General features: G+C 41.3%; 4 protein-coding genes across 6 annotated transcripts in view; 1 reads left to right on the top strand and 3 right to left on the bottom strand.

Moving 5' to 3' along the window:
* NIM1K (NIM1 serine/threonine protein kinase) overlaps positions 1 to 480 on the top strand; it is a 9666-nt gene extending 9186 nt beyond the window's left edge. Inside the window, exon 3 of the mRNA XM_058043980.1 lies at positions 1 to 480. This exon is cut by the window's left edge and continues 928 nt beyond it. The gene's annotated coding sequence lies outside the window, so the exon portion shown is untranslated.
* A 977-nt stretch (positions 481 to 1457) lies between these two features.
* HMGCS1 (3-hydroxy-3-methylglutaryl-CoA synthase 1) lies at positions 1458 to 12680 on the bottom strand. 2 transcript variants are annotated; one of them, XM_058044341.1, is made up of 10 exons: positions 12560 to 12680; positions 7772 to 8229; positions 7275 to 7400; positions 6596 to 6760; positions 5742 to 5910; positions 5458 to 5628; positions 4567 to 4673; positions 4095 to 4220; positions 3660 to 3823; positions 1458 to 3264 (listed from the first exon to the last, which is right to left on the bottom strand). In XM_058044341.1, exons 2-10 carry the CDS (start codon positions 8217 to 8219, stop codon positions 3172 to 3174), a joined length of 1569 nt encoding a protein of 522 aa, XP_057900324.1. In that variant the 5' UTR covers positions 8220 to 8229; positions 12560 to 12680; the 3' UTR covers positions 1458 to 3171. The 2 variants fall into 2 exon arrangements, with proteins under 2 accessions (XP_057900324.1, XP_057900323.1); XM_058044340.1 differs by lacking the exon at positions 12560 to 12680 and adding an exon at positions 9432 to 9457.
* Positions 12681 to 44487: 31807 nt separating this feature from the next.
* TMEM267 (transmembrane protein 267) lies at positions 44488 to 56697 on the bottom strand. The gene is made up of 3 exons (XM_058043623.1): positions 56607 to 56697; positions 54720 to 55107; positions 44488 to 48612 (listed from the first exon to the last, which is right to left on the bottom strand). The coding sequence occupies exons 2-3, from the start codon at positions 55041 to 55043 to the stop codon at positions 48277 to 48279; spliced, it is 660 nt and encodes a 219-aa protein (XP_057899606.1). The 5' UTR covers positions 55044 to 55107; positions 56607 to 56697; the 3' UTR covers positions 44488 to 48276.
* Positions 56698 to 56705: 8 nt separating this feature from the next.
* Positions 56706 to 69711, bottom strand: CZH5orf34 (chromosome Z C5orf34 homolog). Of its 2 annotated transcripts, XM_058043621.1 has the most exons (13): positions 69517 to 69711; positions 69153 to 69242; positions 66419 to 67059; positions 65723 to 65818; positions 64468 to 64591; positions 63507 to 63598; positions 63219 to 63288; positions 62751 to 62921; positions 62266 to 62354; positions 61440 to 61532; positions 60520 to 60560; positions 59597 to 59783; positions 56706 to 56781 (listed from the first exon to the last, which is right to left on the bottom strand). In XM_058043621.1, the coding sequence occupies exons 1-13, from the start codon at positions 69709 to 69711 to the stop codon at positions 56718 to 56720; spliced, it is 1953 nt and encodes a 650-aa protein (XP_057899604.1). In that variant the 3' UTR covers positions 56706 to 56717. The 2 variants fall into 2 exon arrangements, with proteins under 2 accessions (XP_057899604.1, XP_057899605.1); XM_058043622.1 differs by lacking the exon at positions 56706 to 56781 and having other exon boundaries at positions 59198 to 59783.
* Positions 69712 to 71134: the final 1423 nt, after the last annotated feature.

Below are 71134 nucleotides of genomic sequence, written 5' to 3'. Positions count from 1 at the left end.
TCTCCATATATTTGGTATAGCCAGTGCAAGAACCCAGTGACTGAAAAGATCATGAGTGGAGGGGACCTTTTAATAAACACCATGCTACTGCACTTAACCCACTTGGGAGATTCTCTGCACAGGCATCTAACTGCTAACTTCTGAAAGCTGTACCTAAGTTCAACACAACTTCACCACTGCAAACTGGGACAGCTGCAGAAACTAAACTTAAGCAGAGACCAGACTAATCTAATAAATTGCAAATTCTTTTGAACTTCCTCATCAAATTTAACAAGTTAATTTTTAAAAAGCATTTTATTTCCTTTCAAGAAACATCAAAGCTGTTGCTGGCTGCAGTTCCCAACTTGTCACCATTCCAGAAGACAAATCAGGATTCAGTACTTTAACCCTGTATGTGTGGGTGCCTGACTGGTTGGGCTACCATCAGTTACCCTTCTGACACCTTCCACTGCTTGCATGATTCTGCCACTCTGGAACTGCTTGGACTCCACCTGCATTCCAATAAAGAAAGATTTAAGCATACTCCAAAACCCATGTAGTTTTAAGTTCTTGCCTTAGCCCTAATTACCAGTAGCTGAATGCAAGCAGCAGCAAAATCTGCTTATATTCACTGAGCATTACAGGCTTGTCCTCACTCCTGCCATCCTGCTTTGGTAGCCAAAGCTTGCACAAAGCTGATTGTGACACTTGATCACTGCAAGTTAAAAGCTGGACAGTCTGACAACTCCAGTTGTTCTGAGCATCACCAAAATGCAGATGCTGATTTTCAGCTTTAGTCATTTATTCTATGCTTAGTTCTTCAACAGCATCAACTCCAGTGCAAAGGACAAGTGTGGCAGCTGTTCTCTGAACAGGGACAGCTGACATGCCTAAGCTAAGAGACAGAACCTCTGAGTTTAGCTAAGGAAAGATACTCTACACAAGGTGTACACAGGTACAGCTGGTGCTGTCACATTTAAAGGCAGGATGTTTTATCTGTTACGACACTGATGAGACAACAATTTCACTTTAGAGGGAATAATTCATATAAATGAACAGTGGAATGAATCTGAAAGGCCACTCATGGGAAAACGACTCAGTGAGGCCCAGGTGTGTACAAAGCAAGAACCAAGCCTCCTTCACAGAATTTAGAATTTGAGGGTAAATATTATCAATTTTATAAATCAGTAATTAATTCAATTTCATAAAATGGGTATTAATTCCTCTACTATAAACAGTTTCCATATAAAAGCATTTTAAATTATCTTGAAACATGGTCCTGATAAGATTGTTTTACACCAGTCTAAGCAATTCTTTTTTCCACTTCTGTAATGGAATTACTAAGAAGAAAGACACAAAATGTCCACACACGTTGTGACCCCACAACTCTGGTTTTTACCAGAGCCAGGTTCCTCTTTCCTGTTAAAGAAAAAGAAATCCATCCTAAAAAACCAATAAGTCAACACTACTCCAAGAGGTTTCAAATATCTCAAACTTTATTTTAATAAAGGATCAGCCTCACAGACCTGTGAGGCCTGTGCCAGTAGCTCACTTCTTGGCTCGTCCACTGCCAGCAATGGACTTTGTTCCATGACAGTTTGTATTACAGGTGCCAAGGTTAAGTTCCATGAGGGCAACCTAAACCAAAATACTTGCAAACACCATCATCATGCATTGCTCCATCATTTTCAGCAGAACAAACAGATTAGTATTCATCAATTTATAATAAACAACTATTTTACCAAGGCTTGACTGTACAAATACAGCAAGTTATCAATTCTAGTGAGTGACAGGTAATACACACACTTCATTACACACACACAAAAAAATGTAATTAACAGAAATAATTTTTTGCTACTTTATATTAGATAATGTAGCTTTGTAGAATTAGCAAAGAAATAAATTCAATGAAACTTCATTCTGTACATTAGCTCAACTTAAATATATATATATACATATGTATGTATGTATGTATATATATATATATATATTACAAGCTTAAAAGGCTCATATCATAGTTCATTTCCAATCTGGGCTTTAAAAATCTACCAGAATGGACTCCCCATAACCACTGTAAATCTATCTACTGCTTGCAAAATGGATAGCTTTAGCTTGCACGCTGGGGAAGGGGGGAAAAAAATAAAGGACTCCACTTCTACAGTATTGCCAATAGTGAGAAGGACCTCAAAGTAAAAAGCCAGATTCAAAGCTACAAAGAGTCTTTCGGAAAGTATTATATAAAAGACAACTAGTAGGCTAGAGTTCCAGACAAATGATAAACATCACTCTCTCCTTTGTTTGCCAATTAAAACAGCGCCACAATAGCTCAAAATTTTATTTGAAAATTTTGCTGTCTTGGATATTCTACTAAACCATCTATTATGATGTCAAATCAATTATCCCCTTTCTTTAGAATAAAAAATTTACTACCTCCCTTCTTCTTCATCTTTCCTCCCAGTCTCCTGTGACTTAAAATCCAGGTATAAATCACATAAGATGTTAGGAGGAATTACATAGTAACTAACACAGTGAATCACAGAGTTTCTTCTAAGAAAACCACTTGTCAGCCTAGCCATTCTTGATCCAGTCACTTTGACAGGGAAGAGAGGCTCTATTCCAGCAATGGATGTTCTTGATTCTGTGCCTGTCCCAAAGCAATGGGGTGATGGGAGACAGACCAGGAGATGAAAGGGAAGGTGATAAAGTGAAAGAGAATTGCAGTATTCAGAAGGTTGACTGCTTATTGTCAAGGCACTGAGAACCCTAACATTAAAAGCTTGGACTATTTTGCACACAGTTGAGTACTAGTAGAAGTTAACAGTGTAGGTTTCAAGTCATTTTACATGGAAGAGTAGGCAGAAGATTCCTTTTCTTGTTTTTCCTTTCTGTGTACGAAGACTTTGTAATAGACTACAGCTACTTCTCAGCAATTCAAAAAGTTCAGACATGTTAAGGAATCCCCACAGCACCTGGCAAGTCCTTCTATCTCCAATATACTCCTGATTTTAGTGTTCTGAAAATATTATAAAATCAGCACACCATATTATGATGATTTTTTTCAAGGAGCCTAAAGAGTTTTGTCATGCTCCAATTAAGTACTAGTGTACACTGAAACTTCAGTGCTACTGCAATCCTTTTTCTCTCTCACCCTGCCCTCACACCTCGTTTCTTTCCCCACCTCACAGAGGTATCTTAATGCTCCCCATTGGAAATGGCGACAGTAACGCCTTCAGATTCTGTTGTTGCAGGGATTCTTGGCACTTTCTTAGCAGGGCTTGGGATGTGCTAAGAAGAAGGGAAAAAAACCATTAAACACAGTTTTCTAGTTCACAGACATTCATACTTCATGGCTAGTCCAACTCTCAAACAACATTCATGCTACAGTGGACGGCTTGGCCTTAAGTCAATCAAATTGGTCATGCTTCATGCAAACATCATGTGAGAAGAGCAAGTTTGTTCCTCTTTCATTCTTGTGCAATTTCGTTCTTTTTATGATGAAATGTACTTTTTAAAATCGCAGTTTCAACTTTTTACTTCTGGCTTGTATGTTACATATGTTAACAAAGTATTCAATGTAACTCATAAAACCACTTCCTCTTAACATACATGCACATGCTAAGACAAACATGTAAATGGTTCCACCATTTACATCAAGCTTTAAAAGAGTGCCGAGCGTTCACCTCATGAACAATGCCTGGATGGACAACTCCAACTCTTGCTTCCAGAGGTCCATCACTCATGAGTGGGCGTCGGGCGTAAGTTCTCCTGTGTTTTTCATCCACACGCACAAGGTACCATGTTCCTTCAAAGAGATCCTCGACTGAACACTGTGGAATATAATTGGCTGCAAGAAAGGGAGGAACACATTGTTAGCTGTTTCCTGGTAAGAGTTTTACCCAACACAGGTCTTTGCAGACTGGATGCACTGAGACAGAAAAAAACAAGCCACCATTTTTACTTCAGACATGTTGGGCATAATGAACACAAGCTACTTAAAAGCAGAAAGGGCTGGACATTTCCTTCATTCTGCGCCCTTATAATTTAAAGTTTGGCAGATTAAGTGATAAGCAATTTGCTCAAGGACTAGGAAGGATTGATATTTATTAGGTTCTTACCCAAATGATGTGTTTCCTGTCTGAGCTTCATGTTTTCAGCAAAGACATCAGGTGCAATACATTTTCTTGAGTCAAGTCTTGTTTTGAGATCAGAAAGGCTGGCAGTTATTTTGTCCAGTGCAGAACCTGCAATATGGAACCATCCAGGTAGGGTAGAGTCAGTACTGAGAACTGCACACTGGTATGTGAATATTTCAAGCCCATTCAAAGTACTTTGCATTACAGAATCTCAAGTATTAGTCATTTAAAATATTCCCAATTACCAACTTAAAACATTTAACAGAGTTTGAAGACCATTATTTATTTGTTCAAGGAGACACTGAAACACTCCCTGGAGCTGGACATTCCCAGTGTGACACTGCTGTCATTAAGGCACTGTCCTGCAGGTTTCCTTATGTTAGTGGGTTGTGCAACAAGGCAGCAAGAGGGAGCTGAGCAAGAGAGGCAGAGGACATCACCTCCAGTCACTCACCAGGAGTGGCATCCTGTGTGACCCTGATGGAGTACAGGGTAGCAGCAAAACCAGAGCCATATGAGAACACGCTGATTCTCTGTCCTGCAAGCTGCTCTGGGGAGTACCTGCAAATCATACCACAGCTTTTTAAAGTCAGAACTAAGACAAAGTTCCAATTTTAAATAACTAGAAACTGCATCTAGCTTTGGAAAAACAACCAGCAAATTACAGTGTCTGTAATACACATTTAGCATACTATGTACATAAATGCTGACTTTTAAAAACACAAATTCAAATACTGCTGTTATGTGCTGAGTTTGAAAGCTGCCTAGAGAAAAACATGCCCAAGAAATGCCCAAAATATGATGAAGGCAGACATATTTCATTCTTAAGCAAATTAAGGCCAAAAAAATAAACACATCTTGGAAGACAATGTTAGAAGAAAGAAAAAGAAAAGAAAACTCAGGAGCAGTGGTTGAATGTAAACTTAGTATGATTTTGTAAAAGGCTGTATTTAAAAAAAATTAAATAGTAATTTAATTGGCTTTACTTATTATAGTAAGAGAAGACATTCAGATTTTTTTTCCACTTCAGGAATGTTTCTAGGGGAAGGAAGAGGGGGAAAGTTGGGGCTGAGAACAGACACTACCTTACAAATAAGATCCTGCTTTGCAAGGCAGTAACCAGCTGCCTTGCAAGGCAGTAACCATCAGCTTCTGACATGGACATTTTCAATCTATATGTCACTTGAACAGAATATGTGTACAGAATTATGTTTTAACTTTAGTTTCTCTGCTTAAGGCAATCTTGTAGGGAAAGGTTTGCTAAATTACGCTTTTACAGAAGACTTTCTGAAAAAAAGCCTTTTATGACCTTATTATAAATAGCTTTTCCCAATTTTATGCTTACTGGGCTAGAAGAGAGGCAAGGCAACCGTAGACTGAAGGGGTATACATATTTCCATTCTGATTGGATACGAGTAATGAAGCTTTGGTTTTCTGATTGAAGAGCTCTGTACTAGCTTTCATAAAAGCTTTCTCCACATCTCTGTCAAAGTATGTATCTTCAAGTTTTATATCCCTATTCAAAAGAGAAAAAAAATTCAGAAACAGTTCATAAAATAGCAGAAAGTAAAAACACACCTTGGATGTATAACAGATTATCTGAATGAGACAGACAGCAGCCATTCTCACCTGAAGGCTTCCAGACCACTGAAAACACCATTTGCTGTTTCTGGGTTCTGGTCACTGAGAAAGTCATTCAGCAAGAGTCTAGCCACAGATTTCTGTACCAGTTTACAGTATGGAGAGTGGAAGATCATGAATCCAAAGTCATTCAAGGTGAAACGTTTGTCTGTCCCCTCTGGAAGTGGCAGAAGTGTTATGTTACAACCCCTGTTTAGTACTCACTTCAATTATGGAAATAAAGCAGGGAGCTGGCAGGACACCAGTCATCGTAACAGGCTGGCATAAACGAGACACAAACATGCAAGTAACACTAACCACTCCTGTCAAGTGCACTTAACACACTGTACTGCTTCTGTTTAAAAATTCTTTTTTTACCACCTTTTGCACCAGCTAACAATGTTTGCTCTTTCTCTAGAACAAAAAGCTATGTTGAACAGCATTTTGACGTAATAATCTACTTAATTTGCCTCTCTTCACACTTATTTCTCTTAATATAATTAAAGGAATTACTAAACATATTGGGTTAAAAGAAAAAAATTAGTATAATTACAGAACATTTAAATATTAACCTAAGTTTCTTAAAAGTCTGGATGGAGATGGGTAATAGTATGCTTTTAACCAAGGCATTATGTCTTACACCAACAATTGCCTGTAGAGACTGCTGCTTACAGACTGTCAGGAAATTAGCCATGCCAGAACAGAACTAAATAATTTCTTACAGGAGAAATATTTCAATCACTTCATAACATACAAACACGAAGAGACTCAGACCAGCTTTTAAATCAGATACTGAAACTGCCTGTGTGGTACACCCTCAACCATCTGTCAATCTTGCAGTACCACTGGGAGAGGCTACGTACCCTTCTGCCACTGGGCGTGGATTTTGTTGCGATAGACGGTGTAGCAGCGGTCCAGAGCACTGAGGTAGCACTGTATGGAGAGCTTGCCATCCACCACAGGATATTCAGAGACCATGTCTGGTTTATAGAAGTCATACGCGTGCTGCATGTGGGTTCCGCGCAACCCTGGTGGGCAGAAATCGACAGAAGTTGAAATTAGTTTATTCAGCTGCTTTGAGTCAATTGGGATGTGTCAGTTGGCACACATGGAAAAAGCAGCAGCTTTGGCCCCTGTTCAGCAGATTTTCATGGCACTTCTGGCCTTTTAAGATAAGGTTTCACACAGTCCTCAATAGCCTGTAAAGCAGAGTAGGACTGAGCATGACAAACATATGCAATAAAGGATTGTCATATTGCCCTGGAAGTAGAATGTTGTTTTGTTCAGCTCTAGTATTACTCTATCAATTTTACTGGAGAATCCTCAAGGAAACAAACAAATAGGAGCACCTCTACTTGTTCCTCTCTGTGTCCTGTAACTGGACTCGGCTGAGTTAGCCCAGACAAGAAGAGATAAAGAGCAATTTTTGACATTAGTCAGAGTTGATCTGCTGCTTCAGCAAGGCACAAAAATCAGGGAAGAGGCTCCAGGCCGGATGCAGTAATCTGACCTGAGCAGTGTATGTTCTCCCACGCGACTCACCTCTCTCAAAAATCAGCGGTGCATTTGGGCCCACTAGCATTGCAACAGCACCAGCTCCCCCAGTGGGCCTGGCATTTCCAGAGGCATACACAGCAATGTCTCCAGCCACCACGAGGGCATAGCGACCTGGGAAAAACACACAGGGAAAACGAGGATAAGGAGCCACGAGTCTGGCACATCTTAACACCCATCAGCAATTTTTAGACTCTAGTTATTGAGGAGATGACACCAAGATTAAAGGGCTCTTCAATTTTGATTTTTCTCCCACATTTCAATTGGCGATCACCTGAATTTACAGAAGACCTCTACATTAGTAGCTATGTCACTATTCATGCTGTAACTGAAGTGGCAAAAACCGAGAGAATTTAAGAAAAAGACTTCAGAAGAGAAAAACAGTTTACCCTCTGAATTTTATATGGTTAAACATGACCACTGTCATTGTGGGGCAGACTGATGTAAGGATGATGTAACTTTCCAGGAAAATACTGGTGACTTACCATCCCAGGAACTGGACTCAATCCAATTAATAGCATTAAAAAGAGCAGCTGTGCCTCCATAGCACGCATTGGTGGTGTCAATTCCTTCCACATCTGTATTACCAGACTCTTCAAAAAGCTGCATCAGGACGGTCTTCACAGATTTTGATTTGTCAATTATGGTCTCCGTTCCAACTTCTAATCTCCCAATGCAATCATAGGAAAGGTTGTTCCTCTCCATGAGCTTCTGGACCACAGTCAAGCAGAGGGAATTGATATCCTCCCGGTCAGAGCAGAACCCCATCCTTGCCTGGCCCAGCCCAATGGTGTACTTCCCAGCATCCACACCATCGTACTTCTCCAGCTCTGTCTGGTCAACATACTGAGATGGAAAATATATTTCCAGTGCCACAATTCCCACATCTTTGGGCCAACAGGATTCAGCATTCACTGGAAGAGACCCAGGCATCGTGGCAGATCTTTAAGAAAAGAAAAAGCCATGTGATTTACTCACATATACTTAGAGAAGCCTACTTTTAGTTCCTGCAATTGTAAGGAAAAAGATGTGTCGCATGTATTCTATAACGTATTTGCAAAAGGCAAGCCTTTGCCTCTTGTGAAGCTTCGGTAGGAGCATACTGTAAACATCATTAGTTTTAAGAGGTTTTTTTTTTATTAAGTGAAAATACAGATTTCAGCCCTGGAGATGAACAGACATAGGTTAAACCCAAGCTATCCTTCTGAAGCAAAACCATACACTTACCAAGTGTTAAGTGTTTGAGACATTAATGTTCAATATCTTACTTCTGCTAATATGCAAAGTTTCAATTCTGCATATAACCAAGCTAGAAACGCTGGTTATTTTTATTAGCATTGCTAGTTGAAAACCCTTACTAGAAAATAACCATCTTAAGACAGGGCAGGATTCTTCAAAATAATTTTTATTTTTAAACAAAGTGACATACGTCACTTTGTTTTGTTCACACTTGCAAAAAGGCAGAATTATTTCTGTGTGGGTTGTTTTTTGTGTTTGTTTTTGTTTTCAGTGGGGGTGTTGTTGTTCTTTTTGGTTTTTCTATTTGTTGCATACTCTATTCCGGCATTCCAGAACACTGGAACTCCTAGCACACTGCTGGGAGTAGTTCAGGGCTGAGATGAACAGTGTTTTCCCTGATAGGCCGAGTTTCCTTATTCTAACCCCACAACTTTCCTGTCACCACACTTGGGGATTTACTACTCCCAAGGACACACTACACCCCATTACTTCAACCCTCCCTCAATTACACAGCCCGGCACCATCCTCCTCAGCTTACATCCCGACAGGGCACCCGTCCCTTCCGTGCGCAGCTCCAAGCTTCCAGAACCCAGGACCAGCTGCATAGAGGGCCAAAGAACGGCCCTACAGCGGACTGCGCGGTTTTAAGCAAAAGAACCAATTTCGCCTTGCTTGTGTCCCCTGCTGCCGCCCCCACCACCTCAAGGTTATCCAAGACCCATCCTGGAGCCGCGGGAATGTGGGCACAGGGGCTCGCAGCGCGCCTCAGCCGCAGGTGGCGCCCAGCGCCCCGCCGTGCCCCCTCTGCCCCTCAGGCCGCCGTGCCGTGCCGTGCCGTGCCGTGCCGTGCCGTGCCCCAGCTGCCCCACCGCGCCCCCGCCGCCCCCCACGGCGCCCGCCTCTTACACGCTGCGGAATCCCATGGCCGCCTCCAGCCGCGGGCAGGGCGCATGCGCGACGCGGGCAGTGCGCGTGCGCAGCAACCGCCACGGCCGCCCAGCGCCGGGACAGCGCGCTCGGCTCGGCCGGCGGGCACGGGCGACAGCTCCTTCAGGAAATAAAACCCAATTCGCCGGCACCCGAACGCCCGCTGTGGAGAGGCTTCCTGTGTGGTCTTGGCTGTGTTTGTTTTGTTGTTTTGGACAAGCCCTCAGCGCCTCGCTTTTGTTTCCAAAGTGGAGCGGTGCCGTGTCGCCTTATCTTGCTTTAAACTAGACAGATAAAAACCCCCAAACAACCCACAAACTGAGCAAACCCGTAATTATTCCTGCCTCCTGTGAGCCGTCGGGCAGTATTTTGGGTTTGTTCTGGTACAGCAGAGGGCTGATGCTGTTTGCGGAGCGGCCATCGGCCAGGGCAGGGAGGGAGGGCGCTGGTGCAGCAGTGCCCGGAGCCGCGGGGAGCGGGGAGTGTCCCTGCCCAGCACCGCCAACAAGTCACACACGGCTTGGGGACACGTAGCAGCGCTGGGGTCCGAAACCTGGCTCCAAGAGCTGTGCGCTATCCCAAATCTGCACAGGCACTGCAGGAAGTCGCTTTCTGGCTCCCATATGAGTGCAGACATACTGCCCACAGAGAGATCCCAAGGTACCAGCTGGGAGAAGGGCTTTGGGGATCCAGCTCCCTTTCTGGCACAAAACACCTCATTTTATCAAACAGGAAATTCCAGCTCATCAGTGTCTGGCAGCCACAGCGAGGGTGAGCCATGCACCCAGAGTAGAGCTCACTGCTACCTTAAATTTGGAGGCTGCTGAGAATCTCAAAAGGCCTAACTTTATTTAAGATTCAATGAATCTTAAATCATTGAATAACTTGGGTTGGAAGGGACCTTAGATATCATCTCATTCCAACCCCCCTGCCATGGGCTAGCACACCTTCCACTAGACCAGGCTGCTTAATGTATCCAGCCTGGCTTTAAACACTTGCAGGGATGGGGCATTCACAGCTCCCTCTGGGCAACCCGTGCCAGTGCCTCACTACCTTCACCCTAAAGAATTTCCTCCCCATATCTCATCTAAACGTAGTCTCAGTTTGGAACCATTCCCCCTTGTCCAGTCACTACACATTCCTGCAAGAAGCCCCTCTCCTTCTAATTTTTAATAAGCTCACTGTAAGTACTGAAAGGGTGCAGCAAGGTCTCCCTGAAGCCTGCATGGAGCATGTAATGGACTTGAGAAATAATGGGTGTAGGAGAATAGCAGCTTTTAACCAGGCAGTGAATTGTTGAGAAAATGAATATGCCAAAAGGAATTACATTATTGATGAGAGCTGATGAAAACAAGTGTTTTCTGTGCTTGCTCCTTGCAGAACTTTGAGATGCCAAAACTGGCATTCAAGTGATATTACTTGCTGCGGTTCTCTCATCAGAAAACTTTGTGTAGAACACAACTGAAGGGAGGGTGTTTCTTTTGTGTTCCCAGGCTCACCAAACACCAAGCTCGCCAGTCACACCCAGCAGGGCGGCAGTCTGGGCTGCCATGAGCAGCACTGCTCTGTAAGCATATTCTGACCACTGAAGGAAATGGGACCTACGACATCTCGAGTCAGTCAGTCATTACAGAAAAAAAAAATTGTTTACTCAGTGTAAAACAGACAGTCTTTTGTCAACAGCAAACAACATCCTATCACTGAGTTTTTACTGAAAATGAGAACTTTCTCAGAAGGATCATTTGTTTTAAAATAACAAGAACCTGAAATGCTTCAGTTTATGGAAACGAGAAACACACTTTGTTTTGTGTCTCCTTATGATTCTGCTGGGAATGAACGAGAAGCATAAGCCAAGCCAATTCTTTCCACTTTTGCTACCAGAAACATGCTTGCTTGTAATAACTGGTGGCATTACTGTCTTTCTTAGGCATTTGAGCATACTATGTCAATAATTTGACTGAGTTATTTTCTGCCTTAGTTTTTAATTCTAACGGAACACTTTACTCAAAGGCAGAAAATAAGCCCCGGCCTTGTTTGCTACAAGCGATGCCTTTGGCTCCGGAGAACCGGTGGGAGGGGCAGGGCCGGTGGCGGCCCCGGCTGCGACATCACCGCCTCGTCCCGCAGGGGCCCGCCGGTGACATTGGCGCGCACGACACCCGTGCCGCCACCAGAGGCCGCCGGACCGCGGCCACCTCCCCGCGGGACGCTCAGCTGCGGGCGCCGGGATGGGCCGGGACGGGCATCCCGCGGGATGCTCGCCGAGCGCCGGGATACAGGCAAACCGCGCAGATCCGCGGGGACGGAACTGGGGCGGAGCCGTGCGGCCCCACCCGCGCGGAAGGCGGCACACCCGAGCACGGGGCTCCATCACAACACGGGTGGGTGCCGGGATGCCCACATCCTGCGGCAAACGCCCTAAGGAAAGAAGGCGGCGGCATCCCTCGGGGCAGCACCCGGCTGCCTCTGCCTGGGCACGGGGGTGGCGCGGGCAGGGAGGCACGCTCGGTCCACCTTTCCCGGCATGGGAGGACGACGCTGTCGCGACATTGAGAGGCGACTAAGGGACACACCGAAGGGTCCTCGGTTGCCTCCGAGACGGGTTTAGAGCCCGGCGGAGCCCCGCAGCAGCCGCTGATCGCAGCTCACACAGCCGAGGGCCTCCCCCGCGGGCAGGGCGGGAGGCGGCGGCCGGGACCCCCACTGCGGGATGCAGTTCCTTCGGGACGCACCTGGTTACCCGGGCAGTGAGCATGGCCCGCTGCATCGCCCGACGGGCCGTGATGCTCCGGACAGCGGCTAGCGCGGGATACGAGGTGACACCTAAGTTAGGACACCCTGACACATCTTTCTGGGGTGGTTTACATCCTTTTTTTTTTTTTCCTTTCTTTTCATTTTTAATTTTTTTAAATTCCCCTCACCGCCCCGGGGCCGCTCTACGGGCGTTCCTCCGAAGGCGCTGCATCCACAGGAAGCCGCTCCCAGCTATGCCGACCCGGCGTGCGGCTCTCCCTCCCAGCCCCGCCGCCCCTCGCGTGCTTCCCCCACGCGGCTCCGCAGCCCTTCGCCCCCGGCCCGAGTGCCTCCGCGGCCCGAGCCGCGCTCACCCGTCGGAGGTGATGGCTTCCGGTGTCGTTCCCGATGTAGCTCCCGTTGTCGCTCCCGTTGTCGCTCCGCACGCACTCAAGACAGCACCGGCCTCCGGCGGGCGTGCGGCCCCTTTAAGCAGCTGCACCGCCCGCCACCCCGTGCGCGGCGTGAGCGGCAGGGCCGTCCACCAATCACAGCCACAGCCGCACCAGGTCCCGCCCCCCGCCCGGCGAGCGGCGGGCAGAGCGGGCGGGGGGAATGGCGTGAGAAAGTGACGCGGCGTGGGCAGAGGGCGGTGCGCCAATGGGGACGCGGCAGGGGCGGCGGGCGCCCAATGGGAGCCGTGCGCCGTGCGGGGACAGCCAATGGAGGCGCGCGGCAGACCGCGGGTGAGGGTAGGAAGGGCTCGGGCCGGGCGCGAGGCGGTTGCCTGGCAACGGGAGTGTCCGCGTGTCCCGGCCCGAGCCGCCCGCCCGGAGTGTCCCGGCCTGGGCCCCGGCCCCGGCGCGTCCTGACCCCAGCGCATCCTGACCCCAATGCATCCTGACCCCAGCGCACCCTCACCCCAATGCATCCTGACCCCCGTGCATCCTGACCCCAGCGCATCCTGACCCGGCGCATCCTGACCCCAGCGCATCCTCACCCCAGTGCATCCTCACCCCAATGCATCCTCACCCCAATGCATCCTGACCCCAGCGCACCCTCACCCGGCGCATCCTGACCCCCGTGCATCCTGACCCCAGCGCGTCCTGACCCCAGCGCATCCTGACCCGGCGCATCCTGACCCCAGCGCACCCTCACCCCAATGCATCCTGACCCCAGCGCATCCTCACCCCAATGCATCCTCACCCCAATGCATCCTGACCCCAGCGCATCCTCACCCCAATGCATCCTGACCCCAGCGCACCCTCACCCGGCGCATCCTGACCCCAGCGCATCCTGACCCCAGCGCATCCTGACCCGGCGCGTCCTGACCCCAGCGCATCCTCACCCCAATGCATCCTGACCCCAGCGCACCCTCACCCGGCGCATCCTGACCCCAGCGCATCCTCACCCGGCGCATCCTGACCCCAGCGCACCCTCACCCGGCGCATCCTGACCCCAGCGCATCCTCACCCGGCGCATCCTGACCCCCGTGCATCCTGACCCCAGCGCATCCTGACCCCAGCGCATCCTCACCCGGCGCATCCTGACCCCGGCGCATTCTGACCCCCGTGCATCCTGACCCCAGCGCATCCTGACCCCAGTGCATCCTCACCCGGCGCATCCTGACCCCAGCACATCCTGACCCCAGCGCATCCTGACCTCAGCGCATCCTGACCCCGGCGCATCCTGACCCCCCGTGCATCCTGACCCAGGCCCATGCCGAGCCCGGCCCATGCTGACCCCGGCGCATCCTGACCCTGGTCCATCCAACCCCGGCCCATGCCGAGCCCGGCTTGTCCCGGCTCCCGCCCGTCCAGCCCCCCAAGTGTCCCGGCCCCGGCATCCCAACCCCAGAGTGCCCCAGCACCGGGGCTTGCACGGGGCTCTGCCAGCAGAATTGCTTCACACAGGATGTGATGGATGTCCTGTCCTGCCCTGCCCTGCCCTACCCTGGATCTTCCCATAACATTTTAATTCGAGCTTGTTAAATCCTCCGTGTGCCAAGCCGCACATCATGGGGTTACTGCTGTCTGACAAATTGGCATTGTGTGGGTTCCTACTGCCAGCCTGGCTTGCCTTTAGGCCGTGCGATGATTTATTGTCACCTAATCCATTGCTGCCACCCCCGGAGAACTGGGAGAACAAACCTCTGCTCTAGATGGGAAGCTGCTTGACAAAAGTCAAACACAAATTTTGTACCCTGGGTAATTGGGTTGTAAACCACTGCTCAAGTCAAGGAAATGCACTCCCTTGGCAGCTGTCAGGCTCTGTGAGATCTGGCTGCTGAAGCCAGCAGGAGACACCAGCCTGCTCACCTCACTCCACTCCAGGGTGTCAAACCACCATCTTAGGGGCAGGTAAAAACACTGCTAAGGAAATGGGATAGCCATCATTGAAAGTGTGAGCTCCTATCCTGTTTGTTGAATCTGTTCTGCCATTGTCATGGGAAATCATCACAGATTTGTCACATAACTATCTGTAGTGTGAGGATTGAGAAATACTACTGAGAAATCAAGAAAAGTTTTGCTTGCACATGCTACCCTGGAATCTCCTGATAAGCTTGTGCCAATCACTGTTACAAGCCAGTTCCATTTGTAATTCTGAAAAAAACATGTTGACAAAATGCAAATTCAGTAGGTAATGGTGTAGTTACATCATGTAGACACAGTTACCTCCTTTGCCTACAGACAAAAGGGATTTGTCAGGAAAGTTCGTCTTCTGTTCTGGGACTCTAAAACTTCATTTCCTTCTTTTCCATTCCTACCACAGGAAAAAAAACCAAAACCAAACAAACAGAAAACCAAACCCAAACAAACAAACAAAACCAAAACTCCCCCACCAAAACAAAATCAAAACCAAACAGAACAAAAACAAAACAAAAAACCTACAAAAAATCAACCAAACAACCAAGGCAAAAAAAAAAAAAAAAAAAAAACCAAAACAAAACAAAACAAAAAAAAAAAAAAAAAAACAAAAAAAACCAAAAAAACCCAAAAAAGCTCAAAACCACACAATATGAAAAAACAGAACCAGAACTGTATTCTTGTTCTGGCTCCTAGTACCAGCCTCAATATGCACTTGGTGACAAAATATTTCCTGCCACAGGGGTGCCTGGATTGCCCAGGCTTTCTGGAAGAGGGGCCGGGCAGCAGAGGGACCAGTCCACTTCCCTGCTTCCTGGGGACTCGGCTTCCTGTGCTCCAGGCCAGCACTGGCTCCCACATCTCAGGCAGCCTGGGCTGGGGCTGCCCTGGAGAAGGCAGGCAGTGTGCTGGAGCTGTGGGGAGCCTCCTCGACCACCTCTTCCCTTTCACTTGGGAACCGTATTCAAATTTGGGCCATTGCCAGAGGGACACCATGATTGTGCCTGTGCTGGTACAAGCCTTGCTAACCCTGACCCAGTGATTTGACTTCCCAGCTTCACCTCTGATCTACTCATCTCTACAGACTTGTGTGAAAACCTGGGCTCTTGTTTGACCCTGTTTTGCCATCGCTGGCCCTGCTCTGCTTGTTTGTTTGGGCACTGTGAGAGCGTGCCCTTGGTGCGGTCGCTGGCCTGCCCGCTGCCTCGCCACGGCTCTGGCTGCTCCTGGCAATGCAAACCTGGCTGCTCTCACTGCTCCTGGCGATGCAAGCCTGCCCGCCTGGGAGCCTGCACTCGGGTGTGGGGGGGTTCCTCCTGACAAATGTCTTGCTTGCTTTCAAAATGGCGATGTCAGAATTGGGTTCCGCAATTTTTTTTGGTGCATGTATAGTCAACACTAAATGAAGATCTTAAAAATGCAGATCTTCTACAGATGTCATAAAGAAACCCTGCCAAAATTACTAAGATTAGCTTGGTGAGGTGATCCATGTTATTGCTTTCTTTCCCATAGTCTATATATCTCTACTCTCTATTTAGAGATTTACCTGGTCTTTACACTGCTAAAAGCATTGGTTTTATCTATTTAGGATGTTTATGGATCCAGATGCTAATTTAAATTTATATGAAGTCAGGACATCCTCCTCTTGCAGACTGGTTTGATGACTAATCCTTTATAGCCTAAGACCTAGAACCTACTTTTTCTTATTAATCAGTGCAATTTATTGTATAATTGTTGTCAATAGTGTTATTATTTTTACTCAGCCTTGTAACACCATTTGCTTTTCCTGCTACAGACTGTATTACAAGGGAAGACTTATAAAAAATTGCAGATCCTTCACAAGAAAGGATCTGCCTATGCTGGTGTTGCAATAGTCTACAATTGTTTTACATTAATTTCTCATAAGGATTGCATTAATATCAATAAAGTTTTTGGTGAATCTTATTTCAAACCTCTTAGTTAATTAATTATAGTTTTCTAACCGAATTATGCTCCAGATATGTGATTGCACTATTTCCAGCCCAGCTAGTGAGAATGCCTTTCATGGCTGTAGAGCTTAACCAATCTGCCCAGAGAGATATTCAATCAAAAATTGTATTTGCAAATTATGTTTATTTGTTTGGACTAAGGACAGGTTGTTTTAATAAAAATGGTACTACCAAAGAAGCTCAGCATAACTCAGAGTAACATTGTCTCAGAAATGTGTTCAGGTGTGCTACTCAGGGCGCAAGCAGGCATACTCTTCCTCTGTTAAAATCCACGTGTTTTGGTAAAAAAGGGGTTTGAATTTGAGCCTCTATCAACATTTTTCAACTGTGTAAAAGTGTGTGGTGACTCCTAAGCCAGTGTTTTGAAAGAAAAGTGTTTGCAATCTTATGACTCTAGTCTGATTTCTAGTTTTAAGCAAGAGTATCAAATTCAGGGTGCTGGTTTTGCTTGAATAAACCCAAGAGGTTCTTTGCTTTTGTTTAGCACTTCTTAAGCAATGCTATCTGTGATTTCTTTAAAGCATCCTAAAGACTCAGAGGCTGTCACATTAAGTTAATAACTCTTAAAATAAATTTTAAAAGTGGATGATAATAATCTGTTAAGCTGTTTCTTAAAAGTGGTTAAGAATGACTTTATTGCAATTCTCAAGAATATTAATTACAAGTCTAATTTGGACTTAATTCAATGAAAGTTACACTTCTAAGCCACTAAAATACTCACTGGTATTTTCAAATGCATCCAACTAGATCTTTTAGGCACCTAAACCTATTGAAGAGAGAGCTTTATTCAGCATTTTCAGGGAAAACAAAGTAATGTGCCCTAATAATCTCTTCCACAAAACAAGATGTTGATATTTGACTTTAACAAAAAAGGCATTGATTTTATTTTGCTGCCAAGTACAAAATAGCAAAGGTCAAAAATAATGCTCAGGTACAGAGTATGAGATCATTCAAGTGAAGGTTTGGAAACTGGAAGATTTTTCTTCTACATATTTGTGTGTCAGCGTTCAGGGCTAAATAAAACTGTACGAGGCAGTGGATCTTTCAAGTGTTGTTTTGGTACTTTATATACCAATACCAGGAAATAAAGTTTTTATTAGATTAAAGGACTGGTATAAATTTTTTTCTAATTCAATTTCCAAAAGAATGCACAGTAATCAAAACTTGAAATACAGCTGGAAGCAGGGAGTGGACTTTGTAATCTCATAATCTCTCAGACTGATCTACTGATTCCAGGAGAACCTGACAGGAGACATCACACTGACGAACTGGAAGATGTAAACAAAAATATCAAAGCCCGTCTTTAAAGTGGGTCCAGTGAATGCAATATTTCAATAACACTTGCCTTGTAGATCTGATTGGGTCTTTAATTTCAATACAAAGAAGGAATTGCTAAACTGATAAGAATCAAAGATTTGGAGGCCAGAAGGGATGACTGTACAAAAATTAGTTACTATTATATGTACTGCTTTCCAAATAGAAGGGATAACTGCAGCTGTGCTGTGATCCTATGACTGTCAGAGGACAGGTCTGCAAGCCAAGACTGCATGGAGCTTCCCAGCCTGTACCGAAACCAGCATGAGCCCCTTCCCTTCCCTTCCCTTCCCTTCCCTTCCCTTCCCTTCCCTTCCCTTCCCTTCCCTTCCCTTCCCTTCCCTTCCCTTCCCTTCCCTTCCCTTCCCTTCCCTTCCCTTCCCTTCCCTTCCCTTCCCTTCCCTTCCCTTCCCTTCCCTTCCCTTCCCTTCCCTTCCCTTCCCTTCCCTTCCCTTCCCTTCCCTTCCCTTCCCTTCCCTTCCCTTCCCTTCCCTTCCCTTCCCTTCCCTTCCCTTCCCTTCCCGGAACCTTCCCGGAACCTTCCCTTCCCTTCCCTTCCCTTCCCTTCCCTTCCCTTCCCTTCCCTTCCCTTCCCTTCCCTTCCCTTCCCTTCCCTTCCCTTCCCTTCCCTTCCCTTCCCTTCCCTTCCCTTCCCTTCCCTTCCCTTCCCTTCCCTTCCCTTCCCTTCCCTTCCCTTCCCTCAGCTTGGGAAGGTTGTTCCAATCTCTGTGAAGTGCTCTCTCCCATAGCACAGCCATGGAAGTTGGGGTACAGTCCATGCTCCAGTCAGTATGTTTATACTCTCAAAAGGTCACTGGTTGCATTGATGGCACAGCTCTGAGGAGCTGAGATGCCATCATAAACCCACCTAGAAATCGGAAGGAAGCAAGAAGGTTCAAAATCTAAAAGGCAGAGCAGAACATGAGGAAGAAAATGGAACTGCCAGAAAGAGCAATGTGCTGCTGCCATATTGTAAAGTGCTTCAGCAGTTTTGCTTTCCTGGTGCTTTGCTGACCTGGGCCCGGGGGGTTTGGATTCTGTGTGATACCCCTTAGCTAATTATCTGTGTGGTGTCCAGGCAGTGCAAATGAGATGGTGGGAAGCGTGTGCCATTTCAGCTTGCATTAGCCAGGGTCACATCCTCTGCCTCAGCAGTGTGCCAAGCACAGCTTTGGGGGAAGAGCCTCTGTGCACGCTGGGAGTCAGAGAGGGCAGCCCCAGCTCCTGCTCCCAGCAGCAGGCTTCCTGCACGCCATTCCAGCGGGCAGAGGATGGGGCTATGCCAGTGTACATGCTGTACAAAATATTCCCTAGGTTCTGGAAGAATATATCGGTTGCCTCATCCCTGATAGAAGGCAGTTGGCTCATTAGAGCAGTAATTGTTTCTCTAACCTGTTTTGAAGGGAGTCAAGTTTCTTTCACCAGATTTGCATGTGTAGAAGTATGCTGTTTGTCTCTAGTGACCTTTCTGCAGTTTTCATCTTTCTTATTTAGGGAACCTACCAGCATCTGCTTCTATCCCCTGTCATCAGACTTGCTTTCTCCCATGCTTGCAGGATGAAGCTTTGCATAAAAATTGCAAAGCAAACACTAGAGGCAACTCAGAGGAGCTCATTTAAGTCAAATGCAGTGATTGAAAAAAACCAGTAATTGCTAAGGGAAGAGGAGAAAGAGCAGAGTTGTGCTGCTAAATTAAGTATTTTTGGCTTATGAGATGTGTGCATTTTTTGGCACTGACTCTTTTAAAGACCTCTCTTCTCCCTCATTTGCTGCTTTCTGTGTACATGTCTGTGAGGAGAAGTGCTGTTGATGACATATCTTTGTGGGAATACTAAATTACTTTGAAGTTTCCAAGGAAGGAGGGAGGGAATCCAGACTGTGCCACACAGGAGAAGGCAGTACTGGACTGTGGAAGAGAGGCTGTGGAGTGGGTAGCCAGACTGTCATCATTGCTAGTCTATGAAAAAAGGCCTCAGTCTCAATTATGAGAAATTCAGCAAAGAGGGTAGGAAGGACCCATATGAAGGATCTGAGTATTTGAATGAACAAAACTGAATGAAAAAAAGCAATAGAGATGATATTTATTGCATAGCTTTGAGTGCCACACTATGAGTCTTGTGAAGAGGATCAGATATTATCACTGAAATTGTATTTCATGACAGTAACAGCTGGGAGCAGAGATTGTTTAAAAGAGGCAAAATACATGGTTTTTGGCAAACAAGCTGGAAGGAACTGAAAAAGTGTCTGTAAATCAATGTAAAATGAATCAAAAAAAGAAAGATTAGTGACTGAAAGAATATAAACAAGACAGGCAACAGTGGAAAGATGATTGTAGACAGGAAAGAATAGGGACCAAGAATAGGACTGGGAAAAAATGAGAAGGAGCAGCATGTTAAAACAGAGGTGACAAGGGAGGTTGCCATAAAAGCAGGGAGAGAGAGAGGAAGATTTAAGTCTGCCAAAAGATCCAGGAGGTACAGCGAGCACTTGCTACAAGACACTACCAGGAGCACTTTGTCATTTGTCTGATCAGCATCATTCTGCGTACAGGTGATGTTTTCTGCCTCTGCTTTTTCTAGCACATAGAGATTGGAAAGTCATTTTAGTGCTACAATAGTCCATCAGTGGTGAAATCTGCTATCCTTGTCCACAGTGCCATATGCCACAGAATCTTCATCATGGGTCATTTTGCTTCATTTTGCTACTGCTTCTGCTCTTTCTCTCTGGTTCTTCTGGTTCTTCTCTGCTTTCTAACATGAGATTTGCTCCTGTGAATCTTGTGCTTCATCTTCTTCATCATTTTTTCAACTTTTCTATTCCACGGATTCACACAGAACTTTCTGCCTTTCACGTGGAGACTAACATTTAAAGAAATGGTTGTCAGTTTCAAAGAAAAAAAGTAAAATCCCACCTTTTAAAAATCATCATAATTATCACCTACCTATGAAGACCATAAAGTTAGACTTGGTTAATCTTAAATTATATTTTATGCTGTGTTTATTAATTTTTTTTCTGGTTTCAAATACATGAGGATCTAAGTTTTACATTATTAAACTTATATTCCAAAATCTGTAAAAAGGCTTTACTACTTCAGTGCAAAAAGAGCCACAATGCAAAGCAGTACATTTCTATGGCAAATAAATAAGCAGACTACTGTGTAGTTATTATGACTGTGATGATTATCATGCAAAAGTCTAGAAAATGTACCGATTTAATCCAAATGGTGTGATATTGTACCAGAAAAAAAATTAGATATATTCTTATGTACAAAAGTAAAGCTGATTTAACGAGTTTAGGCCAGGGGTTTATGGGATAAATAATTGGAAAAAACAGAGAAGTCTTAAGGTGCATGAGTAATTTTTCAGTTCTGAAAATAAAGCAAGTGTCAACGGAGGCTAAATAATATTCTGTATTGCTATTGAAAAAATAATTAACTTTTAACAATCAAGTTTAAATAGCACAAGGAAGGACAGTTCTTAAATCACATAAACCATTGTTTTTTGAATTTGTGTTAGCTTTCCAAGATTCTACTATTTAAATGCTGCGTGATGGATTTTAACTCGCAGTATCCCTTTCAGAGTGAACGACACAAAATATCTCTTACATAACAGCCTCTAGGTGACACAGGCCACCAGCTTTCTGGATTTCAAATCTCTCCACTCTTCTGAGAATTCCTTTGGAAATTTCATCTGAAATTTTCGTGCAACAGCTAAAGGCCCCTGGAAACAAAGCTAAAAAGAGGAGTAGCAATGTTAGAAACAACACAGATAGAAGAGGGATAACTCATAGTTTGACTGCACAGAATCACAGAGGGGTTGAGATTGGAAGGCACCACTGGAAGTCATCTGGCACAGCTCTCTGCTCAAGCAGGGCCATCTGGTCCCTGTGTCCTGCTTGAGCTCCACTCCAGCCCCTATAATGTGGTTAGCTTAATTAACTCCATTTTATGAGACAAGCAGCCATGACTTTCTATGACCAAGCAAGTTATGTGTTCATACCCCTTCCCTCATTATCAGGCCCTGGAGGTCCTGTGAAACAAGAGACAAAGCAATCAGACTTCTGTTTCTGTTCCCTAGCAGCCGCCAGCCTGCCATCATTGCTGCCCAGATGCAGGACTTGGCATTTCCCCTTGTTGAACTTCCTGAGTTTCCTCTCTGCCCATCTCTATGTCAGCAAAACCATGTGGTTCATCACCCACTGCTCCCAGTTTGTTACCATCTGCAAACATGACACAGGCACATCCTGTTCCATCATCCAGGTCTTTAATGAAGGTGTTGGACTCTGCTGTCTCCCATGGTGACCCCTGAGGTTCGTGGCACTGATTACAACCCCCTGGACCTGGTCCTTCATTCAGTTCTCTGTCTGCCTCAGTCTTTACTTGCCTATCCTGTACTTTGTCAGCTAGTCTATGATGGGATTACAAGAGACAGTAATCAAAGCCTTTCCTGAAGTCAAGGTACATTAAGCCCATGTCTCTCCTCTTCACCAATAACCTAGTCACATTATTGGAGATGGCTACCAGGTTGGTCAAGCATGACGTCCCCTTCATAAATCCACACTGACCACTCCTGATGACTATCTTGCCTTTCAGATCTTGGGAAATGCTTTCTCAGAAAATTTTCTTCATCACCTTGCAGGGACTGAGATGAGGTTTTGCAGCCTATAGTTCTCTGGATTTTCCTTCTTGCCCTACTTGAAGATAGGGGTAATTCTTGCTCTCTTTCAGTCTTCAGGAACTTCTCCCACTTGCCATGACTGTTCCAGGGTAACTGACAGTGGCCTCACAATGGCATCAACCAGCTTCCTCAGCACTGGCTGTGGCCTATCCTACTTGTCCTGTGGCCTTATATATGTGTAGTTTTTAAAAGCGCTCTCTAGTTTGATCCTTCTCCACTGACAATAAATCATCCTTGCTGCAAATACTCCCTCTGGTCCCAGGAACCTGGGTTTCTTGTTAGATTGCCTAGTTTGCATGGTAAAGAGCAAGACAAAGAAAGTGTTGAGTGCCTCAGCCTTATCCATGTAATTTGTCACCACTTTCTCTGTCCAGTTTAGCAGTGGGCTTTTGTATTCACCCCTCTTTCTTTTGTTATTTATATACTTATGAAACATTTTGCCACATGTCACATTCCTTGACAGATTCAACTCCAGCTCAGCTTTGTCTTTGTCTTTCCCAGTAGCATTCTTGCATGATCAGACAACCCTATACTCCACTTGGGTCACCTGGCCCAGCTTCCACCCCTTTATTCCACACGTTGTTTTATGTTCTGATGCAGTTAAAAGCTATGAGAACATCTAGCCAGGCCTCCCGCTTGGGTTTCTGTTTGTCAGGACAGACCTTTATAAAGCTTGGAGGGGGTGACCCTTGAACATCAGCCAGCTGTGCTTGACCTATCTTCTATCCAGGATCACATTCCATGGGATTCTTCCAAACTTGTGAAGAGGTTGTAAATCAGCTCTTATTAAATCCAGGGCCATGAACTTGTTTTTTTGCCCTGCTCCCTTCTCCTAGAATCCCAAACTCCTCCACTTTATGGACACTGTAGTCAGTGCTGCCTCTGATTTCATGCCCCTGACTAGATCTGCTCTGTTTGCAAGTATCTCGTCCACCTAAGAGCTTTTCTGTGCCAGTTCCTTGATTACTTGTTGTGGAAGATGTCATCAATGCACATCAAAGCTTGTGGATTGCTTCAGCACTGTTGTATTGCCCTGCCAGCAGATATCAGCACAGGTGAAGTCCCCCATGAAAGATTAAGGCCTGTGAATATGAGGATTTTTCCAGCTGTTTGAAGAAGGCCTCAGCTTCTTCTTCCTGGTCAGGAGGCCAATAGCAGACCCCCACACTACCAGATCACCCCTGCTGGTCTGCCCACTGATCCTGCCCTGTAAGCTCTCAGCCAGCTCATCCTCCATCCCAGGCAGAGGCCGTGCATTCCTGCTGCTCTCTTGCCTAAAGGCCAAGTCTGTCCTTTCCCTGTCGTTCCCTCTCCATCCTGCCGTTCCTAAAAGCCCATATCCCTCAGCTGCAGCGCAGCAGTGACATGAGGCACCCCTGGGCACATCCCTGAGCCCAGTGAGGTGCGAGCCCTGCGGCTGCAGCCGCCCTTTGTGCTGCTGTTTGTCCCCATGCTGCAAATCCGAGTGCTGACATGACTAGTTATCCCCACAGCTTGTGCCTGAGATCTGCCTGCTCTGCTTCTCCCACAAGAGAGATTGGTGGCTTAAATAAGTTTCCTTCCCCCCTCCTTCTGCGTGCATATGCAAAGGCTTGTTACAGTAATATAAAAGTAATTAAAATGATTTATTTTCACTTGTGGAAGTTCACCAACATTTACGACACAGGAAGTGCCAGGAGTGTAATTTAAAAGCTCTGCCTTTTTAGGTCAAATCAGGCCCATTATCTTTTGTTGTCTTTTTGAAATGACAAATGCTCTTGCTGGGCTTTATGTTTTCTTTTACCCCAAGGGCTCCCATGGTTGCATGTGTCTCCACTATGGAATTATCTCCTGCGCATTTTTTCCTGTTTGCAAATACCATCTTAAAAATTAAAAGTCACTCAACTTTAAAAAGCAAATCATAAATCTAGGGGGTTTTTATTTTTTAAGAAAAATACTAACATTTTGGGACTTGATTTTCTTCTGTGCTAGCAGAGAAATAGATCTTCTAAAAGGGATTTCCTCCACTAGCTCAAGGACAAGCAAAGCTGTACTGCTCAGGGATTTATCTAGGATGAAGGTCTCTAGATTAAACCCACTCTTCAAAATGAGCACAGCAAAGATCCCTGGGTCCCACACCTTGAACTAATCTGGGAGAAGTGGAGAGAGAGTCTTCTTCCTATTTGTTTTCATTTTTCTTCCTATCCATGCTTTCCCTAACTAATCATTTAGCCTTGAATGCAAGACTCATGAGCTAGGAAAAAAAAACAAAAACCAAAAACAACAACAAAAAAAAAAAAAAAAAAAAAAAAAAAAAAAAAAAAAACACCAAAAGACAGAGAATCAATTTCAGCTTCTGAATTTCAATTTCTGAAAACAAGCAGGAGATAAATCTGTTTAAAAATTTTCGTGTAAGCAAGACGATTGTGTGCCCTTCATACGAGAGTGCTTGCCGAATGCTGAAATAACAGATGCTGGCACAGCTGTAGCAGTGAGCTTGAGCAGCCAGCAATGGAGCTGGAGTCCTCGGAGAGCGCTCACACTGCCCGCTGCTGCCTGCAGGGGGATTTTGTACCTGCCGGCTTGATGGCACGGCCCTGGGATTTCGTGGTCAGAGGGGAGGTGGAAAGACAGAAGCTGGTTCAGCAGTTGTCTCCTCAGCAACACAGAGAGGAGGGCTATAAATAATCATAGGGTGCAGAAGGTCTAATTAAGTGTCGAGTGCTACCTGTGCCATTTCCCCATTGTCCTTTGTTTTTCTCTCTTCAACAGCACACTTCTTGTGAAGCAGGCTAATTGATGTTCACAAATGGAAATTCAGCTCATTGAGCACCACTAAGTTTAAGGTTTTTTCTGGGTCCTCAAGACAGACTTGGTAAAAGTAAAGTAAAACTTTTGTTGCTGCTAGTCAGCTCCTGACAGAAGAATTCTGTCAGATGAAAACTTAAGGAAGGGTAATTATATTTTCAACTCTGTCTGATGTTGTCTGCTATGCTTTTAAGAGAGGTCTACTCCAGTACTTCTTTGGGGTCTAGTAAACTAAAATGCCTGGCGGGACCAGTGCAACCAGCTTCTGTAGAATGGCTGGAGGTGTTAGAGAGAACCAGCTGTCCCCTGAACTATTCCTCAACTGGTTTTGCTGATGCTTGACTATCTCTTGCCCTCATCCTACTTTTTGTGCTTAAAACCATCCCTTGCTTTGATACTCAGATCTGAACTATCAGTATTGCAGTGTACACTGCGCTATATACCATCGTGTTTGCCATTTGTCCACTTTTTAACTGAAAATTATTAAATTAATATTGATGTACTTTAATAGCTTTGTAAGGAAAAACATACACAGGCTCAGCCAAGGAAAATAAAGCAAAACTCCTGATGCATCCAGGTAGGCTTGTGAGTGTCTCACTGGCTGCTTCTGACTGACTGACTGCCCTGTGCAAAAATCTTAACCAACAAGAATTGCATCCTTTAGCAACTTGTTTAAAACTGCACATCTAGACATCACTTACATGACCAGAGTTGCCATTTCAGAGCAAATTCAGTCCCCCACTGCTCAGTCAGTCTTTGACCCAGAGCTTTGGATGCCACTGGCATCCAGCCCCTGCAGCTGCACAAAAGCTGTGCCCTGCAGATGTGAGCAGCATGGGAAACTGGGGGATGCCTCAATAAAAAACAGATTGAAATTCTGTACAAAATGTAAATGAGTGGTGCTAAACAGGCAAGAGCATTTCTTATGGACACTGGGAGCCTGCTAGTACATTTTTATTAGAGATATGTACCTGGAGAGGCTTTCTTCCTTTCACATGTATGTATTCCCTGAGGAATTCTGATGTGCACTGTTTTTTTTTTTATGAAAAAGAAGCTCTCACCTTTTTTTTTTTTTTTTTTTCCCCTGCATTTTTGCTATGTGTATGAAAGCACATCTACAATATGGAAAATAGAAATCAATAATCTGTGAGTCATAGATGAATGCATAGCATGAGGGTCTTTCTGTCAGAGAACACGAAATTGTCACCAGCAACCTTCTGCTGACAGAGGCACTCAAGAGAACTGGTACCTTTCTACATGGAAGTCAGTAATAAAAGCAATTACTTTTCCTGTGTATGAAGTATGAGAGCAGTGAGCCAAGCTAATCCTGTAATTCCCCAGAGCCCAGAAAAACTGATGCAGCTCTCATGGAGCGCTGAGCCATCCTGCACCTCCATTGTTACTATAACTTCATTCTAATCCTGAAAATGGGAAGAAATTAGGAGGTAATCCTAAACAAAGATAACAATTTCAGCCCAGGCCATGTTTTGGGGTTTTTTTGGGGGGTTTTTTTGGTGTTTTTTTTTTTTTTTTTTTTTTTTTTTTTTGTGGTTTCAGCAATTAGATAAGGGTTATTAGTAGTTGTTGATCTAAACAGTAGTTAAAAGGAAAGAACTGTGGTTTTGCATATGGATGTTGGCATGGCCTTTTTTGTGCCATTTATCAGTAAATAGGATTTTTTCAGTGCTGCTGATTTCATTTGTCTCTATTGCTCAGTGACATAGTAAGAAATACACAGCAGCTTACCCAAAAATTATTTAGACCTGTTGTCTGACCCTGAGATTCTTAGAGCTAAAGGAACTCCTGAAAGGACTAAGCTCAGTGGTGGATCTTGAGACAGAAAGGATTCCTCTGTTGTTATTTTAGCAAGTGATATTATCTATTTTGGTATTCCTTCCCTGGGAATTACCTGTTGTTTTCAAAGTTATATAGCACATTCAGAAAAAGAAGAGAAGAGAAGAGAAGAGAAGAGAAGAGAAGAGAAGAGAAGAGAAGAGAAGAGAAGAGAAGAGAAGAGAAGAGAAGAGAAAAGAAAAGAAAAGAAAAGAAAAGAAAAGAAAAGAAAAGAAAAGAAAAGAAAAGAAAAGAAAAGAAAAGAAAAGAAAAGAAAAGAAAAGAAAAGAAAAGAAAAGAAAAGAAAAGAAAAGAAAAGAAAAGAAAAGAAAAGAGAAAGATGAAAGTTGTCCAAGTTGTCCCTGTGCAGGACAGAAGGGGTTGGAACTGAATGATCTTCAAGGTCTCTTTCAAACCAAACCATTCTATGATTGAAGTGGAGTACTTGGGAATGGAGCACAGTGTAAACAAAACCTCTTATGGAAAAAGACCTCCATGAGTACTGTCTATTATATCTGTTTTTACATTTAAGTTGATCAGTATCAAATCTCCTTGACTGCCTAAACTTTCCTTTTCCATTTCCTCTCTGCTGTCTGACCAAACTTAGTCTATAGAAACTTGTCTTACCCTTCTGCTCTACTTTTTTCATCGTCACTCTCAAACTTGAGAGCCACATGTTAATCACCCAGAGAAGGCTGGTTATCTAGGGTTCAGGCAAAAATCCAAAAAAAGTTATTGGTGCATGCTCAGTTTTGGGGGTCACAAAGAACTTTTCTGTCCATCTTCAGTTTCAAGCTGATATTCCTAGATTTGCCAAGTCTTTTAGGAGAACTGTCGTGCCTGACGAGGAGCCCTCCTGTGGCACCCAGGGGAGCCCACCCGGCTCTTGTGCTGCTCTCCTCTGCAGCCTCAGGGGCTGGGGCTAGGCAGAGCACTGGTAAGGACTGACAGGGCAGCCAGTGGTTCTGCCAGCCTCCTACACAGAGAATTTAACATGGCAGGGCAGGTCTTTGCCTCATGAAGGAGGGCCAGATGGAAGGAAAAAGAGGAGATGATGCCCTGTGGAAACAGATGGCGAGTGATGGAGTCATTGTGCCCACAACCCCTCTACTTGCTCTTACCTATTGGTTTAATTTTGGTCTCTTGACTAAGCATGATAAAGAAAAGCTGTGCTTTAAGTGAGAACAGTAGGGAAGGCATTTTTCCTTCCTTTCTCCATTTCCCTCCACTCCAGACCCAACCCAGCTGCCTTAGGCAGGACTTGTGCAACTCTTTTCTTCACAAGTTTCACTCCAGCAGTTGGTGTTTTGCCCAGGTCTTTGGTGGTCCCTCCTGAATCCTGCTGGCCGTGCACAGGAGCCTGTCCATTGCTGGCAGAACACCTGGCTCACCTTTGTGAGCTGGACTACTTGAATGAAAAACCATGCCGTACTTGTTCTTTTATGTGACCAAGAAAACCAGGACAGCTCTTGAATTTACACCACATGGGGGAGCCCAGCAAATATGGGCAACATTATTAAGCAGGATGTGTTCCCCCAACACTTAGTGTGTTCTGAGGGGAAGCTTCTCTTGCACAGCGAGATCCATACACCTGAGGCACTTTCGGTGCTGAAATGTGAGACCTGCTGGTAACTGTGCCTCAAGTTCACCCTGAACTTGCAGCTCTGCACACATTGCACAAGTTTGGCACACCTGTGCTATTAGCAGCAGGCATTAGTGTTTCCTAATGGAATTCTTTTGTGGCTACAAAGTAGGCTTTGTACATCTGGAAAGAGAACCCACACAACTTTGCATTGATTGATTGTATTACGGTCTTGCTTAGTCAGAACATGGTGTTTATTGATATGCTCTGGTATCAGTACAGACGAGTTTCAGCACTTAGTCCCATGCTATTGGCTTATGAACACAGAATCAAGGCTCTGCCCTTGTAGGGAAAAGGACTATCACATCATCTACACTTAATATTAGCTACTGTAAAGCAGCTTATTTAGCACTCATTTCATAAAGCTGCCAGAAAGTGTTTCTCTCATTTAAAACAAACTTGAGGCTATTTTAAGAGTTCAGCACCTCAGGGCAGGTCTTTTCATCTTAACTTAAAGAAAGTCATTAACTATTTCGTTATGTACAAGACTCTGATCCTGATTGACGGGTGAACAAAGCCGGATGCTAGAATTCTTGGGAAATGTAAAAACAAGGAGGTTACTTAACAGCTGGACTTGACAGGGGAACTCAAATGCTGAAATATGTTCCAAGGCATCCTACTATTTTAACATGGTAATGCACACAGTTAAAGCACAATTCTGAGACAGTTTAAAAAAAAAAGACAAAGGGATTCTAAGCTATAACCATATAACCATAAACAATAATACATAAATCTAAAAAGCATATTATAAGAATAAATATATTTGAAGTTATACAGTGATGCTTTTCCTGTTTTGCTATTAGGACTGCTATTAATATGGACATTTTCAAAGGTGAATGGCTGACTGGAGATGAATAGATGGGTATTTTCTATAGGTCAGGATTTTAGGATGGGGTTTTGTCCATCAAATCATGATCGCTTTGCAAGTTGTGTGTCTTCACAGAACATCCTTGGTGCTTGGGTTACAGAGCATCAAAGAAATGCAGGCTGAAAATTGGCAAAACAGAGTGTAATATTGATGTGGTAAAAAAAATATTGACTGCCTTAGCAGAAGGGGAAATTTCTGCTATTCCTAGCAAAAGTAAACATCACAATGTCTTGCATATTAAGATGCAGAAAGAATCTGTCATTTCAACAGAAATCTGGTTTGTTTCTATAAAGAAATTTTGATAAGAGGGAACCCATCTCCCATACTGCACAGCCCAGACTAATATTACTGGAATACCTTCAGTAGGATAAGTGCAGATAACTTCTTTGGGAAATCTCAGATAGTCTTATTTAGTTGTTATTCCTATGCTGTAGCGTCAAACATTTGATTTGGATGCTATTACTGTATGAGAATTACCAAATTTCTCCTTTCATGTCTTCAAGATGAAATACGTGTAGGAGCTTCAGAAGAGAACTTTTGCCTTCTCAAATTGAAATTCAAACCAACCATCTCTGGAATAAGCTCCATTGTCCAGGCTGCTGCACAATTCATGCAGTGCTGCCTCCTTCACTGCATGTGTGGCACCCTGCAAATCCCTGGCACTGAGATGCAATCATGGAAGATTACTGGGATTTTTGAAGTAAAATTTCAAAAACTTATTTTGAATCATATTATGGGAAATAGGGGTAGAGTATGTGGAGGGGATACAGAATACCTTGATCTTTGTTGTCTGGCCTTGCCTGCCTGGGTTATTCTTAAGCCTGTAGCTAGGTGTGATTTTGGATGACAGATGGCTTTCCTGGCCTCTGTCAACAGCTGCCAATTCACATCCACAGGCAAAGGAAACCTCTGTAGCTGCCAGCCCAGATCTTACTTGTATGTCTACTGTCACCCTGAAATAAATGGATGCATAAAGCCTAGGTAGGGCTGAGCCCAAATCTGGTTCAGCTCAGGTAGGGCATGCCTGTAACCAAAATTCTGTAACCTGAAATTCTGCTCATTTTTATTGTGGGTTCTGCCATTTGAGCATTGCAGTCAAGGATGGAGCACGTCTGTTTGAGGAAAGTTGGGTGCTAAAGGCATTTCCCCTGTGTCAGGTGGTTCAGTGTAAAAGAACACTTTCTAAGAGAGCCTTTGCTTTGGCCTGTGCAGGCAGGTGTCAGTTGTGTTGTGCAAGACCTTGCTGACTGGCCAGATCATATATCCAGACCAAAAGTACTTGCAGAACATTCCCATGCCAGCAGTGTAGTGGCCATTTTAACAGGATAAAATTCTAAGGCAGATTTTGTCCATGTTAACAAAATCCTCAAGGAATTCCACAATTCCTACTCCTACAGAAGCCAGAAGAGCCTGAGATGGGTTGTCCTTAAGAAAGTGCTCCAGAATCTGAGTTACCTTCTCTGTGAACACAGTCCATTTTACAGTAAAAAATTACAAAGAAAAAGTAAGGATTCAAGCAAGCATTGCCTAGATGGTTTTGAAAACTTTAAAAGTTGTTTAATTTTTAATTTTTTGTAAATTTAAAGTTTAAAGTTAAGTTTAATTTTTGAGTTTTATTTAATCTCCTGAATCCTTGAGACATGCTGCACCCAACACAGAGCAAAGTTGCATGCAAAACTGCTTTTCTGCTGGGAAAAATCTCTTACTTGAAGTTTGTCATAAAAAGTTTTTTGAAACCTGTGCTACCCAGGGCAACTTCACTTTAAAGGAAAAAGACCAAGTGACTTTCTAAACACATTTCCTCTGGGGAGTTGGTAAAGGATAATTTGCACCTGAACTTGAGAGATCCATTTGAACAAATACTGACATTTTACATGGTGTTCTCTCAGGAAATCACTGCTTTAAATTTCTTACACCTTCAGCAGCTAAAATCTTCTTGAAATATTTCCTATGACAAATAGCTCACGTGGCTTTTCCTTGCTCAAGGCACTTCACAGAATTATAGTGTACTCACACCTGCTGTGGAAACATCAGGTTTGCAGAGGAAATTCTCAGGTGAGGCCCTGACTCCACTGAAAATGCCAATTGCTCTGTGCAGTTAAGACACCCAAGTTTCACTTTTTGAAGAAAAGCAGCACAGACATTTAAGCTGTCACCTCTGGTCCCATGCAGAGCTGCAAAGGCTCAAGCAGACACAGTTCCAGGTAGGCACACATCAGGCTTTTTTACCTTTAAGAGATTAAAGTATAGAAATAGATAAAGTACAATGACTACTTACTCTCAGACGTCCGACTAACCATGGCTGCCAGAACAACCAGAACAGTGACAAATTTCACATTCATTCCTCCTGGGAGCAGCAGGAGCACAGCCACAGAGCAGGTGCTGAGCCACAGGACTAACACCTGACCCTACCTGTGGCTGCTGGGGATGAACGTGCCTCAAAGCCCCACCCTGAGCAGCAGCTTGGCGTCAGTTCTGTCCTGGGTGGCACTGTGGACTTCAGCAGGATCCCTCCTCTCACCTGAAGACGTGGTTCAGTTTTTTGCCAGATGGGAAGACAGGTTGTATTCCACACAGCTCCCCAAGAAGGTACTGCCTTACATCCAGATCCTCACATCTCTCCTTACTGAAGAGGCTTTTCAGCAAGACTTGCCAAGGGTAGGAGTACTTCAGAAACAAGTACTTGCAGGATTGAGGATTAAGAAGAATACTCCTCTGCTATTAGGTGTCACCTGCATGGAAACTACACGTCCAGCGCTGTGGGCCAAACCTGCTGTAGCACAAAAAACACAACCTCAAGGAGAGCCCAGCCTTGCCCTAGCCTTGTGTTCAACATAGGCATTTTGAGTCTGTAAGGAACATGCTATTCCTGGCACACTTGGCTTTCAGCACAGTTTCGAACCTTCCAAACCCCTAAAAAGATTATGTGTGGTTTCAGTCTGGACTGAGCGCAGGGGCTGTAAGAGTAGCAAGCAGCTGCTGTATACTCCACCACAGTGACAGCTGCCTGCTTCGACCTTTCCCAGGGCTGAACTAGAAAATCAGTCTGGGAATTTCCTACACTATTCAACCAAACTCATCTTTGCACTGGCTCGTTACATCATTCTTACTATTCCTTAAATTTTCAGACCACAAGGTAGAAGAAATTTTTAACCTCAGGGACTTTAGTCTATACTTACATTGTCCCAACACTGGTTTTGCAATTTCTTCTAATAATAAAATAATAAAGTGCAATCAATCTTTCTGGCTATCAGCGTTTTACTTCCTAGCTGTTTCTGTTATTCACTGTTATCTACCAGGACAAAAGACCAGGGCAAATCCAGACTACTATACTGTGAAGTAAAAGTCTACTGTAAAAATAGAGTAGAAGATAATCTTGTGTGTTGTTTAAAGTATGATTTTGAGGAAGTCATTTATGTTGAAATCAGAAAGTTGCTTCATTGTCACCATTTAGTTTATAAAAGCTACACCGTCGTGGCCAAAGCTAAGACAGATCACAACAGCTTTATTAACCCGAACCTACATAAGGACAAGAATATTAGCAGCATTATTGTCCTTCAAAGTAGCATGAGGAGGAGAAAACTAGATTAAAAGAAATACAGTGAGACTGGTGCTACTGGAGTAGCATGTTAAAGAAACAGCTTCAGTCAGTATTAGATTTTGTATTCCAGGGCCTGGTTGCCGCTGCAAATCAGGATGCTTTGTTTCCTTGCAGATAATTCATTTGTTTGTCCTGGCAAATTCTTCACAAGGGATGAGAGAGTTTTAAAGACCTGATACAGATTATGAGGGTCTTTCCACCGTGAGAGTATGGAGTACAGGGAGCTGTAGCAGTGATGGGGATGGAAGAAGAACCAAAGCCTTTTGCATTTCTTAAGACCTGTTCCTGTATGATGAGTTCTAAGTGCTTCCCAGAGGTAACTCAGACATGCACAGCTCCTGTGGTCTCAGAACCATGGAGTAAATACAGGAATCTGGGTATTATTTTCTCTGCTGCTGGCAACAAACAACAGCTCACAAGCTTGAGCTCAAGTTTTATATCTTATGTTCCTCTGTCCTATGCTCACGGTGTCATTTATAAGTTCATAATTAAGTAAATGGCCATTTGCTTCAACATTGAAAGTGCAGGAAGGAAATTAGGGTTGTGTCAGAACCAGAACGTGCTTCCCATTTTATGGAGGCTATATAATGTGTCAATAATTTAAAATGCTAAACCTATTGGAACAGGACAAAATGTAAACTGGGGAAACAACACTGATTTATGAGACTGCGAAATTAAAAATAAAAACAAAGAGAACAATAGCAAATATTGTGCTATGGCTCCACATGAATGTGCAGGCAGCCATCCAACTTACAAAGAAGGAGTTAGCCAGAAATTCTTTTCCAAGAATTGGGCTGACAAGAGTTGACAGTGGCATTAGTTACAGGTATAGCTGAAAGAAGGCAAAAAGTTTTATTGACATATTGACTTGGATTGCATTCAAAGCTCAAATCAAAGCTCTAACCTGCAGGCAGAAATTGTTGCAAATGAGAAGCTTGTCATTCTTCTATCCTTGAAACAAAGTAAATGCTTTTTAAAATCCTTTTTTGAAGTTCTGCCTTTTATTTGTAAAAGTAGAATGGCTAGCAAGGCTAAAACTGACCAATCTTTTAATCTGAGCCTTCAGTTTTTGAGCAGAGGTTAATGATTTTAACTTTTACTTCAGTGTGCACTGTAATATAATCCCCTCAGTTATGTATATCTCTCTGCAGTTACTAAGCTGAGGCAAGAATAAATGCTTCTTCCTTTACCCATTCCTTGCAGTTAAACAACGTTCTTTTGCCACAGGAGTGCTGATTGCTGAGGAAGACTGAGTCCAGTTTGCTAAAGCAGGATAATTAATGTTAAAACAACTTTGGATCTTTACTGTTTCCAGCAAGACTTAATTTGATTAAGGCTTCCAACATATCAATAGATGGAATAGGCTTATCATAGTACTTATTACGCTGTAAATGATCATAACAACGAACTCACAGTAATAAATGTTTTTTCTAGTTTGATTTAAATAATGAAAGGACAGATTTCACAATGAAATATACTTTGGACTTTCTAGCAATGTCTTAACTGTTTATGTGCATATCAAAACCCGAAACTGGTCTCCTCAGATGAACCTTATTCCAGACTGCAATGGCTGGCCCTGTGCCTATCATAAGCCTCTGACTTTAAAATGGTTTGCATGACTCTCATTCAGCCCTCTCCATACCAGACATTTTATCTGTGGGGACTTCATTTTGGGGAAAAAAGAGGAGTCCCAAAGAAAACTTTGACCTGTGGAAAGTTATTAGTGTTTAACACGCAAATTCCAATATGCAAGTCAGATTCAGTCCTCTGCCCAAGAGGGAGGGTATGGATACACCCACACGTCAGGATACCTCTCCAGCAGCCAGCTAGGGCCTCAGTGGGATCTATCTTACACTCAGCACTGCATCTTATGGGTGCATAAAACAGGTAAGAAACTTGAGGAAGGACTGGAGCACCCATTCCCCTTGCACCAGATGAATGTCCCCACAGATGATGTTCACATCCTGCTGCTGTGCTCAGAGTCCCTGGGACTCTCTGGTGACAGAGATGCAGCACTTGCAGGAATTGCTGAGAGGCTTGTTGCTGTCTGTGCTGTTTCCTGGCACTCAGGGCATGGACTTCCCTTTCCCTGACTACTAAATTTTGACAGAATAAGATGAAAATTGAGTTCTTGGGAAGAAGATGCAGGTTTTTGTCCTGAAATGACATTTTGGGTTTTACAGACCAACAAGGCAAAGGTGCCAGCTCTGGCTGCAATGCTACAATTTCAGAGAAATACCTACTATTTCCCACTGTCCATTTCAGCAAGCTTTATTATGGGTATTTTGAATTCCACCTGGAGCAGCTGACACACAAAGCCATGTACAGACAGACAGAATGGTATACACCCCCAGGCATTTTACCTGAAGGTGGCTGTATGGACTTCAGCTCTTCCTGTGGCAGCAATTATCATCACCAAGGGAAACAGCACAGAGGAAGCCCCAGCCACTGGCACACTGCAAAAGGGATTATTCCTCACAGGGCAGTGCTCTGGGGACAAACCACAGGAGGAGGAGAGAATGCTGTGGCACCAGTGCTAACAGAGAAGATGACTGGCACTCAGAAGAGAAGTGAAAATCTCTCTGAAGTGAGAACTATGAGAAAAGTGAGGCTGATACGAGTTCTGTGATTCTGCTCCTCTCTGAAAGAATGAAATAGACTGAAGAGAAGGTGGCCATGAAAATACTGCAGACTAGACAGGCAGACACCCAGGAAACCACTACTGAAGAAGCAAGGAGTACCATTTGATAGACCACTGTATTAGCATCATGTTGCAGGTGTTGGCTGGGAAGACAGCCCTGAGCAGAGCCCCAGGATTCACCTCAGAAACATAATTCGAGACTGCCAAAGAGTCCAATATTGCTGGTAAACTGAAAATCTTGGCTTCTGATAGCATGTTTTGGCTATCTGAGATAGCCAAATTATAATACTTTTCATACATCCAGTATGATATTTATGCCTGACACCTTATTATGCAGCATGAGAAGAAGGACCTAATTTATTGAAGCAATGAGTAAAAGGACAAACTGAAGACCCTTTCCTTCTCAACCTCTGTTTAAAAAAAATAATAATAATTTAGAGGATTATAAGGTGAGTGCTGAAAAAAAGAATGTCAGATGTTTTCCATGGCTGAGTAGCTCAGGAGAAAACCTGATGCTGAGATGCACCATCAAGAAATAAGTACATTGGGAATTGTGTTTTTGAACAGAACAAAGACCAGTAATTCTGCATGCTTCCTTATTATTTTAAAAATAAATGTATCTTCTTGAATACATAGCTGAGTTGTTCTTGAAACCAAAGTAAAAAAAAAAAAAGACATTTACATGAGTGTCCGCACAGCCTCTTTCCAACTCTACCTCACAGGAGACTTTGCCTTCTGTCATGACAAAGCTGAGTGCCAAAGGCCAGGTACCCCCAAGTTTTGGATGTTTGGTTTGTTTTTTGTCCTAAGCCTTAACTGACTCTTGAATGAGGAACTGAGTCTGTAATTCTGATTCCAAAAGGCAAAAACCAAAACGGGGGATGGACAGAAGGTCTACTCACAAACATGTGACAGCTCATGCCCTACAGAGGCAGTATCTGACCGCACAGGACAGTGGTCTGGATCAGCAGGATGTTCTGTTTCTAGCCTGCTTCTCCTGCATCCTAAAACACTTGAAGCTGTCTTTCTGGACAAGGTGTGTCCTGAGCATCTGTTCTGATCTCCCTACCTTTTAAAACCCAACATTGTATGCACAGGATGATAACAAAAAGTGACAAATGTTCAATGGAAAAGCATTAAGTCAAGTTTTTGGAAGAGGTTGCTGCTGTTTTCTGCCAACATAAATGCACACAGAAATGTCCTGGTGTTCCAGTTTGTCCGAACACGTTTGGGGTCAGAGAGGCTTGCGCAGGACGAGTGCAAACAGGGCCCACACAAGGTTATACCAACACGGGTGTGAGCGGGGCACGTGCAGCACACCGCAGCAACGCGTGGGGAACGGCAGCCTTGCACCACTCTCACCGAGAGCAAATGTCATCCCAACTCTTCCCTGACCCAAATTCACTCACTCTGACAGCGGCTTGTGAAGTCACTACCAACCCTGAACTATGATCTCTTGCAGCCCTTGTTTATACCAGGAGATTAAATTTTGTTTTACAAACCGTCACGTCCTCATGTTACCTGTTTGTTGTTTAGCTAGCACCGGGGCTTTTATAACACCTCACATGGCCTCAGGTCTGCCAGGTAACAGGCAGCTGTGCCTTCACATCCCTGAGGCCTCCGAGGCCATGGTGCACTTGTCAGTCTTGCACAGCATACTTGGCTCTTTGTTTAGAGCTGAATTCACAGTCTTTGAGATCAGTAGAGGCCAAAACGTCCTTCATGCTTTCTATATCCCAGACTAAGAAATGTGAGGGTGACTCTAATGAAGGATCTTTCCTTCCTGAGCAGGCCTTGTGGCCCTCTGTAAAAGAGTGTTTTCACTCGCTGTCTTTGCATAAATTTCCTATCAATGCCCATTCTGTCTCTGCGGCTCTCAGAATAGCTTGGCACAAGTGGGGAAACACACCATGGAAGGAGCGGCCATCCAAAACAGCTTCTTCCCCATGCCATTTTAATTTTTTTGTTTCATTTTTTTCCCACAGAATGGGACAAAATACCTTCAGTGTACAATTTCATCATGTGTTATGATGAAACACACTAGACAGGACTGCAGTCTGTTTCATTTAGAAAAAAATTGGATTTGCTGTGCTTTCAAAAGAGGCCAGACTCTACCAACAACAGGACACAGAGAGAGTACATTTTTGAACAGTAATATTATGGATGAATTGGATATAGATCCTCCCGATCATTCTCCATGAGCTCATTGTCTCAGGAAAACATACTTAAGAAATTTTTTAAAACATGAATTTAAAGAAAAAGCACAAAAGACATGGGAGTATTCCTGGCCACTCTCTTTTTGGTATACCAAAAGCATGAATTCGACAAGTCCCTGAGATACAGGAAATGCCAACGATTTGAGAAAAGAACAACTCACTTGCATTCATTAATTTTAGTTTACATGTTTTAAGTCTGTTACTTGAATTTAAGATTGCAATCCCTTTCTCTATTCTCATAATTTTACAGTTACATGTTGCCTATATGATAAAACCAAATTATTTACATTGTAAGACTACTTGAGCACAGATTGTCCTACTGTTAAACAACATCTAACACAATGAGTGACTGAAACCTCCCTGCATTAACACACACAAATAAAATATCAATAAGAATTAATTAATAAGGACGTTACTAATAATATGTAATAACACGTTCTACGGTTCTTGCTCATTAATACCAGAAGGGTTTTGGTTGCTGGATTTAGCCTGCTTTTCTTTTGAATTCCATTTGAGGAAATGTGGTCACCAAATATTCCTCACTTACAGTAAAGGTTATATCATTAAACTACCACAGCAAACCAAGCTCATCTCACAGCCAGCAGATAGAGGCTGCACAGATGTAACAGAATTAATTTGATTTGTAAAGATACACGGGTATAAATCTGCACTTTAAATGCCTTTTATGTTATGTTAGCCACCTGAAATTTGGCAAGTAAAGGTTTTTTTAATTTCATTTACACTCTGATATCACTGACTGTATGTTTCCAGTTAAGGATGGACCACCCTGAACTGTTCACTTCTTCTGAGATCCAATCTTTGGGTTGCAACAGAAATTAAACAGGAATAAGAGACAAATCTTTCAAGTAAATGCTGACTGTCCTGCCATGGGGTGGTTCTGTGCCCTCCAGAAGGAGGACACACACTGTCTTCCTGTAATCTCTTTCAATGCCTGTTTTTTTTCCAAATTATCCAGTAGTTTCCAGTCCATCAAATACTTGGATAGAAAGAGTCCTTCACATTTATATTTATTGAGTAACTTGGGGCATGGAGTTGATTTACTTTGGCAAGTGAATTTGATATCTTAGTTCCTCATCACTATTCCAGATCCCATTTCCTGGCACTGGAAAGTTGTTTGCAAAACCTGCTCTGTTTTTGTAGTTTTAAAACCCAAACTATTTCACTTTAGGTCAACTAGCAGGAAGTGACTGGTACATAATATTTAACAATGAAGCTTCAAGCTAGTCCTTACAAAGTTTGAAACAAGCTCCTCTCTAGATCAATCCCTTTCTTGGAGAACTACATTTCATCATAACATTCTCCATTTAGCTCTCCTTCTTTAGCTTCAAAGAATTTAACTTTGGACATACTTATTGGCTCAGCTACGCCATTTTTTCATATTAGACAATAAGCTTTTTTTCCTCCTGTAAACTAATTAGGGACCCAGCGAGACTGGGTAATTCTTACAAAGCACGTTGGAGACAAATTTGAAATGCTACCAGGAGACTCTACCAGGAGATAGAAAGGACTAGCCATGGACTGGAGGAAACAAAACAAGTGGCAGTGAAGTTTTATTTCTGTAAAGTATGAAGGAATAAAACATTCAATAGCATGGAAATGTATTTTCTGTATGCCTCATAACACCTCTGCTCAACTGTTTTGACTTTGAAACCCTGGTGAAAAGCCTTCAGAACACTCATAAAATGGATTTTCTTCTGTATTTAACTCTACAAGTTCTTTCCTCCTGTGTGAAGCAACTAAGGTTGGCAAGTATGGTTAACTTTGGGACAGAAAGGAAGCAGAAACAGTGAACACCCTTTGTAAACACGGCAGGATGTGAGTGTTTTCAAACAACATCTCCAATGCAAAGCAAAAAAAAAGTTGCCTTTTTTTTTATTTTTTTGCAAGTCTAGATGTAGCACAAACTTGGAAAATTTTAGTAGAAGCTATTCTCATTACACTGAGAACAGTGTTTATTACCTCTGTAGATGTAATTTTGTCAGTATGGAATCTCAGCTGAAATGTAAAGCTTTTATCTCCAGCAGTAAAATAACTCCTGCCAGGTTCCTTGAAATATCACCGGGGCCAGGGAAATAATTTGTTCTCTACTTCCAATCAATAGCAATCCTTTTGAGAGGTGCTTCCCTCACCTTCTTGGTATCACCTACCGCCAACGGAGGAACAGAGCATTCTGTTCTGAACAGAGCTACCACCAGGCAACTCACCTTTGTCTGTGCACTTGAAACCTTTCCCCTTTCAAACAAGCTTGGTGCATGTGCACCCTGTGTAGCAATGAGAACAAGCCCAGTCAAAGGCCAGTCCCCCTGCAAGGCAGGGAGGTAGAACCACTGGGTTCTACCTACTGGAAGAAAAAAGCCAGAGCAAAGCAATTCTGTCTTCAATGATTTGTTTCCCAATAGACTTTTTCACACTATCAGTTATTTTCTTGCAGAGGAGATTTGCCTAGAGTGTGTTATGTGAGCAGTTTGGACACATTCTGATTAGGTATTCAGTGTATGCCTAGTCCGAGGCATTTTCCGTCTTTTGTTGAATAACTTTCATAACCGTGACAGGTGAATGCTTGTGAATGTGTGCCAAAGGCAAAAAGAGTTGTCCTCAATGCTTTCAAAGCCATCTATCTGTTCACTAAAAAGAGAGGAAATGCTCACACTCGGTGACTAAGAAAACGCATCCTTTTCTGCAAAGCTAATCCAGGCAACAGAGAACTACAGAAATGTGCCAACATTCCTCACTTTGAAACAGACAGCAGGAATATGCTTACTTGTAAATCAAGTCCCTGCCAAACTGGTTTTCTTATCTGAAATGAGTTTTCAAGAAATTTGATCATCCAACAAGATTTTCAGTGGCTGAAATTCATTGGGTAAAAAACTGTCTCTTTTTGAAACTCATGATTTTCTTAGTAACAGAAGCAGGTTTTAGCACTCACAGAAACCACTGAGGCCTGGAGCTCCATACAGCACAAACTCGAGCCATGGTTTCCCTTAACTAACCCTGCAGCACTCGTTCTTTGTGCTGAGTCTGCAGACGGCAGCAGCAAATGCAGCCCACACCTCCCCGGGAGTGCTGCAGAGCAGCAGCAGGGCGTTCTAACTGCAATAAATGTGTACCATGACAGTATCAGGTGGTCAGCTTTTCTCTATTGCCACAGAGCTAGACCACCTAATACAAGCTCTACTTTACGAAACTTAAACAGAGCCTCTTCTGTGTCAAGTTTCAAGGGAGAAAAAGGTGCAAACTTTCAAGACATTTCACGTTGCTAAGTCCCCATATACTGAATCTTGAACAAATCGTAAACCGAAGCAAAGATTTAGCACTGAAAACTTCAGCCATGATAAATATTCTCACCCAAATTGTGAAATCTTTCAAAGAGACACTCCTGTGTTTGGAAAGATGGTCACATAATTGTCTAACTTTACAATAAATGCTTCATCTGCATTTCAAAAGTTAAAATTAATTTTAAAAAGCTGGTCATCCCTCTACTGAAATATGCCAGTCTAGAAGCCACTATAGCATCAGTGCCTCTTGAGAACTGCCTCTAGTTGTTTCATTTTTTAATGTTTACATTATTATGTCACACATCAAAGAACCCCTGGATAAAATAGTCATTGAAAAGATGGTTTACTTCTCCAGCAAGGGGAAATCACATGAAGGACAGGAAGACAAGCCTAATCTACAATCTCAATTATATTCTTGTACTACCTATTTAGAACAATAGGTGATGATTGGAATGGAATTCAGTACTCCAGAAGTATACATCTCTTTTAGGATGTAAATTTATATCTTATTTTAGGAAGATATAAATCACATTTTAAGCACCACTGAATAGACTGAGCAGTCGCACACTGAACAGAAATGGTCTCTATGATTGTTTACTACCAGACAGAGGTCTACCACTCACATTTGCTACACCTAGCTGAGCAATCTGTATACTGAGGCAGTAGTAGGATCATTCTTATCATGCAACCCAAGTTAAGTCAAGCACCAGGAGAGCACATGAAATACTAACAGTGTCTCTCTAGCCATATAAAAGTACTAGAAATACCATTTGGTCAACATTTATATACATATTTAAATGCAAGATGCATGATGCTAAAGCATGTGGAACTATTTTTCACCATGGGGAAAAACTGAAAATAAATCATGTGCACACATTTTTAAAGTTCTAAGTGTCTCTGCTTTGCTTATTCATGTACAAGGCACACAAAACACTCACACAAAAGATGCTGGCAAAGCACTCAAACTTTCACCTTAACAAAACATATCAAATAGAAGGGAAGATCTGTCTCCACATGGACTAATGAAACAAAAATTACTTGAGTTCAAAGGTTATATTAGCTAGAGCATTTTTTACCAAACCTCCCCGAGCCATAACCATGTTTCCACAATAAGACCAGGAAATAACCGAGTGTTTGCATCTACACATTGTAAACAGCTACATTAACAAGATGACACAGATATTTTGTTGGAAAAACATTCATAAGGCCTTACTACTCAATTCTTAACAGTATTCACTTGGCCCAGAAAAACCTGAAATTTTTAGAGCAGTCACCACAAACTTTGCTTCTAAATTGCTGGCAGTAATACATAAAAAGGAGGCAGTTTTGATTATCAGCAATTTGAATGGAAATGTGAAACTAGAAACATTCTACCTTCTAAATTCCTTATGTCAATATTATGTCCACTACCTTTGATTTAATTTATTTTGCAGAGTTACTGTACTGAGCTTTTTTGGCTCATTTGTAAGAACTGATGTGAATGACCAGACAGCAGTTTAAAGAAATTACTCCACACCAGGCAAGGAGCTCTTGCTCAATTTAATTTTTAAATGGAAAAATAAGATCAAAGCAAGACTAAATTCCCTTGGAAACATGAGGAAAGCTCCAGGGATATTACTAACATTCCTAGGCCAAAGAAGCTGTTTCTGTGGTGGATATAGCAACAGCAAATTGGCCGATTATCCCTGCAACAGTTTTAGTATACAAATCCAATTTAATGAAGATTGTTCACTCATATTTACTAAGACAAATGTTTTCAGTCTATTCGTTTTGATTAAACAAATCTGTTTTCAAGAACTGCCTAGAAATCAACTGAATGCTTCCATCAAAAGGACAGCATAATCTCTTTTCTTGTTTTCAGCATGTGAAGATTTCCTTGCACTAAAATGTTTCTGCTAAGTTGTAGCATGCCTGGTTTTTCACAGTCAGTGAGACAAACACTTCTACTCACTCCAGGGAAAACCAATACCAAATTAGCTGAAGAAATGCAAAATTATTATATGAACATAGAAGGAAAGATGTATGTGTATCAGTGTGTGATACATATATGTACATATACATAAACACATATATATAGATATGTATGTATATATAAAAAAGACAAGTACCGTTTAACTTTAATTATTAGGAAACAATTTTAAATAACAGGAAACAGCTCTACAATGCAGCATTCAAATATATAATTTGAAAATATAAATTCAAAAATTCAATGCAGAGGATGTAAAATTTGGGAAATTTTAAGAAAGAATTGAAGACACCAGCTTACAATTTTGAGGAAAAGCATTACTACTTTTTTTTTGTGATGAGCACAAAGGGTACTTCAACTTGACAGCTCTTCCTTTGCTTCAATGCAAGGTCTGCCTGTAGCAGGGAAACAAAACCTAGTTTGTGGGCTCAAAATTACCAGTTGATCAAAGCTCACAATGTAACACTGAGAATACAAAGCTTCTTCTGCCCTGAATAAATTTGCATAATTTAGAGAATTTAGATTGGCTCAATTACACAACCAGACACGTACTCTTCTGATGCATTTCATCACCCAGCTTCATACTGACAGTGATGGAATAAAAACACGTGTCCAAACTTAACTGTGTACTAACACTTCCTTCAGACTGAATTTTAACCCCTTCTCTCTCCTTCTGGAACTTCATTTCCATTAGCAGAGGAAATGTTCTTCTCATAATAAGTCAGTATCAGTAGTGTGCTGTAAAAATTACTTCAGTTTAATTTAAACTTAGCATCATTTTCCCTGGGGCATGGGATCAATTATGAATAGTTCACTTACCAGTACCTTATTAAGGGCACGTGATATAATATATACTGCACTGTAGTAAAAAGTGATGCCAACAGTCAGGTGAAAATACAGGTTAGATTTTAAAGTAGAAGACAAAGTTATAGGAGACATGTTCACGCATTCTGTTAAGGCCACTAGGCAATTAGGAAAAAAATTATCTTATTTCTCCAGGACTGGGGGAAGAAATATTTTTCTTTAGCTTGAGCTATTAGTACCTACTTTTTACAGCAGAAATCCGTCAAAGTAAGAAAAAAAAGCAACACAGTTCTAACAAAGTAAGTCACAATACAGCAACACTTTGTTCAACTTTTTAAGTTCAACTTGAAAATACATGGAAAATTTTTAGTTTGGCATGTTAAAAGAATCACTGAAAAACCTAGTATTTTAGTGATATGTATCATACATTGTGCACAACATCATTAACTTGACTTTGCAAGCCCCATTTTGTTCAATCACATGCTTTTTGTATTTTACAGTTACTCATTATAGTAATGCATGCAATAAAGTACAAAGTCAGTATATTTTTAGTATCTTGGTTTATTTTTGTTATGGTTTTGCTAGACATGGTATCGATGCACAGTTGGAAACATCAGTGAATTTGAAATGCACACGGAATACTGGTAAGGAGTTGTTGGGCAATTCATCTGTAGCAGGCAGGTGTTGGGTGAAGAGGTGTAGCAGGATGCTCTGCCTGGATGGCTGTAAAACAGCTGGAATAACACCCTGTTTGCAAAGCTATCAGAGGAGGAAGGGGTTGTCCTGGTGCTTTTGGTGCTGCATAATGCTGAAACCTGCCTGACTCATCAATCCCAGAGTAAAACACTCCTGACAGAAAGGTGAAGCTGTGGCAGATCTGGTAAGGTACCAGATAAAGCAACAAACAAGTGGTACTGCTAACTTATCTAAAGATGCCAAGGTGACACAGCTGGTCTGGAAACATAGAGCCCACTCCCACTTTTTAATGAGTGGGGAGGTCCTCCAACAATCCCGTTTCAGAAGATTCCTTCCTTGAGTTGAGATTTGCCTGAAGGTTACCCCTCAAAGCTGAGAGAAAGCGATTTCCCCACAGTCATCGGTATTGGTGAGTAAAATCAATCTCTACTTCATAATTTCTTTTGTACCTTTGCTTCAATATTGCTTCAAAAATAGAGGACTGAACTAGACTAGTAGTTATAGCTACTTATACTGTGCAGCAAATAATTCTGATTAAGATCTTTTAGTCTCATCATTATCATAGTAAGTTATAACCCTAATAATAACCCTAATTTATCCTTAATCCTGTGGGACAAAGCTGTGAAAAGATTCAATAATGCCTATTTAATGCATTAACATAAGCCATTGACAGGATCTGGGACTGAGGCTGGATCCAGCTGCACCCAGAGGCCTCTATGAGGAGTTTAGAAAGCAAGAGGGTCCTGTCTGTGCCTCATGACTCAGGAGGGGGGCTTCTCTATAATCTCTGTAGCTCCCACTCTGCCCACGACACACAGACACACAGGCTGAAACAAACACCTAACTTCCCCTTTGTACCTACCCTGGCTACCCACAAATTACAGCAGCACATGCCACGTGTCAGGTTACCTTGAACAGCTGCTGATGGCCTCAGTGAAAGCTGCCTAAATGTCAGGCTGAGGTGAGAGACTGCCATGTCTGTCTGGAGGGAGAAAAGTCATGGTACTTTGTACTGGTACTTTACATGGTACCAAAGTACTTTGTACTTGCTGCTTTCCTTAATATGTGTCTGAGTTCACGAATATAGTGTCTGAGTTCATGAAGGGTTCACCTATTGCTGTGGTAGAACTGGCATAAGAACACGGCCGGAAAAAATGGTGTTTCGAAATACAGCTCAAAGTTACTGTGAATGCTCACACAGAAGTATCTAGACATAAAGAGAATTAAAATTCATAGTTTTAAAGAGAATTAAAATACATAGTTTTAAACTACTGAATATGTACCCATTAAATGGTCCTTAAACATAGCTAGAACAGTACAGTACTGATTTTAAGGACTGTGGGTAGACATAATTACCAGAAACACTACAGATACAGTCTGAAAGTGAGAAAGTGTAATTCTACACCTTGTTCCTATTATACATTTCCCTTTGAAAAAAATCTGGATAAAGCACAAATTTATACAAACTTTATATCATGAAACAAGAATAGAGAAAATTTTCTACACAGGTTTCAGTCTTCACCCCTTGCACAAATTTATTCATTACTGGCATTTCATAGCCTGTACTTTAAAATACAAGATAGAAGTAAATGAATGAGCAATGCTCCTCTAGTAAACCATCTTGCCTTTGGATGAAAACCAGTTTTGATCTGAAGCTCTAAAGCAAGATATTTCTTATGCTGTTTCTGGAAAACTCTAAAGGACAGAAATTCACAGCATGAGGATAAACCTCTAAGGAGGTTTTTACTCTTCCAATCTTCTTTCCAACAAAGAAACCTTTTATTCATTTTATAATAAAGGCTAGACAGGCCCACTGTACTATCAGGCAAGTTTGATTGGCATACATTTCTAATGTGAAGAACAGACAGGACAGTGACTATTCTTTTGATGCAAAGACACATTTTAAAGAGGTGCAACACTTTCCATGATTAGCATAGAATGCTTCAAAGAGCCTTAAGGATTCTGCAGCCACAGGAAGTTTCTGGTACTTATTACAACAAGCATCCCATTTAATAATTTTTTTAAACTTTATTCTAATATACATTTAATAATGTAAATGTACACATCATGTTAAACCCTTACACCCCTTGGTAACCTAAGTTAAACACATGCTACCTTATACATGCAGTTCCATAAAAATGATCCCCTTTTGACAGCTATTCATCACAAGCTGGAGTAGTTAAGGCCCCATCTCTTTTATGGGCAGTGAATACAAAATTTAAAAATTATTAATAGACATTCTCAGCTTGTATATTATAAACCGAACAAGTCTAGACAGTCTTGTCTAGTCAGACAAGACCAGACAACTTTTAATTTGGGACTCTTTCTGAGAAATGTCTATAAACAAAAACTGAATAGTCCATAGTGCAAATTACTACCTCATAAACTGCAGCATAATAACACTTTTCCTTATGGATCTTCTTTATGAGGAAATTTATATTTCTTTAGTATAATAATAATAATAATTATAATGCATTTTATTTTACACTTATGAGGATGATATTGCACTTAATGGAAAATGCTTTACTGAGTAGTAATATCTTTAAGCAAGCCTGTGTTATAAGCAAATTTTATTTTCTTGAGTCTCCCTGAATCTTCACACAATTCTTAAGTATTAACTAAAATTCCTTGGTTTCAAATTAAACAGTATTCATATTTAGTGTATTTTTAAAAATTAAACAAATTGGACAACACACCATAATACTATAACCAATCTGTATACCCATTTCTAATTTTGAGGCTAGTAATTATCTGCAAATTTAGTATTAAGCAATGACAGGGGGATACAGAATTTAGTAAAACACTTTGTGATTACAGGTTCAAAGAGGTGTGGATAGACAGTGTGAAATAGAGGCGGTGTTTCTTTTAAAATTGTTGAATGCAAAAATCCAGCAGGACTCCTAACATATTAATAAATTAGAAAGGCTAACAGAGATTTTTTTAGAATTCCCAGACACTATTAAATCCTCAATAATACCTAGCATTTATATAGAACTTCAAATTTTTAAAGTGCCATACAAATACTATCTGGATGAAACGTATTCTCCAGAGGCAGAATACAAATCCAAAGTGAATGGTGATCAAATGAATGGCACCGTAATAGTAAAATGCAATGTAATTACTACAGAGAGAAACTAAGTACTTTATAATCAGCTCGCTATGCATGAACTATCATGGAAGACCACACACTGTACAAGGGAAATGTAGAGATATAAAATTATTATTATTCATTAAATAGGTTCTGTGACCACAAGGAATTGACACAAGAGCTGTAATTGGCTCCACAACTTTAAAATGCCTAATTCAGAAGGTGTAGGAAACACAAGGAAACCCTTCAGTGACAGACAGGCAGGTTATTTCAAGTGCTTGCACAAACCACCTTGAAACGCCATTATTCCTATACATCAATGCGGATTCCATGTTTTATGGACATTAATTCTCTAGTGCCCGTTAAATACATAATAAATGAACACAGATGAGGTAAAGATGCTGTAATTGCCACATACAGCCAATATGGCAATGGAGGAGTTTTTCCAAACGGGCAGATCCAGAGGCCATGACGAATCCCATCACGGACATGATGAGAAGTCCAGGATATGAACAACATCCAGGGAAGAAAGCACCATGAGTCCTTAAGCCTGAAAAGCTGCATGATAAACTTTAATGTCAGAGCCACCACAGGAATCACAGTAGAACAATGAAGAAGTGGTCTCCGTGGAAGAGTCAGAGCAGCCTGTAGAAGAGAAAAATATTACTGCCAATGGCTACAACTGTAACAAGAGAAGAAAAGTTTCATGAGTGTTTACAAGTGCATTGTCAGGTGACTAAATGGAAGCAGAAAGAAAAACATACTTTCCGCTGAAATAATTTAAAGCCAATTTTATGCATGAGAGTTGTGTTCTGCCCTGTCTCTATGTATGACATGAATCATGCATCCTACTAAGTACTATCGTCAGCAAAACAGGGAGGGGGAGGGATGAGGAATCCTGTTTGCCACACAGTCAGGTGGAACACGGGAACCTGTATTATCTGCTGCACTGATTATACGTCTTTAATTTCAAGACAATTAAAAGGAAAACAACCATGCAATACACTTGAAATATTTAGTATGTTTTACTTGAAATAAATCATGTGCTTTAATGGCATTTACTCCAAGAAAAACATCCTGTATTTTACTATAGTTGTCACCTGTAAAGTTGGTTTAGTTGCACAGTGTTTAAAACACCAAAATAATTTTCAATAGGACAAAAATATGAGCAAAGTTACATGTATTTTGATCACTTTGAGACAGTATTCTTCATGGACAGGCAAAACGAAGTTCATGAACAAAGATCTGAAACATTTGTGAGTGGGATTTTTGTGTCAACAACTTGTTTAACAATAACTCAGTTGAAAGTCTGATATCTGGTTTTAATATTGATGAAGACTGATATTTGGTGAATGTCCAGGTACTGAGATTAGATTTAGCCATTTTAAGAAGTGATAATGTCAATTTAACACACATGTTTGAGGAGATATTCTGTGGGTGTACTCAGTAGCAACAGTTAAAACCATCACCCCAAATTCAAACACAATAAAAAAACTGTGGTGGCATTTTGGATTACTCTTTCACAAATAAGTAGATTCTCGTGTCTGTAAGCACAGGAGAAACACTACCAGAAGGTCTACAGAAGTGCTAATGCGACACTCATTGGCTCAATTCAGTTGCTGGGGGACACTCGGAAAACCTGTAACAAGGCCCCAGAGATGTTAAGCAACAGTGTATCTTTGCTGCGTTGAGCACATCCCTCACTGCTCCTAGCGCATAAGGCAAACAAAGCATCTCTAACCTGTTCATTCTTCAGTTGTGTTAATCCTTGCAGGATTCAAAAGGAAGAGGGCCTGGCAGCGGAACTCTGGAATAGGTTCATCAAGCTCATGCATAATTTAGATAACTGCATGGAACACTACTTTCTCTGCAAGGAAGCCCTGATGTAGCCGTAGCCAGTTTATTAACTGATTAGAGATGGGAAGTTACAGGCTACCTTGAAATAAAACAGCTCATGCTTTAAACCACAGCCAACCATAAAAGGCCTGCAGAAAGCTTTGCTCTATTAGCTTGCCACCACACACTTGTCCTTGACTCCTGATCAGGTAATGGGATTTAAAAGCTCACAAACTGTCTCAACAATTTTTAACTCTAATGTGGTGGACGCAATTCCTTTAAGTTGGGGCAAAAGGTGTATTTTCTTCAACTTTAGTTCTGTTTCACACAAGCAGATTGTTCATCGATTAAGGCAGAAAAATCTTGTGATGGTGAAATTTTTTATCACCTGCCTTACAAAGAGTCCAATTTTTGTTACTGTCAACAAAAGGCTCAAAAGTACATACTAACTTAATTTTGAAAAAACCTGAATGTTTCTACAGATAATCTATTGACTGGCCTCTATTTCTGCACTTTAGAAAAAAAACCCAGTAGAACAGTCTAAATTAGTCTTTTTCCTCTGGCCTATTAAGGTTAAGTGCCAACAGCACACAGTGAGTAAGGAAAATTTTAATCATACTTACACACACTTAGTTTATCAGTATTGGTGATAAATTCTTAAATTCTTTTAATATAAAATGAAATATCATTATTTCATTTTATATTAAAAGAATTTAAGCATCAGTAAGGTGATGCTTAAATTCTTTTCATATAAATTTCAGATGGCAGGGTTGCTCATATAGCAAACCTGAGTGTTCAATGACAGCAAGAGAAAGTCCTATTCTGTAACTGCAGTAACCCATCAAGCTTCTGAGATGCTGTTGCCCAAGGCCTGAGAGAACAGTCTGTTTCCTCTTTTACATTCTGTGACTAAAGGAACACTTACATCCTTGAGTTGCCAAGCCCTGGACACAGACAGGTAGTTCTGTTAGCTGATTTAAGCTGCTACAATCTCTTTTTCCTAACAGGAAAACTTGTTTGCCTTTAGAAAGCACCACATCTTTAAAAAACCCCCAAAACCACAAAAACAAAAAAAACCCCCACCAACAACGAACAAAACCAAAAAAACTCCACTGCAAAACACAAAAAACCTCTTTTCTGCCTTAGACCTCCTGGAAAAAGTTGCAAACAGAATTTATTTACAAAAGACCTTTTCCATTTGCCTACATATGCAATCAGATGCAAGATCATCTTGCAGTTGCTGCTTCTCCAGCCTCTCTAACTACAACGAGCAGCTGGAGACAGGATACAATAATTGCATGCAGGAGAACCCACGCAAATTATCTGCTTTAATGCTCATGGAAATGCAATGGATGTTAGGTAATAACAGGTGCTCCCTCACTGATATTCTGTGGTGCTTCACAACCCTGAAGTCTTTAGTTCATAGTAACATATTCAATGTAACATAAAGCAGCAATATTAGCAACATAGTAACATATTCAATCGTACAACAATTGCGCTTGCACAAAGCTTATTCTCGTTCCAGAAATGCTCTTGTACAGCCTGGGTCAGTCATGGGCAGCACATTTCCCAGCAGTGCCAGTGTTCTGTATGTTTGCCACCAACTGAATGTTCTACACTTCCAAAATTTGGTGACTGTTTAGCACCAAGACAGCAATTTCCGCATGTCTGTTCTGCAACGTGTCTGGGCTACAATCCTGGTGGAGTCTGGGAGCAGCCCATCACATCATACCAGCACTCCTGACTGATAACAGGCTGCAGGAACTACCACCTTTGGAGCAGTCAGTGGGACAGGTTCTTCTATACTTGTGTGCACAGTAAAAACCACATGGAGCACAAAGGACTACAAATTCCAAGTAGTGGAGTCATTGCAGACTATCATACTCGTTGCAAAAATAATGTGGGCAAAAGGTCAGATCACATGGTACTTGGTACACAAGTATTTATCAGAGCAAACATACAAATACCACAGGTGACTATTTACCCTGAATACTGCAGAAAAATAATGATGACCATGAAAAACAGACCAATGGCCAAACAATCCAGGTGCTGAGTGGCGTCAGCAGGAACAGAAGTAGGTGACTAGAGTAGTGTGAAGGTAGCAATTGGAGGCAGAAGGCCTCCAGTACCGCCTTGTGTCGCACAGAAAGGTTACTCTAGAAAAAATAACTCGTCATCAGATTTAAAAGCGATGATGATGAGCTTTACAGGTGATTGTGTGCAGTAACGTGAAATATACTATTGGTACAAATTAGTAATAATGGTGTGGTTGGTTAATTATACAAATTAATTTTTTTAGTTATTTAGTAATGTGTTGCAAAAGCAATAAACATGTTAGTATCTTAAAGCAGCTACTCTCAACCATGCAATTTAAAGACAAACAATGGGATTGTAACTACAAAATATGTAGTAAAAAAGTATCCCATGAAGTGATAAATTATATAGGTGACAGCCTGAAATTATGCCAAGAAACTGACAAGCACATCATATGAAGCCAAGGAAAGAAAAATTACATACTACAATCAGATCTAGCTGGCTAGACAGCACACAGAAGAAAAGTTTATGAGGATTATGTTATATCACAAACCAAAGAGACTCTGATGGCTCTGTAAGAAGACAAAATCTGTAACAGATTATTATTCTTTTTTTAAAGGACAGAAGGATTGTACTTTTCTGCCATTGAACGGAATTAAACTACAGTATTTGGCTCAAATGAAGTCTCACGCAAAATACTACTCATGGTTTTGGACAGGACCCTTTAGAGGTAATTTAGGTGAAAAAGCAATAGATAGGAGAGGAGAAAAATAGTATGAGGTTTAGAAAACACAAACTTGTTTCCTTAAGATTTTTTTTTTGAAAGTTATTTAGTTGAGAAGAGAGTCTTTGCAAAGCATAGGGGCTTTGCAAGTTGTAATGAGAGTTGAAAGACCTACACCGGATTATTTCCTTTATTAGCCCAGTTAACATATGGAAAGTGAAGAAGTTGGTAGGCAAATCACTTTGAAAAAGTCTTTGAGCATCTTGTCTTTTCCTTACCTCAGGTAATACATTTGGCTACTAATATGGGCTATGATTCTATCTGCAATGTTTTGTGTTTCTGATTTGAAAAAAATTTTGAGGGAGATCACAAAAGTCAGCTGTCTTTTGCAAAAAAACCCTTAAAGAACAAGAGAACTAGATCTAACTGTCATCAACAATTAGAAAATTAACTGCTATCTGCTTGTGAACTGAAACAACACAGGAAGAAATTAGGTCACAAAATTACAAAAATTTGCTTGGTTTTACATAGTAGGGATAGGCTAGGCTACAGAAACATTCCCCATCAAGGAAGGTGTAAGTATATTTAACCTTGCCTCCCTACCAAGTGGCAAGTCACCTCCCGATTCCATAACACAATTCAGCAGTCAGCTTCTCAAACTGATATCGGTGAAGTGTGACATCTAGTGGTCATAATTAAGAAAAATTCTGGCAATCATCTCAAATGCATGAAAAAGCAGCAATAAAATTTTAAAACTTTCTAATAGCTAGCCATTCATTTACTTGCATTCACTAATTTTAAAATAAGAAAAAACAGATGAGACTAATAAGAGATTTAAATTCTATTCCATATTGCTATTCAGCAGTAACATGTGATCCATTAATCAACCAAGCTAACTTTCCTTTTCTTTACATAGTTTTGTAATTGCACAGCATTTCCACATGCAGGAAATACAGAAGAGGGGAGAAACGGGGACTACTCAGGGAAGAATGATGCCAGGCACCAAGACATGCTGGAGCCTGACCGTCCCTGTGGCAAGATGGTGGTCAGTGGTATCCTGGACGGCACTGGGAATGTGGCCAGCAGGTTCACAGACACAATTCTTCCCTTTCCCCTCAGCACTGGTAAAGCCAAGAGGGGAAAACTGACCAAACGCACAAATAAGAGGCATCTTTTCTCTACAATAAATAGTGATACTGTATGTAAACAAAAATTATTTTTCCATTTTAAGTCTGATTTTTACATCTCAGCTAAAAGCAATATTTGCCTCTTGCACTTAGCTGTCACTTAAATATTTTTTAAAAATTGGTAAACCATTGTTGTTCTTTACTTATATGAATATAAAAAACAGGGGTTTCTTCCTCCCTCCCTCCCTCCCTGACTGCCTTTTACCTATTTCCCTATGAACAGTTAGCTATTCCCCATGAACTTAATAGTACTATGAGCAAACTAGAGGAGGAAAACTTCTGGAAAAGAGTGCCATAATCTGGTAGTACTAATGCCATTGAGAAACTCTATTTGAACAAGCAGTTCTGCAAGTAGATGATGATCCATTCACTGCTTAACAGGAGCCAATTCACCTCTCTACATTTATTAATAAGCTGACGCTTGCTTATCTACTAATTTTTAGTTTGGTTTTTTTTCCTCCAATGAACTACATTTAAATGCAACTCAAATTGCCTTTTTAAAGGTGATAGCTCACATATAGCTTGTTTGTGGGATAAATATTTAGGGCTGGCTAAAACAAATGTACTACTGAATTATAATGACAAATTAAAGAGAAGCTCTGTCATTTACGTTTCAGGTATTTCTAACCCTTACTGTAAAGAGAAGTGGAATAATCCACTTCACCCACAAAAGTGTGCAAGGCAGCACTTAACTTCATAAGCTGGATAACAAAGCAACTATGTGATGCATGTAGAATAGCATCTACATGTGCAAAACTTTTTTTCCTTTCTAAGCAGCAGAAACTGAACACTAGATGTAAAATATTTTTATGGCTTTTAAAATTGTAACAACTGCACAGAAACATAATTCCTGTATATCTATGAAATTTATTTAATTAAATTATTAATGGAACTATTTTTGTCTAGGACATGGTAGAAGAAAAGTAACGTAAACAGTGAAAAATTAACAAATTACTGATCTAGTGACTTACCTTTAAGGACAGAGATCCAGCAAGAAAGAAGTGGTCCACGTCAATGACAGAGGCAAGAAAGCCAGCTAGGGTGACCTCAGTGAAGTCACTTTTCTTCCTGAGTCCAATCACTATTGCCCAGGACCACATCCCCAGTATGCCATGCACTGCATTATCAGATAAGGCTCTTAGCCAGTCATTCTGCTGAATGAAGGAAAACTGCAGGAGTCTGTCTGCTACAAAGCAGAATATCCCCAAACCTAGACTGGAAAGAACTGACGCTGTGCTGAAAGTCTGGAGAAGAGCGTGGGCCTTTTCGGTCTCGGATGCCATGACAAGAGCCATGTTGCAGCACACAAACTGTCATCAGGACACACACTGTGCATTGTCCTTCGTATTGACAGTTGTTCTGTAAATGTCAGAGATCAGAAAGGAAACTATTAAACAAAGAAAATCCATTAGCACAAAACATTTGTCACCACAGCTACAATTGGGCATTAAGACCCCAATTTCACTGTTTGCATTTAGCATTCCCAGGGAATTTTTTATTTCAATTAGTTTATTGACTAGAACACGACAGCTTTGAATAAAAATACCTGCCTTTTTTTAGAACCAGCACAAGTAACACAGAGAGCTCTAATTCTACTTATTGAAACCTTAAATATTACAAAATAATATTACAAAATAATCTGAAACATCTCTGTGATAATTCACTGAATGTGTTTCAAGATTCCTTCTTATCTTAAATACATTATTTAACCCAATTAAATATTTTACACTATAATAACCAAAGAAGATTCGGTTTGGAAGATTCTTATGACTGATGCACAAAATTCCAGCTTTCTCTATAAAACAACTGTTAAAACTGAGTTTTCAATGTATAATCCAAACCACTGCTTTAATTTACGTTCTTAACATATGTAGTACTCCCCTGGTACCCTTTCCTGAGCAATGCCTTGTTTAATTTGGAGACTGGAACGTAGAATAAGCCTTAAGAAACCCAAACCCACTAAAATATATTCATTATTTATAATAAACACAAAAACAACAGCCATTTAGTCAAGCAAAGTAATCAAAATAATTTCCTTACAGAGCAAAACTACCTAAGCTTTTCCTCAGCATGTGCTCCAGCAGAGAAGTTGGCTGTTACTTTTAGGATTTATCTACTGTCTGCCACCTTACCTTCGTAACTCCTCTTTTTGCAAGGGAAGATCTAACTGTCCCAGCTGTTATGCAAGTCTTATTTGAGAAGCTATACAGACAGACCAGAGTTTTAAAGCCTACATCCTGTCTAAAAATGGATACTTCCCATCAGTTCACCATTTTTGCGCAATAAATTTAATCTTGACAACCCTTTTAACTAGATTAATTCTTATTCTGAAGGGCCTTTTTGAGTGTATTAGACTTCCTAAGCTAATAGATAACAATTTATGATTTTAAACATACTATAAATCTCAGAAGATATAGATGTTTGTTCCAGATTATTTACATGCCTGCCTGTTGTAGAATTATCTGCAAGACAGAACTACTGGCACTCTCTGTAAGAAAAGAAAAAGCCCACTGAATCATTTATTTAGAAAACATTTAAAAAAGTAAAAGAGAAGAAACCATGAATAATACATGGGCTTTGCACAGAGATAAAAAAAGTGGGTCAAGTTTAGAGTTGGTTAACATGACAGTACTTCTTCTGAATGAATGACTCCTGAAACAATGGAAGTGCTGTTTTCTGGTGAGCAGCCTTATGGTACACAGGACATTGCTGAATAAATTCCATGTTAAGGAAAAAAATGGCAGTCTCTTCACAAATGTTTATTCTATATGGCCATCGTGTCAGATTGGATTTAATTTAAAATTACCATAAAGGCTGTGTAAGAATCCAGTCTGTGAAGAGGTCATGTAGCAACATACCTTTAAAAAGCACACCAGTAAGTAGAATCAAACTTCCCCTGGGACTAGGAGAACATTTTTTTTCCCATCACAGGTGCCTTACTCCAGCAGGAAATGTCTGTGGTCTATGCCTCAGCGTTGAGCCTCTGTGCTTTCTGAATCCAGTCTGCCCAGCCCAAACACCACTTGTTCCATCCTAAATTAAAACAAACCAGGCATTGGTAAGCACCGATATTAGGCAAAACAGCATACATGAAATATGAACAACAGTAAAAAAATCCAGAAAGAATAGATATATAGTTAACTAATTTGTAAACAAATATAATTGAGGTAAAAGCAACCTCAGCTAAACTTTGAAGCGCTGTAAAAGAAAGCAGAAAAACACCATAAAAAACCACAAACCGAAAGAAGAGTAGAAATAAAAATGGAACACGATAGTAACTAAAAAGTAATAAAACACAAAGTCCAAAACCAAGTCCAGTCTTCTACATAACTGCATTTCATCAGATAGAGCAATCTCTTTTCATAGATTTCTTCTTGTGCCTAGAAGATTCCCACCTAATGAAACGTTTATTAAGTCCCACTCAGGGATCTCTTTTCAAATTCCACCCCATCACTTAGTGACCCTGGAATAGACAAAGAGAGACCTAGAAATTCATATAGCAACAGAGGTCTGTGTCAGTTCTGTTAGGCTTACACTTGTGCTACGGGTGGTATTAGCATGTGTTCCTTGAGCCAGAATGAAGAACAGGATGCAAAACTGGCTTCAGGTTGACCATAGTCAAGAGCCATCTCCAACTGCTCTTTTTAAGCTGTCTGTTTCAGTCAGCCTCCTTTTAAGAAAAAGATGAGTGCCACCTATGTAAAAATCAACTCACATTCCCAGGTACAACAGAATTTCCCAGAATTTTTCTGCAGATCAAGAGAGAAATTAGACCACAAAAAGCAAAACTCTGGAAAACCAAAATAATACCTGAAATTATAAATTTTAATGTAAAACTAGGCCATTTCTTTCTCCCTGAAAAATGATGCTTTTCAGGCTCTTTACAAAATATCACAATAAAGTGTAGATTTTTCCAGCCTATAAATCTCAGAAAGCAGTAGTGTAGCTTATATTCTTGCTAAAACAAAAAGTGGGGAATAATTCATACGGAAATGTTTACAGACCTCTGTGTGGTCACTACAGTTAACATCCTGAAGGGAAGTTCTAGGTTGGTTTTATGTAACAGCTGAGAGAGTAACCCAGCTTTGAGCTGTGGTTTCTCATGACATTTTTAAATGAGATAAAGCACTGAGCAGAATCTCTGTCTATAGTCTCAAAATGGAATTTTGTAGATATGCTTACTTTAATTTAAGGACATTACAAAAATAATTTTAATGAACACACAGTTAACACTTTAAATTACTGTCACAAGAAGTTATTTAGATCAAAATTGTATATATACTTTTGGGAAAACAGCTAAGAGGCTATGGTGTAGGAGCAAAACAAAAATCAAATGGCTAAAATTATCACTTAGAAATATTGCTCTGCGTAATTTTTGCCCCAGTTTTGCATGATGCTATTAGATATGTGAATACATATAGGAATTTAATGCATGAAGTTACAGAATCACAGAATCAATAAGATTGGGCAAGACATCTTAGATCATCTAGTCCAACCTACAACCAAACAACACCCTGCCAACTAATAGAATGACGCATTCTACACAGGAAGACTTGTAATCCCTTACAATTCTATAATCTCCTAAACCCCTTGTTATTTGATATTGGATGTTAATTTATGTTAAAAACTGCATGAAGCAGAATTAAGACACCAGCTCAAACCTTTAGCATACAATCTCGTCGTAAAGGAGATCCCAGCCTAAGACTGACTGTGAAGAACTGACAGTGGCAATATTTTTGGATCAGATAATTATAACACGTTATTGGAGTGATCATGCAAATATTTTTGGGCCAGATAATTACAATGCATCATTGCAGCGATCCAGCAAATATTTTTGGGCCAGACATAATTATAACGCATTTTTGGGGTTGGAGAGGGCAAAATCCCAGAAGGAAGCGGTAGGATTTTACCAAGGCGCCGAAGAACAAACTAAATTAAACCGAGCAGGAAATTAACCTGTGAACCCGAGATCAGCGGGAGCGTGAGGGGAGGCGCGGGCCTCGGAGCCGCCGCCGCCCGCCCGCCCGCCCCGGAGCCCACCTGGAGCGCGGCCGCCGCCATCCGCCCTTCGCCCCACGGGGCTCGGCCAGCCCGACGCCGGCCGGAGCGGGCGGGCAGCCCGGAGGCAGCGGGCTGGAGAGAGCCCCGGGCAGCCGGTCAGGAAGCATGCGTGGCCGCGGAGCAGGCTGGGACCCGGGCCCGCCTCCTCTCCGCCCAGCCGCGCCGGCAGCGGCGCCTGTTGTGAGGGAGAAGCGTTTCCTGGATTATTAAATGGAGGGTTTGGTGTTCGCGCGTTGGCTCCTTTAAATGCTGGGAGGGACATCGATGATGAGATTTTAGTGTTTTGTCATTTAGGACATAGTGCACCTCTGACAGACCACAGAGCAGAGTAGCGTCTTCTGTCCTCAAATTAGTACTTATTTACTCATAGAGAGCACTGTAGAAAGCATTTGGGAAACATTTTATTCGGTATTAAGACTTCTTGGTGTGAGCATCTGAACAAAAGCACGTTTTTACAGTGGAAACTTGCCATGTCCACCCTGGTCATTCCAGCAGCAATCCATCAATCAAGTTGATTCGAACATATATTCAAACATTAAAAGCAGCACTGTCAGGTCAGGGCTGATCTATTTATACAGCAGCGCTCCATTATCGCAACTGTTTTCTCTGCCTATCCCAAATATAGCACTGGCGTTATAATGATATTACACTGGCACCTGACACACTTCACCGGGAATACAGCGGCAGCCTGTCCCTCTGGCCTCAGCCTTCATTCCTGTCTCCCCGCAGAGCCTCCTCAGACACAGCTGGGACAGCTCCTGTCAGGACAGGGAACACAGGGCCTCACCTCCCAGAAGCGGCAAGCAGCGATTCAATATCCTGAATGACTTTAGAAGTTTTTTCCAAAGCTTCCAAGACGCAATCTTCATTGAGTTCTGTCTCACTCCCGTTTTCTTTTTGTCTGAGAGTGATACTAGATGGATTGGATTTTGTGGCAGATGACCTTTTCAGAATGTTGCTATTGTCTAATAAAACTAGTGTTACTTTGTTAAGAAAAAAATTCAGACTCTTCCTCCTAAAGATAAAAATTAGACTCTGCATTTGTATTCATCATTCTGCCTTGCAAAGTCTCACATTTTGTAGCATGGTAATTACATACAGGTAAAAAGAGAAAAAGACTGTATTACTTAAAACAGTCTACAACATTTATAGAAAAATTTCTTTTAGACTTCATTTTATCCAAAAGTTACTTTGAAAAGAAAAAGGGTGTTACACTTCAGTTTAAGAGCATGCACTTTTCATACTAATGGAATTGAACACTGGCTTAAAGACAGTTTTAGAGTGGCTTTAAGCAGATTCAGCACAGTGCACATTTCCAGCTGGCTGAACACAATAGAACAATAGTAAGGTAGCTGATAAACAGAAAGATACTGTACTGCAAATACAAGCCCAAAGCCAACCGTGTTGTTCCTCTTTCAAGAACAGATCAGCAGATGACTCTTAGGAAAACTGATGCAATACACATTGAAGAGTTTTGTTTTCTGGCAACTTTTCATTTTTGTTTTGTACTTCAACACTGTTTTAAATTTTTTTAATCTTTACCACAAAATAAGTGATAAAAAATAAAGATAAGTAAGAAAATTAGGTTTTTAAAGTGATACAGTAAAAGAAGGTAAGATCAGGATAGAGAGCCTTTGATGATCTGAAGTGCAGATTTGAACATGCAGAATATAAAAGTGAAAAAGATCTTTACAGCTTTTAAAAGGATACAATTAAATCTCTGTATTTTTTCAAGCTCAGCATCAGCAGACCTGTCCAAAAAAAGAAAGGTTATTTCTCAAGGGTATTTTCTACTTCAGATTTTATTTTTTGACAGTATCCAGCAATACTGAGAATTAGATTAGCAAAATCTGTCTTTGATACCATAGTTCAATGGCTGACATTTGTAAATCATTTGTGTTTCCAAAAATTTGGTCTCTGCTCTAAGAATAGTCTCTTTGCTGTAAGTATGTATAAATAGAGATAGAATTTTCATTTCAGCAGCTATAAATATAACATAGCTGATGCTATAAAATTCATCAGCTGAATCTGCTATAATTTAAGTAACAAGTGCAATTGCAATTGATTTCAATTAGCACATTTTTAATATCCTAATGTTTGCAGATGATGTCAGTAGATTTTTGGTCAGTAAGTAGCAAGTGCAACTGCAATTGATTTCAATTAGCACATTTTTAATATCCCAATATGTTTAGAGATGATGTCAATAGATTTTTGGTCAGTAGCATGTATTAGAAAGGACAAATACATCAGCAAGAGATACAACTGTCATTAGGCAGTCCAAAGTACTGCTTTAGATGCTTGATGTTCTGTTAAAAAACATCTTTCTTGGTCTGATATCTTTACAGTACAAGACACCATCTTTGTAACATTAACTGTCCTTTGACAAAGTTACCATAATTCTGATTTTTAAGACAGGCAAAGCACAATGAAACAACCTTAACCTGAAACTCACTGAACATTTTAAACACTGAATGAAAAATATCAAACCATATACAAAATAAATGGACTTTAAAATAAAATTTTAATTTTTGCCCATTAGGAAATGCAAGATATAAAATTCAGATTATAATATTTTTGAGCTTTGTTTTCAACATTATTTATAGTCAATTATTTGGGATAAAGATGAATACCAATTTTCTTCAGTTGCGGAGTGTACAGGATATTCAGCAATCTCCTTCCTTTCATTCAAACTTCTGCACCATTCTATTGCTGTTCTGATGTACCTGTGTTAATATGAAAATTCAAAAAAGTAGTTATTTATTTAAGAAATAAACTCCATTTTTGAGAGAAAAATTGAAGGCACTAAAGAATACACTTGTATCTGAAAGAAAAATCTATGATTCAAAATCTGTATTTTTCTCCTAGCTTGCCTTGCCATTTTTTCTCTAGAATCTTTTTCATATTTAGATCTATACAGTTACAGTAAATTATAACAAAGCTGTATGTTTTGCAATGAACAGTGTACAAATGTTAATTTTTGTTTGTGAATATCTCCATGCTAAAATGCAGCACAGAAAACTTCTGATGATTCCAATAATGAGGCTGTAATTACAGTAAGCAGATTAGGAAACAGTCTGTAGGCAGAGGTCAATATCTGTAATAAAGCAAAAATTACATAAAGTGCTGTTCAGTTCTGTATATCAGCTCTATATAGGACACACGCTTTTGGGTTTTTTTGATTTTTTAATCCACTGTAGTAAATGCCAAGTTGCAGCTCTAGTTATTTTTCTAGAAAGACATTGCCATAACAATTATAATGGAATCACAGCATGCAGTGGCCCTGAGTCACACGGGTCTTGAATCTTTGCCAGAAATAAGATGGAGCTTTTATCACTACATGTTTAGTCCACACCTACCAGTTTATCATCAGAAAATAGTGTTTCTTCATCTAAGAGGATTTATAAAGAAAAAAATTTATATTTAAATTGTTTAAATTGAACAACTAATTTAAATTACCTTTCATAGACTCCAGGATGACTTATTTGTATTAGCTGCTGTAGCCCATCAGGAGTAGTTAACTTACACCAGCCTACATCTTCATTTATCTTAGAAGAAAATAAAAAGCAAACTCAAATATTAATTTTCTGCTGCAGTCCAAAGAAAAAACCAAGCAAGTATAATATGCCAATTCAAGAATGAAATATATATGAACAATCCACTTGAAAAACTTGCAAGTCTGTGGTTTGCTACAGACAAAATCTCCTAAAGTCTGCTATTACAAATGCAGGGGAAAAACACCTGGCACAGCCCCAGCTCTTCCTTTGTGCTATTCAAGAATAAATTACTTCTAGAAGTGTGTAAAAATGTCTCCAAACCTGTAGAATTCTCAAAGTCTTTTTTGTTTTTGTATTTTATTGGCATCAGAACTTTTGTTTGGTATTCTCATTAATTTCCTAGTAACACTTTTTCATGGATAGTCCTTCCTCTAAGTCACATGTTACCTGGATCTCACTACAGGAAGAGCTGAAATCCCAAACCATAGTCAGGATCATCCTATCCCCAAAAACAGCATAGACTTTATGATCTGAGTATACAACCAGTCTTCCTGTGCTGGGAATAACCTTTTCATGAAGCAAAACCGGCAACATTTCTCGTCCATCAGCCTCAGATACCTAGAACCAAACAAATACATTAAAAACTTGAAGAAAGATTATTTACATCATTACAACTGTCTGTATCTGTTCCAGATATTTTATTCACTTGTTTTTCCAGATCACAACCAGCTCTCTTCATCATGCAATTGCTTCTTAAATGTAACTTTTAAATCCACGCTTTTGGTTCCCAAATATCTGCCTTCCTATCTGTGAGGATACACTCACCATTCTTCACTCTAGATTAAGTCCTATTTCCTACAGTATGTACAATCATGCTTATAACACTGCAAGATTTATACACTTTCAGCTACATACCACTTTCCAGCAGCAGAGATAATAATTATGACTTAATGACAGTTTTGTTTTGCAGCAATACTGAAGAATTCTGAGGAGAGAAAAAAAAATCAGACAAGGTATTAAGCATTTAATTCCTACTATGTCTTCTAAGCACTTGAAAATTTTGTTCTGTAAGTTTAGACACACCCTCAGTGCTAAGATAACTTCCTTTAATTTTTATACTTAAAGTAATAAGAAGCGTTTTGTGTGATTTTAACTCCTGTCCTTTCTAAGTCAGCAGAATCAATATAACAAAGGTAAAGTTACTTGGTTGCCTGAGTAATAATGGAGGATATTGAGTACGGATGTCCTGGCACATCTGGAGGTAGGCTGCTCACTGAATACATCTTTTCTTCCATCTGAGTAAAGAGCAGAAAGAAGATAAGTTAGTTACAAGTACCGTAGCATAAAAACAGAATTAAGAGCAAGTTATGAAATTTCTAACCTCCCAGAAGCCAACTATAATCACATTTGAATCTGCCACAGAGCACAGACAAATATCTGATTGAAAATTGTATCCTTAAGCCTACACCTGTGTGAAAAAATATTAAAATATTCCATTTCTTTACACTCAGTAAGAACCAGGAACTTCTCTCATCAGACTGTAGACTACAGGTCATTACTGAGTGGCAATGTTTGACTACAAGTTAAAGACTGCGTTCCAAGAGTACAAATCTGATCCTTAATTCTGCTTTAAAAAACCAAGGTGTTGAATTAGCACTTGAGAGGACCTCTCCTCTGGGGGAACTTAACAGACAGGTACAGAGGCAAAATCCTTTTCCAGCACTGAACAGCTGATCTGCAGCAAAGCCAGAACAAAACCTACATCTTCTAGGTTCTGTCTTCATACAGTAGGAAACACTTCCAAGTTGTCATAGGTTGAAAAAGTACAAAGAGATTAAACTCTAATCAATACATCAGCTTCAAGACTAAACTTCTAAATTCATGGAAAATGGTTGTTGTAGAATCTTACTCTTGAGTTTGATAAAATAAATGTTACAATGAGGAAAAATTTTCTTATTGTGTAAAATTTACAAAAATACCTTCTGAAACAGAAGGAACAATCTCATATTTTTGTATGACTGATAGCTTGATTAAAGCATTGTAGTAATTACCAGCGTTGGGACTTCACTACACACTGCATAGACAAATGTCTTAAGGAACCAGCTAATTTGAAGGAATTTGGAACATCCTTTTAAGTAGTTCTAGTTTTTAGATAGTTTCGTACCTTTTTTGTTCCTTTTTGGATTGCATAACGTACAAAGTATTTTCCCAAAAATTCTCCCTCTGACTTGAAATATGAGTCATCACCAGGATAAATTTCTGTGATGTTTGTTCTACCATGGATAAATCTAAGAAAAATAATAAGATTTTTAGCAAGTATTTAAAATGCTGTGTCACTAGACAAGCAAAACAGGTTATTAAACCTGAAGAAAACAATAAGCAGAGACACATTTTCAGCAACTCAGATGTTAAAAATTTCTACTGTTTCACAAACAGTAGAATGTACTGATAATGTCTTTTAACAGAGAATATTAATATTACTAGGCTCTTTGACATATGCATGGGGGTGGGATTTTAGTAAGCTAAAGAAAGTTTTTTTGTGTCAAGGTAAACACCTTCAAGAGCTGCTCATTCCACAAAACACAGTTATTCTGTAAAGAAAAATCCAACCTTCTTAGTAGACCAGCCACATCTAATGTACACAGGAAAATGCTGGACTGTACAACTCCTGAACAATCAAAAGGTCTTAATTGAGGAAAAAAGCACTGAAAAAACTCTGAAGTGTGGCTAAACATTTTGTTTAGTTGAGATAAAAATTTAGGAATTATACTGAGGAAAAATTAAGAACACTCAGCAGAAAGATTAAAGATTAAAGGGCTAAACACCAGAACACCAGTGATGCTTTTGATGCTTTTATCAAAGACTTTTAGGCGCTAATAGCAGTTATAGCAATTTCAAAGTCCTGGTTTTTTTTTTTTTTTTGGTTTTTTTTTTTGTTTTTTGTTTTTTTTTTTTTTTTTTTTGTTTTGTTTTGTTTTGTTTTGTTTTTTTGTTTTTTGTTTTTTTTTCCTTAACCATATGGACAAGGTGACTTGCCAGGACAATCCACAGCTGAACATGTGAATTATGTAGGTCAAAAAGATAAACACTTCTAAGCTGTGAAGTCAGCAGCAAGAAGAGAGAACTAATTTGCAAAGAAACCAAGTACCATTATTTTAAGTGAAATCTGTGGTAACTCCAGCTGTCCAGTAAACCTTTAAGAAATCAGATTATCAGATCACTTAAACTTGACTTCAGATTCAGGCCTGATAATATACCGTGCTAGAAGTCCAGTGAAAAAAAAGCAGAAACAGACTTTGACATGAAGACTGTGTTCCATTTCTCAAAGAGCAAGAAAGGGACAAAGTAAGACATTTCATCTTAGAGCTTAATTCCCATACAAATAAAGTCTTCCAGATAACAGATGACCTCTTACATACCTGTAGAAAACACCCTGGCACCACACAACTTGAATTAGCTGATGGAATGAATACTCGTCTGTATCTTCATTCTGAAAGAAGTCACAGAATGCCCACCTGTGTGTGTAAAATAGAATGACAGCCTCACTAAGTCCATATATTGGTTGTTCTTTTGTGTGCGTGTGTGTGTGTGTGTTTGCTGGTAATCACTTCTGTAACTAGAACTGAAGTGTGCACACTTATTCAAATGATAAATTGACACATATTTTCACAGACCTCCAATTCCTTAGTGATCCACTTTATTTACCAAATTAAACTTCTCAATCATGCAAATGATTTTTTAAATTATTTTTAGTGATGCTGAGAGACAACATATGCCACTGGCCCACTTCAGAGATACTCTTTTCCAAACAAGAGGAGAAAGCAACCCACTCCAATACAACACCTGTGTTCTTTTTTCATTTACATATTCATAAAGCATGTCAGAAAATGTATTTTTTTAAATCTGAACTAATCACTATAGCTTCATTAAAGTAGGTTACAGAATGTTGGTTTTACAAAGTCAAGTTTCAAGAAGTTTCTAAAAGACCCACAACTGATAGTAATTTTAAACATTTTTTATAGCTAGTATTCAATTATTTTGCTAGAAGTTGAAGATCCAAAATGCAGACTTGAAAAGCATATGATAACAATGACAAAGTAAAGAGTTTAAATTACCTGTGTAGATGTGGGGCTCTGCAGCTGAGTGGCAAGGCTGTAGGTAAACAAGAAACTGTTTCATATGTTTCAAAGTCTGCTAAAACATCACCTTCAACAACTGTACAGCTGTTTGTCTCACATGTCTTTATAACATTTTCCACAGTCTGTAAGTTACAGCATTTTAGTGCCAAGGACAAAGGGTATTTCCATTCTTCCGGGCACAAGGAAACAGTCCAACGCTGTGTAACCCATGTGTATTCAGAAGAACAACTTGTGTGGAACAAAGGCACTCCATCTCCATCTTTTTGGTCCTTTGGTTTGGCTGGTTCCCTATGCCTACCTTCAGCACAACTACATTTATCCCTATTCTCTATTCTTCTTTGTTTTGATGAGACTTCTGCAGAATTTTTACTTGGTTTTCCACACTGATCTCCGCTTTGATAGTTGCTGTTCTTTCCAGAGGAGCATGAGGATGCTGCAGATGACTGGCTGACTTTGCATAAGAACTCCACTGTAAATTCTTGCTGCAATTCTGACAAGTAAAGGTGAGCATAGCCATCTACAGATGAGATCTTCACACTGCCATTGTCTAAACATCTTGTCAGATCAGCTGTTGCAGGGTCAGGCCATTTAATTTCTGAGATATCACTGAGAAGAATCTAATACAAGAAAAAGGATTGAAATATTGCAGCAAGACAAAAATTACATGCCTCCCAGAAATTCAATGAAGCATTTACATTTAAATTAATTCAGTCCTTCTGCAAGGTGATGAATGGCAAGAAATGTTGCTCTGTGTTTATCTGTGTGTATGAGCTCAGAGGAAGCAAAACATCTAATCTTCATATCTGCTTCCTCCTGTACTAACAGAGTTCTATCAAGCAATAATGTTTTAATTTAATCCAGCCATAAATTAGTAAGGTACATGGGCAACTGATCAGGCACAATTGTACATGTTTGTGCTTCCATCAGCCTCTTCAGAAACAAGGGACAGAATGGCCAAATTATCTTGTTCAGAGCAATTATCAGTAAATTTGATAAAGAATTGCAAAAGGACACTAAAAAATAACCAATGCCAGACAAAAAGGCTGCAGATAAAACTTCAGTTGAGATAAACCTAATGTTATCTCAATGAGCAAAGGCAATCCTAACTATATATAGTTATATATATTTCCATATAGGAGGATGGGCTTTGAACTGACTGCCACCAACCAGAATCTTCGTGTTGTAATTCTCAGTCCCATGAAAACACACTCGATGCTCACCAGCAATTTAATCAGTATGAAATGTTTGAAAGTTCTAGGAATGGAACAAGAGCAAACTGAAAGTACCACTGAATACATATTCACAGCTAACCTGCATTAGGTGCAGTTCTGAACTGGCCAGACCGCTGACGAGATCTCCCTCAGGGAGCTGTCTAGACAAGTGGGTGGCTGGAGTGGCCAAATGAGAGCCTAAGCACACCACAGGAACGGGTTGTTCTGAACTCAAGCATAAGGCAAGTAACAGTCTAAGTGTTTTTGTGCCCATGAAGGTAGGGTGCCCATGGTAGTAACAGGCCTCAGGCCTTAGGTTAACTCTGCTAGGCCCTGGGCTGCCCTGTCAGGCTCGTTGACAATTTGTTATGGCAGCTGAAGCTTAGTAACTCTTCCTTTATTATGGTGGACCACTGGAGTGTGGGAAACAGCAAGGGCCTTGAAAACACAGGCACTGTTTGATAACAGGCCACACAACAATAAAGTGACAGTAAATTGCTGGACAAGGGCAACCTCGGGAGTTCTAAAAAGAGTATTTTGGCTTTATGAAAAGCAGTTTTTCTCAAAGTGAGGGGCAAGAAACCAAAGGAACAGAAAAGGGGTGTGAGGGAGAAGCCAACCAATATGGTCAAGTGCTTACTGTGGCCTAGGAAAGTTATCCTTCAGCATCCTGAAGCAAGCAGTCAAAAGGGATGCTGTAAGTTAAAAACAGTCTAGAAACCCAGCCAATCTCCAAAGGAGTTAGATCGTTCAAGGCCTGAGAGAAGGTGGAACTTACTCCTCAGTGCTAAGAGCAGAGTATCAGCTCTTTGCACTGACTGCATGACTGGTAAGGACTCCTGTCTTTTAATTAAGTACATAGTGACACTGGGTGACAGTGCTTTAGGCAGCTAAACATTAGCATGAAGGGTGTTACTACTGAAGGGTCAGTCTAAAAGTTTTAAAACTTGCCTGATTAATCAGTTGTCTTAAGATTCCCACCATGCTGTTCAGACATTCATATTGAGTGGGAACCCAGAGATATACTGATCTGGAGCAAAGCTTCCAGAAATGCTAAATTGTTCTCTGCATGGATGTTCAGTCTGACCTGGACATTGTTCCATTCCTCCCACAGACCCCAGCAGCATTTTCACAAGGGTACTCCAATGGGGAGATCTGACAGCCTTAGAAAATACCATCCTGTTGCAGTGTGACCTCCCTGAAAAGTTTCTACTGCCAAAAAAACACAACACAAAAAATTCCTAGGTTTTACACTTGCTAGGAATAAACTAAGTTTTAGTATTTTTTTCTACAAAGAAAATGCTTTAACAGACGTCTAAGTAACAGTTAAAACTGTAATTTAAAACGGCAGTAATTTAAGAAAGATGACAACTCCATTAGCCAAACTGCATTCGATAGATCTTCACGGCCTGTACTCACACACAGGCATGTGAAATTATATTAAATCCGCTGAATAAGTTTTTTTATGAAAGCATTACTCGCCTAATGTGCAATACCACCTTTTTTCTTTCTGGAGGTATAAGACGTGAAGGCAAGTACGGGCGAGAACAAAACGCGTTCCGGAAATCTAGCGCTCGTAGAAGTTGTTCCTGTTTAAGTGCAGAGAAAAACAACCCCTATTACGATTTTTACATGCAGTGATAACATTTTGTGCTGATCTCACACTTTTTGTGGAGGCGAGGCTATAAAACCCGCTCCGTTTTTTACAGAGAGAAACATGAACTCCTGTTGGGGCCGTGATCCCCGGGCCGGCCCGTTCCCGAGCAGGGAGGCAAATGCGGCACTGCCCAAGGGATGCTCCCCGGGACGGCGCAGGGACGAGGGACAGCGCTCCCGTCCCCAAAAGCACCGCCCACCGCATACCCGGTAGGCACTGACGACAAAGGCGACCCGCTGGCGGGTGGTCTCCGCCGGCTGGAGCGAGTGGGCGGCCGCGGGGAGCGCCGCTTCGTACAGATACTCGGAGCCGCAAGGAGACAGCAGCAAGCGGGACCCCCCCGCGTAGTGCACCTCCACCGAGTCGTCCCCGAATAGCACCATCAGCCTTTCCGCCTCCATCGCTCGGAGGCAGAGCCAGAACCGCGGGCGGCGCCCGGACCGAGGAGGCTGAAGCGGCCGCGCCGCCGCACGGCGGAAACAGCGGGGCGGGGAGACCGCCCCAACTCCGACCGAGCTCCGCCCCAACTCCCCCTCGAGCTCCGCCTGAACTTCCACCAGAGCTCCGCCCCCGAGCTCCCGTCGAACTCCGCCTGAACTCCCGCCGGAGCTCCGCCCCAACTCCCGCCGAGCTCCAGCCAAACACCCCCGAGCTTCTCCCGATGTGCTGCCGACCTGATCTCTCACCGAGCTCCTCCCCAGCTCACTCCGCCGGTGAGGTAACCGCGCCTTCCTGATCCCTCAGGCAAGATGAGCGCATTCAGTACACACATCTGTAAAATCAGCTTGAGGGAACTGCTCACCGTGTCCTTGTAAATTTTTTTTCTTAATAAATTTTAAAATAATTTTTTATTTGCTGAAAATGGCGCGGTGAGCCAACACACAACTCTGTACCTAGACCTGGGCGGTAGAAGCCCTATCTGAACAGAAAGGCCAAGATGCCAAAGGGCAATTTTAACATGATGACAGTTGCCTTTTTTTATTATTATACACACCCTCCACCCATACCTACCAGTTTAATCAAAGCTGTTTAAAGTGACTTGACAGTTCACAGCTGAGTGGCAATTATTATCAACTCCCACTCCCAGCCCTTAGCAAATGGAGTTGAATATCCCCACTAGTCCATATGGTCTCTCTTAGCTCCCTAACCTGCTTCGGGAAGTACAGGTTCCTCAGGTTGACTGACTGCATTCAGTACAATTTTCCATTCTCGACAGCTGTTGTCTCAGCAGAGAGCAGATCAACACCCAGTCAAGTGGCTGCTGACACAGCCATGCATCAAAATACCCTGATTCTATTCAGAATACCCCTTTTTAATGAGTATTATTCTGTTCAGTAGTTGTCAGAAGCAAGTTTCAAAGTATATATTGGGATTATGAATGAGTTATGAATATTATTATTTATGGATGATGCATTGCATTTTGCTCACAATTTCACTGCCCTGGTTGGAACCCTCAGCATAGGAACTGTGGAAGTAGGTGACACAGGCTGAAGTAGAGGGGGCAAATTAGCAGTTCAGGGTACAGTATGGTATCTTCCCTGAGTTTTGGCTGCAATGCCATTTTCTGGTCTGGTATCAACTAGATGATTTGGATAACTGGATGATTAGAACTATAATTCAGTCAGAGAGAAGTTGGAAACTTCAGCTGTCAGTAATTCAATGAGTTGTGTGCAGTAGGAAGGAAAAGCAGAATGTGATAAGGAAATAATGTCCCAGTGGAAAATAAAGATTACTAGTACAAACCAGACCGAGTGTCACTGACATTCAGTGCCACAACAGATTATTCTACTGAAAAAAGAAAACAACCTAGCTATGTGCAGTTTG

The sequence above is a fragment of the Melospiza georgiana genome, chromosome Z (assembly GCF_028018845.1).
Source record: "Melospiza georgiana isolate bMelGeo1 chromosome Z, bMelGeo1.pri, whole genome shotgun sequence".
Classification (NCBI taxonomy): Eukaryota; Metazoa; Chordata; class Aves; order Passeriformes; family Passerellidae; genus Melospiza; species Melospiza georgiana.
This window is presented reverse-complemented; position numbering and strand designations above follow the sequence as displayed.

Excerpts from the sequence above, each read along its gene's own strand:
- HMGCS1 (XM_058044340.1), bottom strand. Across the intron at positions 7,401-7,771 it reads TGAGTCCAGTTCCTGGGATG|GTCGCTATGCCCTCGTGGTG; the intron begins GTAAGTCACCAG and ends TGTTTTTCCCAG. Across the intron at positions 3,265-3,659 it reads ATCCAGGCATTGTTCATGAG|CACATCCCAAGCCCTGCTAA; the intron begins GTGAACGCTCGG and ends CCTTCTTCTTAG.
- TMEM267 (XM_058043623.1), bottom strand. The coding sequence starts at position 55,043 with ATGGCTCTTGTCATGGCATCCGAGACCGAAAAGGCCCACGCTCTTCTC. Across the intron at positions 48,613-54,719 it reads CTGGATCTCTGTCCTTAAAG|GCTGCTCTGACTCTTCCACG; the intron begins GTAAGTCACTAG and ends TCTCTTCTACAG.
- CZH5orf34 (XM_058043621.1), bottom strand. The coding sequence starts at position 69,711 with ATGGAGGCGGAAAGGCTGATGGTGCTATTCGGGGACGACTCGGTGGAG. Across the intron at positions 62,355-62,750 it reads CTTCCTGTAGTGAGATCCAG|ATAAATGAAGATGTAGGCTG; the intron begins GTAACATGTGAC and ends TTTTCTTCTAAG. Across the intron at positions 56,782-59,596 it reads CTGCTTGCCGCTTCTGGGAG|GATGGAACAAGTGGTGTTTG; the intron begins GTGAGGCCCTGT and ends GTTTTAATTTAG.